Here is a 72,089-nt window from a genome sequence, read left to right on the forward strand (position 1 = left end):
AACAAAGAGATCCTAGCTGCTTATATGAAGGTTGGTTTACAAGTTTGATTTTGTTGAATTAATTTTATTTTACTTGATAGTCTATCCTTCTTTGTTGATCTTTTATTTTTTATTTTTTCTAGAAACAGGGAGTAAGGTTGTATACTCCAGGAAAGCCTTTTCCCTTTTATACACGCTTGGAAAAAATATTTTGTAAGGAAAGAGCAAATGTGGATGCTGCTATATGCTACAATGACGCTGAAGAAGAAGTGCAAATGAATGGGTATGAAGAAATGGACGAAGAAGATACGGATATCTTTAACTCAAACCATAACTCAAACCATGATTGCAGTGAATCTCTACTCCAACAATCAAATTCTGTGGCTTCTTCTTCTGGGAAGAAACAAGGAAAGAAGCCTTCCTCATTTAAAGCGGCAAAGGATATCAAGATGATGAAGGAGTTAACTGACACGCTGAAATATGTGTTCGATCAACAGGGAAAGCGTTTGGATGCTTTTGCCCAAGCTATGGTAAACACTCGTGAGGAAAAAAAGGCTGGTGATATACTTGGCGAACTTGGATTCACTGATGATGAAGTTATTTCTATTGCACTCAAGTTCTCCACAAATCCTCAACTGGAAAAAATGTTTTGGTCATTAGGAAATAGTTAGAAAGCCGGATTTATTAAAGCTATATTGCATACTTAGAATTAGAGCTAATCTCTTTTAGAGTTATCATTTCATTTTGTGCAGATTTAGGTTCAAACATGCATAATTTTGAATGCAAGATTTTGTTGATGTTAGTGCATAATTAGTTTTAAGTATTGGTTTTAATTATGTTACTGTAGAAACTTGTTCAAAATGGGTGCTTAATTAATGTTAGTTTTTTTCTTCAATTTGCAAATGTTTCTTTTGTTTATGTTCAATTAGAAATTTTAGTCAACTGTGCAAAATATAACTTTATTTACGTTAAGCATGTGCAAAAGTACTCACTAGAAATGATGAAATGACAATAATAAAGTCACATGAAGAGAGTAGCACACAGAAATATCTAGCTCTCTCATGTACCAATAAATAAAATATAAATTGCTACTGTCTTGGTCGAATATTAAACAACAGAAAAGAAATTAAAAAAGCAAAAGGGTTTGATATTGGAGTAGTTGTCGTCATCAAACTTGAACTGCAACCCTTCCATTTGAAGTAGCAGAGTTGAACCGCAGCTTCTGGTTTTGTGCCAAAGGCACTCTCATCATTGTTCTTGTCTCCCTTGCAGGAGCAGTAGCAAGCATATAATATCAACTGAACAAGTTCGGACACTGCTCTAATACTGTTGCTTATCTGCGCACTCGAGTTGTTTCGCAGGCGTACCCTCCATAGATGGTTTTCATGTCCATTACATTTCGGATGATCGGCCAGTTAATGCCCAATCCATTGAGATAGGACCTGTTAACAACAGCATTCCAGTGGTTCATGTCAGCAACCAATTTCTCTTTGTTGCTTATCCAGTCAGGATATGATTCAAGCCTCTTCGGCCATTGCTCGGGCCACTCTGCCCCATGTTGTTCAATTCCAATTGGAATGCTGTGCAAACAACTCTTCATTCGAACGTACCTATTTAGATAATATGGTAAGTCATATGATGTAGAAAGCCAAGTTGGATAAATCATGAAGCAGTTTTGGCAAAATAATTTAACAGAAGCATACCATGCTGCATCAGGATTTTCACTCTCTTTGCAAAGTGGTGGAATTTTCTTCATCCTCAATTCGTATATCTCATTTCCTTCAGGCTTTTGATATATTTTAACTCCAACTTCACCAATGTCGTCACTTTTATGTGCCAGAACATTCCAACAAATAGATGCTGGCAATGAAGTCATGGCTGGAAAAGAAAAAGATGCATCAGTGTTACTTGTATAGCAATGCAAGAATGTACTACAGAAAAAGAGAAGATGGGGTGTGAAGAAAATAATGAATTGCAACAAACAGTTTGATTTAAAGTGAGACTGACCAACCTTCTTCTTCAATGCTGTCATGTTTAGTCGACATAATAAAGTATCCACTGGGTCTTAGAATCCGATTCATCTCGAACAGAAGCTTACCCCCTAAAACAGGGAGAAAATTGAGTTATTGTTGTAATATGATAAGTAGAATTTGGAGAACAGAACTAATCACTCACTCTAAATTCACCACGATCCCAAATCCACTAGAATTCAACTAATCTTGCACGAATGGAATTGAATCAGACCGAGTCAAGCCACTATATCTAAAATCACAAATCTACATCCACTACACTCTAGCTAATCTAATTGGGGCAAAATCAGCTAACAATAAAGTAATTTTCTCAGTTCTCACACACCCTTAATCTAAAAATTTGAAGTTCAGCACAAGCTAGCTTTATTCATCTACTTCTAAGTAAAAGATTAAGAAAATGTTGAGAATAAACATAGCATTATTCACTCACAACCTAATAGGCACCAAGCTAGATTTATCATATATGAATCTAATAGGCACTTTATAGTGAAATTTTTAATGAAATTTTCAAATCTGAGAAGGCACCGTACCTGATGAAAGTGAGGATAGTTAAGGTGTTACTGTTGATAGGAGAAGTGTCAGTTTCAAAGTGACTCAAGAAGAAAAGAATAGAAATAAATGAGATTTTGGCAAAAATAGAAAATGGGTGTTTGAGTTATTGGAGGTGGAAATCAAGAAGAGATTAAAAAGATGATTTTTTTCTTCCTTTTTTCGTGTTATTATCAGTTTGAGATTCGATTGAGGAATGAAGAGAAGTACAGTCAAGCACAGAAAGTTCATTTCCTGAGAGATCAAGCACAGATAAATTAGACAACATTCCCAAACCTGAAGGCATTCTACCAGTTAAGCTATTCCCAGAAAGTAACACAGACTTCAACAAAATCAAACCACCAATTGACTCAGGAATAGAGCCATTATTGAGCAAGAACTTAAATCAAGCACCTGGAGTGCACCAAGGTAGTTGTTATTGCTTTTGTCACCAAACCACTCAGGAATAGAACCATTAAGCACAAAACCTGAAGCATTGAAGGAAGCTAAACGGGTAAAATTGGCAAGTGCATCAACAGAGAAACTTGGGTGAAGACTAGCTTTATGTGTTCTTCTAAAACCGGAAATGTTGATTCCGATAACTGAACCCTTTTGGCAATGAATCCCGGTCCAGTTCCGGCACGGTTCGGATTTTCTTGGCCAATTTTTTGCTCTTATACCCAATGAGAAGATCGAAGTTGAAGCAACGAAAACCATTCGGTTCTTGAACTCAAGAGAGGGTTAGGGAGGGCAAGGATTAGAGATACAGGGAAGAAGGGGAGGATGTCTATTTTAGTCGTTTTATCTAATAATTTAATCTTGTCCATGTGTATCTAAACATAATACTAACATTACATTAGTGTCTTGTCCATTATATTCAAACACAATACACAAACAATAATTTTTAATGTTCTATTTTGTTCTATCTTTATCTCAGTGTCATGTTCTGTTTTATCTCTGAAAACAAAGACAGCCAAAAATACACAAAAATAATTTATATTTATCAATGGTACAGTAGAAATGATACTTTCCAACACTTTAATTTTTAAAAAATCTACTCGTTTAATTTTTTTTATAAATTAAAAAAAATAATTATTTTCCAAAAAAAATCACTTTTTCTCGTGTGTACTTCTATGTACTCTGGAGACAATAATAATAATTGTCATTGTCCATCGTGAAATTTAAGAATTTGAGTCGGTTATTTATGAAAAATTCGAAGTGAAGTTTCTTGGGTGTGGTAAATTTTATAATTTATAAGAAATTTGTCGAAAATATGGCGAATTTTTCCTAAATTACAAGAAAAAATAATTTACTCAACTATTTTTTTAAATGTTTTTTTAATTTATTAAAAAAAATCCCAAAAAAAGGATTATGAAATTGAGTCATTATTTAGTATTTACTCAACTATTTACAATTATATGATGTAAAAACTAATAACAATGAATTTAAATTTCTATAAATAAACAATATAAGTTTAAAACTTTTACAGCAATAACAATAGATTGTATCATTAGATTAGCTTAAATTCAAAGTAATCTTCATGAAAATTTAGAACATAGCAACAGATTGCACAAATTTATTTTGTCCTTTTCCAACCAACAAATGGATAGATTGGATGTCATTGTAATACTACTAGTAAAAATAAGAGCATTCATAAAACAAACTAAAACCCATTTATCACTTAAGCACCCACAACTTCAGGAGCAGCTTCGGTCATGGTTCAACAGCAGACCTGTCCACCTTAGTACCAACATCTTCTAAGTTATGGGATCCTCAAGAGGCACATACCTCAATTCCCAAAATCAAATTTAAGTGCTTCTGAGTATCTAAAGATGAACACACTCTGAAATAAATAAAAAATATATATAAAAATATAAAATATATATTAAAAATAACTTTTATATATATATATATATATATATATATATATATATATATATATATATATATTGCATTTTATATGCACATAAATAAGGAAATAAACATTTTAAACAAATCTCAATTTTTAATTTATTATATTTTATTTCAATGACTTAGATTTAAATTTTAAAATTTAGAGTTTAGAATTTATAATTTAATATTTTAAATTTTGAGTTTTAAAATTTATAATTTAAGATTTAAAATTTAGAATTTAAATTTTAAAGTTTAGAATGTAAGAAGCCAATGAGTAATAGCTCAAATGGCATAATCTTTTCCTACTCAATTAAGAGGTTACGAGTTCGAATTTCCTATCTTTGGTAAAAAAAAAAAAAGTTTAGAATGTAAGAAACTTGCACTCTCTACTTCCTCACATTAATATTTATCATTTTAATATTTTATCTATATCATAGTCGATACATATTACGCTTTTAAAAACATATAAATTATTGTAGAATTTTATTCGATGATAAAAAATGTTTTTAATGGAATAGAATTTATACGAATCAAAACTTTATTTGAGTATCAATAAATATATTATTTTTGTATTTAATATTTATTTATTAATTTTTTTATTTACATCTAATTCATTTATCAAAATCAAATAGGAAAAACTTGTTTTATACTCTTATCAAAAAATCCCATTTAAACAAATACTTTAATATATATATTAGATTAACATAATTAATTTTTATTATACTATTATTGTTATATTATCCCATAGAATTTATTACAATAATTTTTTTTTGTTTTAAAAGTTATATAAATTATTTTAAAATTAATTATAAAACCGAAACTCCTTTAATATTATCTGTTTATATTATATATAAAAATTGATAGCATGAATATTTTGCGCTTTATATACAATTCTAAATCTAGTTCAAATAGAAGCTTAAATATTTTTGAAAAAAAAAAAAAATCACACCAACCCACATTTTTCGACTACACCAAACGCAACAATTAACATTCATAAAATCAACCTTCATACATAATCTATTTTCAATACTATCCCCCAAGTGGTAGAAAAGAGAGTTTAAAACTGAATTTACTCCTCCATACATGCATTCCACTTGTTAACATACCATTGCATACAGTGATGAAACCATAAATTTTATATGAGAGAATCAAATTAAACATAAAATAAATTAAAATATGATATAACAAAAAGTTAATAAATTATAATTAATAGCATATATATCAAGTCAATAATTATATTATATAAAAATTACATTCAGTATTATATTTAATATTTTTAAATTTATTCGATAATGCTTTACATATTTAAAATAATCAATTATTATATCTAAAATAAATTTTAAAATATTTTTTTTGATATACATAGTGATATAATTTGTTAAAAATTTGTATTTTATCTTAGTTTTAAAAAAAATATTTTAATAATCTTCGATCTATAGTTGAAAAAGTGCATAAAAAACATGAAAGAATAAAATTTTATTAAAAAAAGTTATAATTTTATTTTATTTAGATCAGTTTAATTTTTAAATAGATTAATTTATTTTTTATTTATCCCATATTTATTATAAATTTATTACATATTCATATATAATACAGTTATTCTATATTATTATTATTGTTATTATTATTAATTTATTATTTTAAACACTACTTGCTATTAATTTATTATAATACAGTTATTCTATATTATTATAATGTAATACATATTATACATAAGGAGTTATTTACATATAATTATTTTATGTATAATATACTAATATATATAATTAGTTAACAATATATATATATAATTGAGAGCTTGTCATGTGATGTTGAAAATTTACATAGCTTTTGGTGATGGGACAGAAATAAAAAAAAATTAAAACTGAGATAGAGATGAAAATATAAAGACTGAAATAAATTTTAATATATTTTTTTGTATAAAGTGGAAGATAGAAATTGAAATAAGAATAAAATTTTAATTTAATTTACACAAAAGATAAAATTAGAATTAATTATTTAAAAGGAAGGTATTTTAAATATAAAATGTTATTAAAATTTCAGTCTTCATCTCTAAAAATTTTAGTCTTTTGTATCCTTATTTTTTAGAGATACTAAAATACTGAAATTTTAAAAATAAAAACAAAAAGAATTTCGATAGGGAGCTAATGGAGTATGTGTACAATGAGCTATTTATTTGGTTCAATATGAGTTAAAAAATGAAGATTCGACTTATTTTAGTTTCTTTTTTTAATTTTTTGTTTACATCAACACAATAAGATCATAAATTATACTACAAATGGTATATATACCCAAAGTAATCATCCACTTTATAATGAAAAGAACCATCTACAATTATACTAAAATGAACATCCGCCTTAGTTTAAAATTTCAAATTATAATAGACTCCATGCATACAATATTTTTAACAAAGCCTTCTGATCAGGCAAAATTATGTTAAATTCAATCCAAATCAATTAAACACCTAAATTAGAATGAAAATAACCATCAACCTACCTAGTAAAACGAACATTCAGTCTATTTTAGTTTTTTTTTTTGTTTACATTAATACACCAGGATAATAAATTGTACTACAAATAGTATATCCAAAATAACCATCTACTTTAGAAGGGGTAAAACCATTCGTAATTATAGTAAAATGAACATCCGTCTTATTTTACATGGCTTAAAATATAGTACATGATATATCTCAATCCCTATGCAACTTTTTATTGAGCTCTCAATCTATCTTCGTAAAATGAACATCCAAACTATTTTATTGATTGAACTGTGTCTATTGTGGCCAAAAAATGGATGTGATTTTTACTGATCTTCCAATGACAGATTTTAAAGTAAACAGCACCCCTAATTCTCAAAATTCTTGGACTTAAAAAAAAAAAACGGTAGCATTTTTACTGATAGCTCATGTATTTGAAACATTAAGTGACCTTAACGCAGTCATTCCTGTATTTAGATGAAAATATACTAAATATGACAATAAAATAAATTGAAAGGTATTAAATTCTAAAGATATGCAGAAAATATCAAATAGCAATTCTAAAATTTTATCGGTCAAATTGCAATTCTAGGACAGGTTAAGCATATAATATGCAACTAGCCTACTATTACAGATGCATATATATATGCACACTACACTGATTTCAGTGACTCTATTGAAAAGAAACAGTAAATTTCAAAACATATCATATGATGGCAAGGGCCAATTTCTCTTTCTCTTTCAAGAGATTTATTTTTCATCGCCATTGACATGCTTAAACAAATACCAATTCCAATAATAACAACTAGTAAGCAACCCAAACTATCTGAAAAGAAGCGCAATAAAAATAACAAATCTAGTTAATAAATTAATTTCTTTTTTTTCTTTTTTCAAGAATGACAACAAAAATCTTATTTCCTTGCACAAATAACATAATCTTATCAACAAGTAATTATTCAACGAAAAATTAGAATGCATCAAAATCGTTATTTTATATATTTATTACCTAATACATCTTTACACATAATTATACACATGCACTATTCCAGTAGCTAGATGCCAATCCCCTAAGCATCAACATTTTTTAATCGAAATCAATAAATTAAAAAGATCAATTATTTTGCATTAAAACAATCATACCTAAAAAAATCCACGACTCAAACAAGAAAAAAAGGGAAATTTCAACACACACAGAAAAAGAGAAACTGGGAATTATACGTGTTGTGAGTAGCGGCGCAGCACGGTGAGAGAGGATGAGACTGGGGAAGAATAATTCCGTTCACACGAGGGAGAGGAAGGCAGTTATGCTGCGATGGTGTCGCTCGGTCCTTCGCAATGCGCATGGCAGCGTCTTTCGAGGCTATGCGCGATGGCGAGTGTTGCGGGTTGCGGGAGGACACCGTTGAGAGAAGATGAGAATATCCAAGAAGCAAATCTGTATAAATGGAGGAGAAAATTGGGAGTTTTCAAGTTTGCATTGTTTACGGTATAAAATCCTTATTTGGGTTAAATTTAAAATTCAAAATAAATAATAATTAACTAATTTAATTATTATTTAATTTTAATTACAAAAATATTTTCATTATATACATTGTACATCAATTATATTAGCTCCTCATACTTTTTTAAACAAAAATGTTAATATTTCAAAACAAACAATACCTAATTGGTTCCCCGTACTTTTTTAAATAAAAATGTTAGTATTTCAAAACAAATAATACCTTTAAATTTTAGAGAGTCTTGGACTCTTGGAGAAGGCCAGTTTTTAAAGGGAGGGTGTTCTTAGGAAATATCTGGTTCGTAAGGGGAAGAGCAGAGACACTTTCATGTTAAGTGTCCTCTTATCTGATCTTCATCACTGACTTTTATTTTTATTTCACAAATACAGATAATTACCTAGTTATAGGATCGGAGTAAATAATTTGCAATTCATGGGAATTTTGAAACTGAATAACCCTTCTCTCATTTCGTCGAATTTAGGACTTTAATTTTAATTTAAATTTAGCCAACAACTATAAGAATTAATAGTTTAATACAACATGGCAACAATATCCGTAACACTTCATATCTTGTTTTAAAATAAATTAATCAACCACTTCTTAAGGCCCAAAATCGAAAACTTAGAACTTTTTATCTTTTCCAACCAACAAATGGATAGTTGGAAGTCAATGTAATAAGATCCAATAATTAAATCTTGCAGACCCTTTTACCAAAAAAAAAATCTTGCAGACCAAAAATCGAAAATTTACATTGAAAGCAAAATTGTGTTTCTCGTTGTCAAAACAAAACTGGTAAATAAACACTAGTAAAAGTCCTAAAACAAACTAAAATCCATTATCACTTAAACGCCAACAACTTCAGCCCCAGCCTTGGCCATTGGTTCATCAACAGACCTGTCCACTTTGTCACCAATATCTTCAGCATAGTCACCACCGTGGACCTGCATCATACAATCAGTATACTGATCAGGTTTAAAACTCACCTATGTGAAAAAACATGACATCCTCAAAAGGAACATAATACCTCCATCAATTTCCCCAGATCAAATTTTGGGGCTTTCAGGATCTTAACTTTCCTGATAAACCCATTTTGAAGAGGGTAAATGTTAGAAGTAGCCTTCTCGATCTCTTTCCCAATCATTTCTGGGATAAACTTACGGACCAACTCCTTGAGATCACAGGATGTTGCCTGCTTGGTCATGATCTCCCTCATCTTCCTGCGAATCTGAGGAGACAAATAAGGGCACACAACATTAGTAATATGCAAACCTGTGTTCATATGTATGTTATAAACCTCCAAAACCATCAAAAGGGCCAAATGAATTGTCAAGTTTGGTGAACAATTTGAGGTTATAGCAATAATTCAAATACCATGTCCCAACAAATTATTACTAAGAAAAAACTGTCTAGTACACACCCCTTAAACTCCTATTAATATTATCTTCAATAACTCATAAAAATGGATGTAATTATATAGAGAAAACGTTTCAAATTAACACAGAATAAACATAGCTTAATGCCATATTACTTAACACACCTGCCGAATTTGCCCTGATTGGGCATAAGAGGTTCTTTTCATTTGGTTATACCGTCTTTGGTAAACCCAATAAAGAAAAGCCTCAAAATATAATTATCTGTGGTCTTCACATCCACGAAAGCTTCAATCAAAGTTTGCCATTTTTTGACAAGCGACCTCAGCTTGTCAGTAGTAAAATCCATTCCCTGCAGATTTTAAAGGAAAAGTTTCAATCAGCTTACAACCATACAAGATAATAAATAGGTTAAAGGAGGCAAAGCAACATAACATACCCAGAAATTTGTGAGCACATTCCTTCCTTGTACATCTTCTGCTCTCAGTCTAATCTTCCTGAAGGCGTGGTCCTCATCCCCTTGAAGATCAGCAAGTGAGACCTCAAACACTCTATGTTTGAGTCCTTCAGAAGCAATCTATCATTCGCACAAACCATTAAAATATCAACAACATAAATACTAATAAATATATTCTAAAGATTCACAAGAAGTGTACATAAAACAATGGATCCAACTATCCAATTGAACAATCATTCAACAATAGAGAAAAAAATGAAACATGTCTAAACTACTAAATTCCATGAATCAATGAATATAAAGAGGATTACAAATTAAATCTAAAATTAAAATAAATAAAAGAAAAGAGAATAAACAAAGACCTTATTGCCCTGAGTACGAGTAACAAGGGTTTTGCCCACATTATTGACCTGGAAGACGGAAGGAGCCTTGATATCGTACCAATCCTTCTTGGCAAAGGGATCGGCGCTGCAAAACCCATGGAAACAAACAAATTCAAATTCAGGAAACTAAAAGATTGTTTGAGAGAGAGAGAGAGAGAGAATGGGACACATACGCCTTCTTTTTGCCACCCTTCTTTCCCTTGGAGATGCGCTTGTTTTTTCCGACGGCCATTCTTCTTCAACTGATCAGCTCCAATTGCCTCGCTTGCTGTTACGGCCTTTTTTTTTTTTGGTCAATTTGAAATGACGGCCTCAGCAAACCCTACTGGTGGTGCGGGAACGATCCTCTCCAGTGGAGAAAAAAATTGACACTGTACAGTGGAAGATCCCAACCTTTAATAAAATCAACGGTCCTAATTATAACTATAATTATGACTATTACTTTTTCAAATTTTGCAAACCCTTCTTCTTTTCAATTTCACTTTTCACGAGTTTATTCTTTTCTCGCAGTAATAGCACCAAGAAAAAGCTCTCTCTTCTCAAATTTTATAAACTCTTCTTCTTATCTTCACTTTCACAGTCCACTCGTTCTATTTTCTTCCCCAGCAGTAACACAACAAGAAGAAGAACCTTCATTCGTCATCTTTTTTTCCTGCTTCAACAATTTTGCGAGTACAATTTAAGATTTGAATACCTTTTCACGTTCTTCTTTTTCTTTGTCAATCACTAAATTCCTAAATTAATAATTTTTATTGATAATAATTGGTTTGAATTTGTGTGGTTGGTCATTTGAGATATAAATAGTCTTATTACGGATGTGGGTAACAAAATAAAAAAAATTAGTTTTCTTTTTTCTTTAAATTGCAATAGTTTGTGTTTGTTATTCTACACAATTTTACTCAATTCGTTTGATTTTTTTTCTTATTTGTGTTTGCTTCTAAAAATGTTGTCTTTTTTTTCCAAACAAAATTATTTTTAATATTCTGTTTTTTGAATTAGGCATTTGGTGTCACTTTAAAATAAATAAAAGAGAGCAGTGAAGTTCTAAATGATATTTGTTGTAAGTTAGTAAAAAAGAGCAATGAAGTTCTGAATGATATGTGTTGTAAGTTTTGCAGAAGATAAACAATTTTATTATTCTTACAATCATCTTATGGTTTAAGAATTTAATTTATAAAAAATTTGAGGACTTTACTTATCTGTAATGTTGGCCATTCAAGTAGTACCCTGTTTTCATTATTTAGACCTTAATCATATTTAGTGGTGATGATTGAATTTTGATTATATTATTTTGTTATGCAAAATATCCACTGCTTTTAATTGGTATGACAGGATCTGAGTTCTGTAATTTTCAAATTCTGCATATAATTGTCAATTTTGTAGATTATTGCCAGAACAAATGAGTTAGCGAAAATCCAATCAGGCAAATCAATCAAAATAGTAAAATTACAATATGAAATGTTAAGAAATATATCCCAAAAAACAAATTATAAATGATAGATTCTTCTTCTCTTTTACACTATTCTGTTTTTGTGAGATCTATTACAACTCTATTTCAATAATTCAGTCAAATATCTTCCAAAATCAATAGTAATCCAAGCATATTTGGCATATTTGGCATCAAAAAGCTCTGTTAGTATGCATCCAAGATTCTACAAAAAAAAACAATATAAAATCGTTATTAAGTGAAATAAGTAAATAAAGTATTACTATGCTAATTTGTTTACAATAATCTAAGTAATTATTTATTGAGATATTTTACAATAATCTAAATAAATTGCCATGCCTCTTCGACAGTGTTAAAAGTTTTGCCCAATTTAGGTAGCCAATCAAATTCTACATCCATATTTTGGGCATTCAAGAATCGTTGCACATCCTAAAATAAAAACAAGAATGAAAAGAAAAAATATTTAAAAAGTACGTTTTTTTAATTGTTAACAGAAAAACTAATTTAAAGATTCAATTACAAGAACATGAACATTAAAAAACAAAAGTACTCATATAGCACAATTTGTTAATTTTCAATCAGAAAATTTATAGCTTAAAAAAAAATTAATGTCAAACTAAACGTATTATCACATGATTGGAAAAGAAGACTTAAATAAGAGAATTAGATAAAAGAAAATGAGAATAAGAATAAAAGTACAAAACCTCAATGTTAAAGGAGAAGAATCGTTATCCTCAAAATGAGTCTGTAATAGCCTTCTATTAGCATCACAAGATATTATTAAAAATAAACTACTTGAAAAGAAGAATATAATAGAAGTTCAAAAGTTTAATTTTTCAGAGAAGATGGTGAAAAGAAACGCGGGAAGATAATAAAAATAAAAGAAGCTGGAACGTGAGAGTACTAAAAAAATAAAATAAAATTATAATTATAGTTATAATTAGGACCGTTGATTTTATTAAAGGTTGGGATCTTCCACTGGACAGTGTCAATTTTTTCCTCCACTGGAGAGGATCCATTCCCCTGGTGGTACTATTGTTAGTACCCCGATCCAATATATATAGAACATGGGTATGGGTATGGCCTCACACATCACGGGCTTGGGCCTACTTTTCAACTTATAGTTCCCCAATTAACTCAACCAGCCATGTAACCAAATAAAATTTACGACCTTTTTCTTATAGTACGGATAAAAAAATAAACAAATTAAAATTCATCCTGACCCCACTATATATATATTATTACGTGGGTTATATTTTTTTGAGTTTAATTTTGATGCACTAGGATTAGATACCGCAGTAGTCCTAACCGTAAACGATGGATACTAGGCGCTGCGCGTATCGATCCGTGCAATACTGTAGCTAATGCGTTAAGTATTTCGTTTGGGGAGTACGTTCGCAAAAATAAAACTCAAAGGAATTGACGGGGCCCGTACAAGCGGTGAAGCATGCAGTTTAATTCGATGCAAAGCGAAGAATCTTGCTTGACATACTGCGAATTCCGGATGTAAAACGTTTTTAATAGTCGTGTAATTATATTCGTTTTTTTTATGATTATATATGCGAATATGTGATTAATGTGAAAGGTAAAATTACTGACGTGGCGGTATGTAATTGGATGCACGTTTTACCAAGATTAATAATTTGGAGAATAAGTATAAGCTTCAGTGGAAATTTCGCTGTCATATAGGAAATAGATTCTTTGACCTCATGGTGGGACTAAATTGAAGCTAAATAAATTTTTTTGGATTCAAATAGGACACTTTAAACCTGAAGGACCAAAACAAAATTACACCTAAACGTAGAAGACTAATTTAATACTTTATCCATAAAAAAATCTTTTTATATGAGATATTCAAACATAACATTACTTTTATTTTTTCATAAAATCTTTAAAAAAAATAACTAAAAAAATATTTTTTTTTTCAAAATTCATCCAAACAAATCTTTAATTTTACATAAAGACAACTTCATTAAATTTTCACTATAAATTAAACAAGTATAATACCCTAATGAGACGTCTATCTACATTATTCTTAGATGCTTTGCATTTGTCTTGTTGAAAGAATGTTAATGACAAATATTTTTTAATTAAATATTTTGTAATTTTATAATTTTTATAAGCGTGCGAAGAAAAATACAAAAAATTATATAGCAACTGATGAATAATTAATATATAATACCAGGAGCCCGAACAAATTAACATAAAATAATTATTAATTAACTACAAGCTAAGCTAATGTTATGTTAATCAGCACACTACATAGTATAGGGAAGATTTATTAGCATATAAGATTGGACAATGTTAGATAATTAATGATTTTTTTGAATAATATGAATAACCACTAATCAAATAAAAATATATTATACTTTTAAATTATTCATCTAAATTTTAATATATTGTGCTTATTCTATAGAATATAGATTATCGACTTTATTCTTATACTGCTGTCATATAGGAAGGAGCGGAATCAATGTGTTCAAATTTCTGGCCTTGCACCGACCATCTAATGGACCGTGGAAGGAAGAAGTCTTCTTTCGTTCCAGATATTGATAAGCTGGTGATTCCGTTCTTGCAATCAAGTCCGGAGCTCCAGAGGGCCTTCTCATCAGTTGCAGGGTTTGGTGGCCCGAAATTGACTTGGCGACCTTCCACGGGGTGGCAAGCTTTAGAGAGTCTTTCCGGCTTGGAACAATGTATGAATGAAATTTCTCTAATTATTTATCGATAATATAGCTTATTTCAGGGGGGTATATATGAGTTTTCTGATGCGGACGACTTTCTTTCACAGGGAGCGATCTCCATTGGATACGTTTCAGTGACGCCCGGATCAGAGGATAGCCACGGCAGGCTGAGGATGGCCATACCGGAAGCTTTGAAAGAGTTTCCGGAGGCGTTCGCGTGGAGGCTGAAAATGAGGCCTCTCAAAGGGTTCTCCACAAAGTTGGCTTTCACAAAGAAGGCTTACTACGTAAACATGCCTTCTGTAAAGGGCACAATAGGGATTTCCTTACGTATAGCTGCTTTCCTACTTGAACAACTAACTTGCCTCCTTCTTCATCAACTCCGCGATTAGCAGCTACAATTCTAGTGATGTCATGATCATATGCTCCTCGCCCGCATCCACTTTTGCAGATTCTTACCAACGTTTATACTTGTCACTACAATTCAACTCATTCTTACCAAAACCGTCTAATTTCCATCCGGAATACTAATTAATCGATGGATACTTTCCCGCAAAAAAAGGAAATAAGAGCGCCTATGTACTGCTTTTGATTCCTTCTTAATGCGTTATTTGTGCCAATTTAAAAGAATAGACAAATTTCTTCATTATTTGGTGAGATTATAGTGGGGGAGGGAAAAGCTAGCTTTTTTCCTTGTTAGGAAATGCAGGCAGCAAATTAAATATATGATATGATATTATGGGCACTCAATTGCGAGTCACATATATACCGAAAGGGCTTCAACAATTTCGAATATCTGGTCACAGGGTGGGTGGCTATGGAGCATTTAGTCTATTTACCCTTCTATTTATGGGCTTGTCAGGCTGCCATTGAAGGGAAGAGCAGCTTTTAGTTCTTATTATTTGGCCTTTTGTTATTTCCTGTTTTGGTGGTGAAATTGGAAATGACGGATTGGGTTTTGCCTTTGTATATACGTGTATTTGTTAGAGGCAGCAATAGTAATTGAACTATTGAAGTAATAATATAACATACGCATTAACATATTATCTCACCTTTTTTCTTCAGTTGTTCACATTTAAAGTGAAAGTGATAAACTATCCCACTTTTTGGTTATCAAAGAAGGTCATACTTAATTAGTTCTATCTGGCCTTCATGGACTTTGATGACAAATATAGTGCTGCTTTCTGCTTGTAGCTTCACCTCTTCTGGTTATTGTACTAAACCGAAAATTTGGCACAAGTGAGGAGTGGTTTGGAGTTTTATGGCTGACCTATTAATGTATGTAAATTAAAGCTTATCCAAGATGAACTATGGTGATGCTTATCATGTGATAACTGAGAATTCACAGCATGGATTCTTTGTTTCACTATCTTTCAGAGGATAGAAAGATATCCAACTGCTTGAACTAACATCATGTGACCATGGATAGCTGGCAAAATCATAAGTCAAACCTCTTCTATGAACTATCATTAAACCAAATAAAATAACTAACACTCTCTTCAGTCCTGCATGCTACCTCAAACTTTTGCATTCTTATCCTTATAACACTTCTTTCCGGGAAGCTACAAAGATATGGAGATTGAATCAGCCAAGTGCGAGTGCTGTGGGCTGAAAGAGGATTGCACCCAATATTATATCAACCAAGTGAAAGCCAAATTTGATGGGAAATGGGTGTGTGGATTGTGTTCAGAAGCAGTAAGAGATGAAGTGAGCAGAGGGAAAAAGCCCTCCCTGTCTGCCATGGAAGAAGCTGTGAAAGCTCACATGTCATTCTGTGGTAAGATCAAAGCCAATCTGGCAGTTCGCGTTGCCGATGGCATGAGGCAGATGCTGAGGAGAAGGTCAACCACTTCATTGCCGGTGGTAAGGTCAAGCAGCACTTCTCACTCTCTCTGCTTAGCTTGTAATCAAATTTTATAAAGGAAAAGTCTAGCGGCAGCAATTTTATTGCATTTTGGCCAGCATGTAACTAGCAGAGAAAGGTAAGCCATTGGATGAAATCTCACACCAATCACACACCATCAAATCATTATTGATGGCTAGTTGATGGCTACCAATCACAAATGTTGCTACCCCCTAGTATTGCTCTTTTATAAATAACATCATGTTGAAATTGGAAAATGTTGAATTTGAAAAACTTTAAATTATTGTGATGATTAAATATCGTTAAAATATTAATTGAAAATAATTAATTTGATTTAGGTTTTAAAATTATTTGTTTAATAATTTTTGTTTTGTGTGTAGAATTTTGATCATTGGACATAAGCAACATAAAGTCCAATATGTTGAGAAAATATTTCAGCCCTTATACAAAAGGAATTATAAGCATTATGGCTGAAGTATTTTGCTAAGGCAATTTAGGCTAAGTATCATGTGAATAGCCTAAATTAATTTTTGTTGAGAGACCAACAAGATTTGAACCGAAATTAAAAGAAGAAAGAAAGCAATAAAACATGCTTTTCACGGTTATATTCCTACATGGTTTATGGAATTCAAATTTAATTAACTTGGATTTATTGCATGCATTGGTAATAGGAAAAAAATTTAAATTGATTTGATTGCATTAATTGATTCCATACGTTACTATGCATAAGGGATTGAAAGTGGGATTTAATTTGATTTAATTTAATTCATGCTTCCAAAGTTTCTTTTTTTTCTCTCTCTTGTTTTCGGTTGTCAATTCAACAGAAAAGAAGAAGATGCAAGCTATCAGAGAAAATCACAGAGAAGTTAAGAAAAAGCAAGCGGCTAAGGTGACGATGGCCCTTGCAAAAAGAAGATCCAAGGTATGGCGTGGCTGAGATCTTTTCCACTAAAGGCAAGATGTGGAGAAGAAGTTTCAAGATCTCCATGCCTAAAGTAGAAGCAATCCGTTTCGGTCAGAGAAGAAGATCTCTGAGGTGAAGCTCGTTTTCACTTTTGTTCATCAAACACAGAAGGTAACTACGTGGAGGAAGAAGCAAAAATGGAACAGATGGAGCTGTCAAAGATCAAGATTTCATCAAGGGTTAGAATTCTTTCTTGAGGACAAAGTCAAGATGGAAGGCTCAGATTGACGAAGTTTGATGAGAAGGGATGAAAGAGAGGTATATGCATGTTGATTTGCTTTCGGTTTTTCCTCTCTCTTCCCTCTGTCCGAACCGGCCTTAGTATTGAAGAAGAAGAAAGTGGCTTGATTGAACCGTTTCAACCTTGGAAGCTTCCCCTTCTATAATAAGGGTGAACGGCCAAGGCTTGAGACAAGGAGAGTAAGCACAGAGTTCTCATAACTACCCAAACTAACAGAAGTTCTTCTCCTTCAATGTGTTACATTTTATTTTTTTTCTTTAGTTTTGTTTGTCCGAGTCTCATGGTAAAAAAGACAAACCGTGTGAGGTTTGTAAGAAAAAGGCAGTGAGAAGAAAAAGACAGAATGTACAAAATTAAAAAAAACCCATAGATGTCTTAGAGATCCTTTATACATTTATATGTTGTGTATCATGATTATGTGGGAATCCCCTTATAAGTTGGGTTAGTACTTAGTAGTTGAAAGCTTGGTAGGTGACCAAATCAAGTTCAGTTTTGGAGATAGATTCTGAACTTGTTCCGGATAAGAATGGGTAGTTCCTAGGGAAGAATTGGTGTCTGTAATCAGTTGATTATAGTGAAATTCTGTCACTATTGTTATGGAGACTGGATGTAGGCTGCATTGCACCTAGCAGCTAAACCAGGATACTTCTTGGTGTGATTCTCTCTTTCTCTTCTACTCCATTTCTATTTTTGCTCCGAAAGAGACAAAATTGAAAAATATCTCCTCACCAGTTACGAGACAAAAAGAAAATATCTCTTGACCAGTGACAAGACAAAAAGCGGAGATATCTCCTAAAACATTCTTACAAGGCAGAAAGTGTTACTCAGTAAAAAGGTACTAAAATTCAACCTCCCATTCTTTTAGTCACTAATTACCATCAATTGGTATCAGAGCTTGATCTCAAAGAGATCAAGTTTTGCAACTTGAAGAAAAGATCTTGATGACGGCTAACAGTAACTCAAATCTGGTTGCCTATACTCTGGCAGAAGGACAATCAAGCAACATGTATAATACAATTATTCTATAATATTATTATTGTTATTATTATTAATTTATTATTTTAAACACTACTTGCTATTAATTTATTATAATACAGTTATTCTATATTATTATAATGTAATACATATTATACATAAGGAGTTATTTACATATAATTATTTTATGTATAATATACTAATATATATAATTAGTTAACAGAGGAGGAGGAGGAAGAGCAATGGCTTCGTTGTGTCTGGGTTTACGCGAAGAAGAAGAAAAAGGGTGGTGGTCATCGAAGATTGGGACTCAACGGAGATGGTGGTGATGGAGATGGAGAGTAAGAAAAAAAAGGAGAAAGAAGGCGAATGAGGGATTTGGCCAGCGATGATGAAGGAGGAGGTTGACAGTGGTTACTCAATAATGATGATGGTGGTGGAGATTACGATGAGGATGAAAACAGAGAAAAGAAGAGAGACAGAGGGTTGTGAATTTGTGATGATGATGATAGGTATAAAAGAGGGGTATATTTGGAAAGAAAAATATTAATTATAAAAAAAATTAGTAATAAGGATAAAATTGATGCAAATCGAAAACTTAAGGAACAAAATTAAAACAAATTAAAACTTAGAGATATTTTCAAAATTTTTAGCAAACTTTAGAGATTGGAAGTCAATGTAACTAGAGCCAATAACTAAGTGAAGTTTGTATCAACATGATTTATATTTGAGAATTCTTTACTAAAATTGATTTTGATGAAATAAATATTATTTAGATAATATTAGTTAAAATCATTTTTAAATAAATAATTACTAAAAAATACATTACATTAAATTATAATATTATTTTTTTATACATGTTTAATTTTTTAATATTTTTTATATAATATATTTTTAATACTCTTAATACTCTTTTTTAGTACACTATAATTTTTTACTATTATTATTATTTATGATTAATTTTTTTGTTTAATTTATTTTACCTAATGAAATTAATAAATTATATTATAAAAAAATAATAATAAATATAATATACAAAAATTACCATTATAAAAATATATAATGTCAAACAAAAAATTAATAAAATGTATAAATAATAAATAATAAAAAATAATAAAAATTTTATAAATAATACAATAATATATATAAACTTATAAAGAATAAAGTTGGTAAAAAAAATGTTAAATGTCAAATGGCTAAAAGGCAGTTAGTGTAATGTAGAAAATAAAAATTATTGCTTCTTGTAAACGTGATTTTGTGAATAAAATCATTTCTGCGATTACAATGAAAAAAATTAGCCAAACCAAAAATTGAAACTTTCAAAAAGCTGTATCTGTGTTTACCCAATATCGAAAATTTAGATTGAAAGCAAAATTATATTTCTCGTTGTCAAAACAAAACTGGTAAATAAACACTAGTAAAAGTCCTAAAACAAACTAAAATCCATTATCACTTAAACGCCAACAACTTCAGCCCCAGCCTTGGCCATTGGTTCATCAACAGACCTGTCCACTTTGTCACCAATATCTTCAGCATAGTCACCACCGTGGACCTGCATCATACAATCAGTATACTGATCAGGTTTAAAACTCACCTATGTGAAAAAACATGACATCCTCAAAAGGGACATACCTCCATCAATTTCCCCAGATCAAATTTTGGGGCTTTCAGGATCTTAACTTTCCTGATAAACCCATTTTGAAGAGGGTAAATGTTAGAAGTAGCCTTCTCGATCTCTTTCCCAATCATTTCTGGGATAAACTTACGGACCAACTCCTTGAGATCACAGGATGTTGCCTGCTTGGTCATGATCTCCCTCATCTTCCTGCGAATCTGAGGAGACAAATAAGGGCACACAACATTAGTAATATGCAAACCTGTGTTCATATGTATGTTATAACCTCCAAAACCATCAAAAGGGCCAATGAATTGTCAATTTGTGAACAATTTGAGGTTATAGCAATAATTCAAATACCATGTCCCAACAAATTATTACTAGAAAAAAACTGTCTAGTACACACCCCTTAAACTCCTATTAATATTATCTTCAATAACTCATAAAAATGGATGTAATTATATAGAGAAAACGTTTCAAATTAACACAGAATAAACATAGCTTAATGCCATATTACTTAACACACCTGCCGAATTTGCCCTGATTGGGCATAAGAGGTTCTTTTCATTTGGTTATACCGTCTTTTGGTAAACCCAATAAAGAAAAGCCTCAAAATATAATTATCTGTGGTCTTCACATCCACGAAAGCTTCAATCAAAGTTTGCCATTTTTTGACAAGCGACCTCAGCTTGTCAGTAGTATTTCAATCAGCTTACAACCATACAAGATAATAAATAGGTTAAAGGAGGCAAAGCAACATAACATACCCAGAAATTTGTGAGCACATTCCTTCCTTGTACATCTTCTGCTCTCAGTCTAATCTTCCTGAAGGCGTGGTCCTCATCCCCTTGAAGATCAGCAAGTGAGACCTCAAACACTCTATGTTTGAGTCCTTCAGAAGCAATCTATCATTCGCACAAACCATTAAAATATCAACAACATAAATACTAATAAATATATTCTAAAGATTCACAAGAAGTGTACATAAAACAATGGATCCAACTATCCAATTGAACAATCATTCAACAATAGAGAAAAAAATGAAACATGTCTAAACTACTAAATTCCATGAATCAATGAATATAAAGAGGATTACAAATTAAATCTAAAATTAAAATAAATAAAAGAAAAGAGAATAAACAAAGACCTTATTGCCCTGAGTACGAGTAACAAGGGTTTTGCCCACATTATTGACCTGGAAGACGGAAGGAGCCTTGATATCGTACCAATCCTTCTTGGCAAAGGGATCGGCGCTGCAAAACCCATGGAAACAAACAAATTCAAATTCAGGAAACTAAAAGATTGTTTGAGAGAGAGAGAGAGAGAGAATGGGACACATACGCCTTCTTTTTGCCACCCTTCTTTCCCTTGGAGATGCGCTTGTTTTTTCCGACGGCCATTCTTCTTCAACTGATCAGCTCCAATTGCCTCTCTTGTTGTGACGGCCTTTTTTTTTTTTGGTTGATTTGAAATGATGGCCTCAGCAAACCCTACTGGTGGTGCTAGTGTTAGTACCCCGATCCAATATATATAGAACATGGGTATGGGTATGGCCTCACACATCATGGGCTTGGGCCTCCTTTTCACCTTATAAATTCCCCAATTAACTCAACCAGCCATTGAACCCAAAAAAATTACGACCTTTTCTTATAGTACGGATAAAAAAAATAAACAAATTTGTTGTAAAATAAATAACTAATAAAGATATAATAAATATAAAGTAAATAAGTATAAATAGAAGACTCTAATTTTGATATTCACCAATATATTTATCTTAATATAATAATAGAAGAAACTTATATATTTACTACTATTATATATTAGTAGCGTATGAAGGAGAGAGGAGAAAAGTTCAATATAAAGAGAGAGAATTGCTTTTATTTTATTGCTGTGTGTTTTGTCAAAGGCAAAGCCTCTATTTATATACATACACAAGGTTATTTTGTCAAACCTTATTAAATGTAATTTCTCTTGAGAATTGATTCCTTTGATATTGAGAAGGTTAGTTTACTCAAAACATACGTGGTCATCCACATTTTTATCATAACACTCCCCTTGGATGACCATTTAGGATTATGCCTCATTAAAACCTTACTAAAGAAAAACCCACTAGAAAAAAACTTTAGTTAAGGAAAAATAGTACAAAATTCTTTGTGATGGGGATTGCCTCATTAAAAACCTTGTCAAGAAAAACCCAATGGGAAAAAACCTTACCAAGGAAAAGAGTACAATCTCCCCCTCTTGTCGACATTATTTAATATCTGAAAATCGACGCATCCTAATATGATGTACCAATTTTTCAAAGGAGGATTTTGGGAGTGACTTTGTGAATAAATCTGCCAGATTGTCACTTGAGCGGATCTGTTGGATATCAATTGTCACATGACTTTGAAGATCATGAGTGAAGAAGAATTTGGGAGAAATATGCTTTGTTCTATCACCCTTGATGTATCCGCCTTTAAGTTGATCAATGCATGTTGTATTATCTTCAAACAGGACAGTTGGAGCTATCTTATGATCAATCAGTCCACATGATGACAGAATATATTGGATTAAATTCTGGAGCCAAAAACACTCGCGACTTGCTTCATGAATCGCTAGTATTTCGGCATGATTAGAGGATGTTGCAGCAATCGTCTGTTTCCTGGACCTCCATGATATAGCTGTTCCACCATATGTAAACAGGTATCCTGTTTGAGATCTCCCTTTATGTAGATCAGACAAGTATCCAGCATCTGCATAGCCAACTAATTGTGACTTGGATCCATATGGATAAAACAATCCCATATCAACCGTTTCAGAAAGATATCGAAAGATTTGCTTGATTTTGCTCCAATGTCTTCTGGTTGGAGAGGAACTATACCTTGCTAGTAAGTTCACAGCAAATGATATATCGGGTCGTATATTATTAGCAAGATACATTAGTGCTCCAATGCACTAAGATATGGTACTTCAGGACCAATGATGTCTTCATTCTCTTCTTTATGGCGGAATTGATTTTTTTCCACATCCAAAGATCTTACGATCATTGGAGTACTCAAGAGATGTGACTTATCCATATAAAATATTTTCAAGATCTTTTCTGTGTATGTTGTTTGATGAATAAATATCTCATTTTTTGTATGCTCGATCTGCAGGCCAAGACAAAATTTAGTCTTTCCAAGATCTTTCATCTCAAACTCTTCTTTTAGAGTTTTTATAATCGTTGGAATCTCTTCAGGAGTCCCAATGATATTTAAATCATCAACGTACACAGCAATTATAATGAATTCAGATTTAGATTTCTTTATGAAAACACATGGGCAAATATCATCATTCTTGAATCCATTTTTGGCCAGATACTCAGTAAGACGATTATACCATATTCGTCCAGATTGTTTCAGACCATATAAAGATCTTTGCAATTTGAGTGACTATAACCCTTGCGAATATTCATTGGATGATTTAGATATCTTTAGTCCTTCAAGGACTTTCATATAGATATCCCGATCAAATGAGCCGTATAAATAGGCTGCTACCACATCCATTAAATGCATATGCAATTTATGATATGCAGATAAACTAACCAAATAACGCAATGTTATCGCATCCACTACAGAGGAATACGTTTCTTCATAATCTATACCAGGCCTTTGTGAAAAATCTTGTGCCACAAATCGGGCTTTGTAGCGCACGACTTCATTTTTCTCATTTCGTTTTCTCACAAATGCCCATCGGTATCCAACAGATTTTACATCTTCTGGTGTACTGACTACAGGTCCAAAGACTTCACGTTTTGCAAGTGAGTCTAACTCAGCCTTCATGGCTTCTTTCCATTTTGGCCAATCATCCCTTTGTCGACATTCTTCGACTGATCTTGGCTCAAGATCCTTACTTTCATTCATGATATTTAATGCTACGTTATATGCAAATATTTCATTGACAATTGTCTTATTTTGGTCTCATTTTTCTCCTTTAAAGACATAATTTATCGAGATCTCATCATTTTCACAATTTTCAGGTACCTGAACGTCTTCTGACGTTAAAACTATATCAGAATTTTGGACAACTGCTCGTGTCTCTACTATGTCTTTTTCAATAGGAATAGTATTTACCTCTTTTCTCTTTCAAGAACTTTTGTCTTTGGAACCGACAAGCCTGCCACGCTTCTAGCATGTATTTGCTTCAGTAGCAATTTGTCCGACTAGGACATCAATTCAAATTGGGGCATTTTTCGCTAGTATATACGACTTGGTTATCCTCTTTGTATCGGAAAATGCATCAGGCAATTCATTTGCTATTCTTTGCAAATGTATAATCTTTTGAACTTCTAGTTTACATTGCCTTGATCGAGAATCTAAATGCATCAAGGATGATGCATTCTAATTAAGTTCCTTTTTAGGAAGCTTATTCTCTTCCCCTAATGTTGAAAATTTTGATTCATCAAAATGACAATCCGCAAACCGGGCTTTAAATACATCTCCAATTTGTATTTCAAGATACCTCACTATAAAGGGAGAATCATATCCAACATATATCCTCAATTTTCTTTGGAGTTCCATTTTAGTGCGATTAGGTGGTCCAATGGGAACATATATCGCACACCCAAATATTCTTAAATGGGAAACATTTGGCTGCTGGCCAAATGCTAATTGCATAGGAGAGAACTGATGGTAACTCGTTGGCCTCAAATGAATATGTGCTGCAACATGTAAAATAGCATGCCCCCAAACCGATGTTGGGAGATTTGTTCTCATAAGTAAAGGTCTAGCAATTAATTGGAGGCGTTTAATAAGTGATTCTGCTAACCCATTTTGTGTGTGAACATAAGCTACTAGATGTTCAACACTTATTCCATTAACCATACAATAAGCATCAAAAGCTTGGGAAGTAAATCCACCAGCATTATCAAGACGAATTACTTTCATTGGATTTTCTGAAAGTTGTGCTTTTAATCGAATAATTTGAGCCAGTAATCTCGCAAACACCAGGTTGCGATAAGATAATAAGCACACATGTGACCATCTCAAAGATGCGTCTATTAAGACCATAAAATATCTAAAAGATTCACATGGTTGATGAATAGATCCACATATATCACCTTGAATCCTTTCTAGGAATTCAGGGGACTCAAATCCAATCTTTACTGGTGATGGCCTTAAAATTAACTTTCCCTAAGAACATGCAGTACAACAAAATTCACTAGTTTTAAGAATCTTCTGGTTCTTTAGTGAATGTCCATGGGAGTTTTCAATAATTTTCCGTATCATGGTTGTTCCCGGATGACCTAATCGGTCGTGCCAAGTTATGAACTCATTTGGGCTAGTAAACTTCTGGTTTACGATGGCATGTGATTCAATTGTACTAATCTTGGTATAATATAACCCACATGAAAGTGAGGGTAATTTTTCTAATATAACTTTCTTATTTGAATCACGAGTTGTGATACATAAGTACTCATGATTTCCCTCATTCATAGTCTCAATATGATATCCAATTCGACGAATATCTTTAAAGCTCAACAAGTTTCTTCGAGACTTGGTAGACAATAGTGCATTATTTATTATGAATTTTGTTCCTCCAGGAAATAAAATTATAGCTCTTCCGGAGCCTTCTATCACATTGCCTAAGCCAATAATAGTATTAACACATTCTTCTTTTGGCACCAGATGTTTAAAATATATATCACTTTTGAGAATAGTGTGCGAATTTGCACTATCCGCAAGGCATACATCTTCATTACATATCCTTGTCATTCTCTTCAAAGAGAAATAATAATAAAATGAGTAGTATGCACAGTTAAATTGAATACTTGATGGAAATTATTTTTCTAAGAAATACTGCTTATAAAAATAATGTCATATACTAAAATTTTATTTTAAAACGTGACATATTTAATGATTTCAAAATTCATAAACATTAATATTTCATTATTTATATACATTATATTTGAAACTTAAATACATAGAAAATAAAACTTAAATAATAAGTTCTTTACATTATTTATTTACATGAATACTTAACAATCTCACACATTAAAGTATTCCATCATTGATCAAATGACCAATATTTCCTTCAGGATCCTCAAAGAAATTAGATACATCATAATGAGTGGTGGAATTTTCAACATCATTTGAAACAAAATTTGACTCTTTTCCCTTGTCGTCCTTTTTCAAAGATGCCTGATAAAGATCGACTAGGTGCCTTGGGGTACGGCAGGTACGTGACCAATGGTCCTTTCCACCACAACGGAAATACTGATTATCTGTTGATTTACTATGCCCAATATTTCTTTCTTTATCCCACTTCTGGTGAGATCCTCTCTTTTGAATATAATTCATTTTCCTTTCATAATTTTTCTTGTTATTAAAACCTTGCCATTTACCTCTTCTGGGGTAATGATTTGCCGCATTTACTTCAGGAAATGGGGCGGCGCCAGCTGGACGTGCTTCATGATTTTTTAAAAGTAATTCATTGTTGCGTTCAGCAACAAGAAGGCAAGAAATTAACTCGGAATATTTTTTAAACCATTTTTCTCGACTGCTGTTGCAGGAGTACATTCGAGGCATGGAAGGTTGAGAAAGTTTTCTCCAACATATCATGGTCAATTATCTTTTCCCCACATAATTTCATTCGTGAGGTGATTCGAAAAATTGCAGAATTATATTCATTTATGGATTTAAAATCTTGTAAATGCAAGTGCATCCATTCATATCGAGCTTGAGGAAATATCACCATTTTCTGATGATTATACCTTTCTTCAAGGTCTTTCCAAAGATCTGCAGGATCTTTTAATGTGAGATATTCATTTTTCAATCCTTCGTCAAGATGACGACGAAGAAAAATCATGACTTTGGCTTTATCCTTTTGGGATGCATTATTTTCAGCCTTAATGGTATCTCCAAGATCCATTGAATCAAGATGGATTTCAACATCTAATATCCATGATAAATAATTGTTTCCAGATATATCAAGAGCATTAAATTCAAGATGAGAGAATTTCGACATAATAAAAATTTGTTACCTGAGTCTTCCTAAAAATTTGATCAGAATCTCGTGCTGATAACGTATTGCAAAATAAATAACTAATAAAGATATAATAAATATAAAGTAAATAAGTATAAATAGAATACTCTAATTTTGATATTCACCAATATAATTATCTTAATATAATAATAGAAGAAACTTATATATTTACTACTATTATATATTAGTAGCGTACGAAGGAGAAAGGAGAAAAGTTTAATATAAAGAGAGAGAATTGCTTTTATTTTATTGCTCAGTGTTTCGTCAAAGGCAAAGCCTTTATTTATACACATACATAAGGTTGTTTTGTCAAACCTTAGTAAATGTAATTTCTCTTGAGAATTGATTCCTTCAGTATTGAAAAGGTTAGTCTACTCAAAACATACGTGGTCATCCACATCTTTATCATAACAAAATTAATATATATTATTACGCGGGGTAAAACGTTTTACATAATCGTGCAATTATATTCATTTTTTTGGATGATTATATGTGCGATTAATGTGAAAGGTAGTTATTTTTACTGATGTGACGTTATGTAATTGGATGCACGTATAAAATCTATTATATTATATAAAAATTATGTTTTTACATTTAGTGATAAAGTTGACGTGACATGCTTTTGAAAATATTTTTCGATTTATTTTTTAACTCATTAAATTCAATTCATTATAATAAATTAATTATATCAACTAATTGATTTAGTTACATATTTAAGTATTATACAATTTATTATAATTTCTATCCATCAATTAATTATAATTTAAATTAAATGATTATTTTGTTAGAAAATTATTACTTCCTAATCTATTTATGGATAATACATATATTAATTATTATAATCGTAAATTAAGCTATATCATATTAAAGAACTTATATAATGGCGATCTTATTTATTATTAGAAATACTAAATTAAATAAATTATTATTTTTTTATTTAAAATTAAACGAGAATAAAATCAAATATACTATTTTCTTTAAATTTTAGAATTTAATAGTGTCACACTCAAATATAAATATTTTTTCAGCATTTTGATCCTTAGCTCATTAGAGCCACTTCGTAGCCGTTTTTATTTATGCACCGTTGATTTTGTTATTTATGAATAACTCTTGATTTGGATGACTCTCAGTTTTAGATATGAGGATGGAGAGAAGTGGAGAAACAAAATTCTTGAAATGAGATTCACTTCAAGAAACATTGACACAAGCATTCAAATAGGTATACCTTCTGTTTCTTATGCTTTAATTTTTAGTTTCTATTTTTTGTTGCATGGATTGGTATTTTCACATATTTGTAAATATCTACACATGACAACTTGTTTCTATTTTTTAATGTGTTTTCTTTTTTTACACGACAGTCTTCCTGTTAAAAGAGGAGTAGAGGAACATGATAACCAACTTGAGGCATCAGACTAAAATACTAAATGAAGCTGGTATAGTGATTATGCATTTAAAGAAGCCACATGAAAGAAAGTCATGGCTACTTCAAACATGTCGGAAGTTGAAACTTCATTTGTTGAGTGTTTGACATAGTCAAATGGCCATCCATCCCCCTCTATGTTTCTAGAATCAGTGTCTTTTTTGTGTTAATAGTTTATATCTATTGAATATGAATTTCTTTTGTTGTTTTCTACAAACAATACAAGCTGTGAAAGTGAGATCTCGTGATCGGCAAGTGCAACCGAAAAACAATGGAGTTGATCTTCGGAGAACAATATTAACTTTTGATGTTCTTCAATGAATAAGATCAAATGACATAGGTCTAAGTTTAACTTAATGTTACACATTTAAATAACTTTTATTGGACTACTTTTATCGGCTCCAAGAGAAATGAGAGCGGCGGATACTGCAAAGGCATTTCGATGTTTAAGTAAAAAAGAGTGTGAGATGAATATAGTATTATTTAAAGTAAATATCGTACTTTTTATATTGTTAGGGTTTTGTTTTTATAAAGTGTTATCTCTTTTAAATTGTTGAGATATTTTTTTGATATTTTAGTAACCACCCTCATTTCGTTTCAAAGTAATCTTTTAAGGTTGAGATTTTCTCTAACTGAAAATAAATCACGTTTTTTATTTTATTTGAATTCTGATTGATAAGCATACGGGCCCAATATAGAATTGACATTCGACACCTATATCTTAATCAGTTTTTATTTAATGTGTGAAATTCTTGTTTATGATGTATGTTAACATATTTATGTTTGTGTTATTTTAACAGAGAATATGAAGATGTTTGTTGAAAGTTGTATGTTGATAATGAAAGAATATTTGATGTTAAATAATTTTTTTTTTAGAATAGAAGTTGTGTTTTAAGATTTTATTTTATTTATGGATTATGATTTGCTATGTGTTTATAATAATATTTTGTAGTTTATTTTTTAGTTTTATTTTTATCTTTTTTACTATAATTTTTATATCAAAGATGAAAAATAGGTCAGAATTCTAAAAAATAAAAAATAAAAACCGAGAATGGAGACAATTATCTTCTATAACAGAAATCGAGGTAGAGTCGAAAATTAATTCTAGAGATGAATAATTTGAAGGTGTAACGTGTTTTTATTTAATTAGTAGTTATTCATATTGTTCAAAAAAGTCATTAATTATTTAGTATTGTCCAATCTTATATGCTAATAAATCTCCCCTATACTATGTAGTGTTCTGATTAATATAACCTTGACTTAGCTTGTAGTTAATTAATAATTATTTTACGTTAATTTGTTCGGGCTCCTGGTATTATATATTAATTATTCATCAGCTGCTATATAATTTTTTGTATTTCTCTCCACACGCTTATAAAAATTATAAAATTACAAAATATTTAATTAAAAAATATTTGTCATTAACATCCTTTCAACAAGGCAAATACTAAGCATCTAAGCTTGTAAGAATGATGTAAATAGATGTCTCGTTAGGTTATTATAAGTGTTTAATTTTGGTGAAAATTTAATGTAATTGCCTTCGTATAAAATTAAGGATTTGTTTGGATAAATTTTTAAGTAAAGATCTTTTTTGAGTTATTTTTTTAAAAAATTTTATAGAAAAATAAAAGTAATTTATGTTTGGATATTTTATATAAAAATTTTTTTTATTTATCGATTATGTTTGAGTATAAAAATATAAAAGTATTTTTTTGTTTATTTATTACATGAAAAATATTTTTTTAAGGGAAAAAGATCTTTTAAAAAAATATGTAAATTATAGCTTTTCAAAAAAGATATTTTTTATTTTTTTAGTATTTTTACTTTTATTATTAGAAATTTGCCAAACACGCTAAAAAAATAAAAAATATCTTTTTTATTGAAAAAAGATCTTTTTTTATCAAGATAATGGCATCCAAACAAGTACTAATAATAAAAAATTATTAGATAATTTAATAAATTTAATTAAATTATTTTTTAATAATGATTAATTATTAAATTTATATAAAGACAGATTTAGGTGAATTTTGTAAAGAGTGTTAGGGGTTAGTAGATTTTGTAATTTGTAATTATCAATTAATTATTAATAATATTTTTAATAGAATAAGATTTTATTTAATAATATAAAATTACTCATTTTTTTTTACTAATTACGTATTGGCCAAATTTTAATAAAAAATCTACAAATATCTTCTCTTTCCCTTTAATTTATTGATCTTTTCATGAAATAAGCTATGACTAGGGGCGCATATATATCCCCTGAGTAGTCCTCAACGGAGCCATTGATCATTTTCTCAAGAAGGGACATGACGACACAAACACATGCTTGCATTGATGGGTATCCGCGCACGGCTTTGTTGACTGAATCAAAACTGGAATTTCTTTAATAACTCTGTTCTGGAATAAATGGAACCAGGAATTTGTGTGCGTCCATTTAAGGTATCTGATGCGGACGACTTTCTTTCATGGGGGAGCGATGATACAGTCACGCGCTTCTTGAGATGGAACTCCGTCAAATCCAAACAAGAAGCAATCGATTACATAGAGAAGGTTGCTACGGTGGCTCTGAGGATGGCCATATCGGAAGCTTTGAAAGAGTTTCCGGAGGCGTTGGCGTGGAGGCTGAAGAAATGAGGCCTCTCAAAGGGTTCTCCACAAAGTTGGCTTTCACAAAGAAGGCTTACTACGTAAATATGCCTTCTGTAAAGGGCACATCAGGAATTTCCTTATGTATAGCTTCTTTCCTACTTGAACAACTAACTTGCCTCCTTCTTCATCAAAAAATAGAGATGGATGCATAGATAGAGTCAATAGTGAATTGAGGATAGAAAGATATCCAACTGCTTGAAAGTGAGAAGCAGAAATATGATGTTGCTGTCAAATCACATAAATGTTGTTTACCGTAGGCACTACTAGCTAGCTGTAATGTGAATTAGCTTCTGAGGATACTCTGGTTTTTGTAACAACTGCAATTGCGGGACACCTACCAGATCTATGGAAAATGAACGATAATTGCTTCCTTCAATTCCTTCTTCAACTTGACTCAACACTGTTTTTGTTCCTATTGTTTCTATCTTTATGTTTGGTTGTGGTAAAAATTAGATGAACATATTTTTCGTGAATAATGTAATAATAATCCATCTCCTGTGTGATTCTTGCATTGCAAACTTGATTGGCATATTTGGTAATAATAAGATCAGTGTAGCAAAATTGAGATAATAAAAAGCACACATTCCTACATGAGCAATGCTAGGAGGCCAGCAACATTTATGATTGGTAGCCATTAATTAGCCATTAATAATGATTTGATGGTGTGAAATTGGTATGAAATTTTTTCCAATAGTTCATATTTTTCTGCTGATTACATGTTGGCCAAAATGCAATAAAATTACTGGCCCCCTAAACTTTTCCTTCCTACATATATAAATTGTGGGGAGGGGGCCTAGCTACCTGAATAAAAGTTAATTGAAACATTTACATTCGCATATATAGTCATGAGTAATGTCTTCATGTGACCATTGATAGCAGGCAAAATCAAATGTTAAACCTCTTCTATATGAACTATTAATCAAACCCGGTTTCACCCGATCCATTCACACTCCTATTTCAAATAATAACAATTTTTACATGATAAATTACCGTAAAGTTAACAACTAACCATTTATGAAAATACAATGAAACATGATTAAATTACTATATTACTTCCCATTTTCACTTATAAATTCATCTAAATGAATTTTGATTTATACAAATTTTCCCTATACAATTTGATAGTCAAAGTGTGACTTTGATTTACTTTTTTCAACTAATTTCATGGACTAGAAATATAAAATATAAAAATCATTATTTTTCAAAAAAATTGACTTATTCCGGTGTGTACTCCTATGTACTTTAGAGACGATGATAATGGTTGTTATTACCCATCATGAAATTTAAGAATTCGAATCAGTCAATTATTTATGAAGAATTTAAAGTGAAGTTGATCGGATGTGGTAAATTTCATAATTTATATAAAATTTGTATTTTCTCTAAATTACAACAAAAATAATGTATGTTGGTATTTGAAGTTGAAATATTTTTTTTAAAATATATTATTTTAATTTATTAAAAAGAATCCAAAAAAGGTTATAAAATTGAGTCATTGTTTACTCAACTATTTATAATTTTACAATGTAAAAATTAATAATTTATGGGTCAAATTGTAATTTTGAGTCAGGTTAAGCATATAATATGCAACTAGCCTATTATTACAGATGCATACACCCCAATAATAGTAATGAAAATGTATGAAAATGTAATTTAGCCTATTATTTTTTTTTTTACAGATGCATGAAAATGTATGTTGGCATGGGCCAGTTTTTCTTTTTCTTTCAAGAGGTTTATTTATCATCGCTGCTGACATGCTTAAATAAATACCAATTTCAATAATAACAACTTGCAAGCAACCTAAACTATCTGAAAAGAAGTAGCAATAAAAATAACAAATTTGGTTAATAAATCAATTTTTTTTTTCAAGAATGACAACAAAAATCTTATTTCTTTGCACAAATAACATAATCTTATCAACAAGTAATTATTCAGCGAAGAATTAAAAATGCATCAACATCGTTATTTTATATATTTGTTACCTAATATATCTTTACACACAATCATACACATACACTGTTTCGGCAGCTAGATATCAATCTCCAGAAGCATCAACATTTTTCAATCGAAATCAATAAATTAAAAAGATCAATTATTTTGCATTAAACCGATCATACCCAAAAAAATCTACGACTCAAAAAAGGGAAAAAAGGAAAATTTTAACACACACAGAGAAAGAGAAACTAGGAATTGTACGTGTTGTGAGTGGCGGCGCAGCACATTGAGAGAGGATGAGACTGGGGAAGCAATTCCATTCACAGGGGGAGAGGAAGGCAGTTATGCTGCACGACACCGTTGAGAGAAGATGAGGATATCCGATAAATAAATCCGTACAAATGGGGGGAGAAAGTTAATCTACTATCAAAAGCTATCAGGTAAATTTAATTTATTTATTATTATTATTATTTTTTTTTGTCATGGGCTGAACAAACAAACCAGCACTAACAAAAAAACTAATTCTTCTGTTACTCTGTTATTGTCGATGTGTTTTCACTATCGTTTTAGCTAGCTATAGATTTTGATGCTCTTGAACCCACCCTATTCTACTTCTACCATAAATGACCATCAAAGTCTGAAAAATTGCTGCCATAGAAAAGGAAGACGCATGTCTGTCGTCACTGCTGGTTATCTAACTCCAAACGCAAAACGGATTCTGTAGAAGAACCCCGGTTTCCATGAAGGCACATGATTCTCAGATGACGACCCAGTCAAAGCACAAAATACATGGCAGTTACAACAAGTTCATTATCTTTTATTTCAAATTAACCTCAAAGTGTACGTAATAGAATGAAAAATTAAAATACAATTATATTTAAACAATTATTTGTATTATTTTTTTAATTAATTTATTCAAAAAATAATTAAATTCTGAACCTAATTGGTATAAAATATTACAGATATAAAATTAAGAAAAAATTTTATTTGTATAAAAATGAGCCTAATAAATAATTATTCTATTTAATATATAATTAAGAGTATTTCTTTCTTTGCCAAAGAATTATAGTTCAAATGACATAATCTCTTTATATTCACCTAAGAATTGGTAAAAAAAAAATACTTCTTTCCTTTATTAACTTTTTTAAACATTAATTATTTATTTTACATGCAATATAAAAATAAATGAATATAATATTTATTGAGTAGAAGCAATTACACAAAAAATTTTGTTGTCATAGTATTTGAACTAAAGAAAAGAAAATATTATTTTAAGAAAAAATAATAATATATTTTTAATAATATTCTTAATACAAAATAATAAATTTTAAATATTTTTTTAAATAATATATATTAACTAAAATAATATAATTATCCCAAATAATATATTATAAATATAGTAAAATAACATATTTCAATAAACAAATTGTTAATAAAAAATTATATAAATATTTTTTTTACATGAATTTTTATTTTGCACAAAATAAAATTATTATATGTTTGTTTGCTTTTTACGTTGTATAAATATTTTTTTAATTAAATTTATATAGTACTGAATCTTTTATCATTCTGTTCATATTTAATGTTTTAATTTTGTTTCATAAAAAATAAAATTATATATATATATATAATACAAAAATTTTTATCATTGTATTTATATTTAATATTATAATTTTATTTCACATAAAACAAAATTTATTTAAATTTTAATATTATATATATATGACACAAATTTTTTTATCATTGTGTTTATATTTAATATTATATTTTATTTCACACAAAACAAAATTTATTTAAATTTTAATATTATATACATAATATATATTTAATATTAATTTTTTTAAGATTCTAATATATCTTTTTTTTGTATTTAGTACATGAATTTTTAACTTATTTTTTATGTATTATTTATTTTAATTCTAAAGTCCAATAACTTTTTTTTTGTACAGACACATTGTTTTTAATATTTATATACTAATTTTTTATTTTGAATTTCATCCCAATATTTGAGACTTGCCAAAAAAATCTAAAATTTGTAAAAAAAATAATTAACCTGATTAATAGGTTACCTTTTTAAATCCAGACCATTCAAATAAAATATAATAAATGAAGAGTTTAGATTTAACGAATTCACAAGGTGTACAACACTCTATACTTAACAAGGAGCGTTTAAGGATGAGCCGGAGAAGATTGACAGTTTTCAAGTTTGCATTGTTTATGGTATAAAATCTTTATTGGGGTTAAATTTAAAATTGAAAATAAATAATAATTAATTAATTTAATTATTATTTAGTTTTAATTATAAAAATATTCTCATTGTATACGTTATATACCAATTATATTAACTTCCTATACTTTTCAAAACGGAAATGTTAGTATTTCAAAATAAATACTACCTTAAATATCAGATATCAGAGAGTCTTGGACTCTTGGAGAAGGCCGGTTTTTAAAGGGAGGGTGAGGCCATTGCATAGTTTATTTGTCTGGACTACTTTATTATAATTCCAATAAATAAATAAATAAAAGGCATTTTGTAGGCAAGCTGGAAAGATAAGATTGTTATTAGATAAATTTATTAGCTTTATCGCTCAAACATGAACAGATTAAATTAATTGGTAAAATGGCATACTTCACCTAACTAACACAATAACACATCAATAATCAGCCACAATCATATATTATCACTTTCTCTTATGCAAGAGAGATGAAAACCAAAGAAACACATTCTTTGATACTTCCCAAAACAGGAACTAGTTGGAAACTTTCTATGCTGTTTCTAGTTTTCCCTTTTTAAAATAAATTAACGCTAAAAAACAACAGAATATCTAAATAAGGAATATACGCATGAACTTACCATTCTGACACACACTCCTCGCAGAAAATGTGTTTGCAGCGCAATAATATGGCTTAATTAAATTGAAATAAATTACAAGATAAAAATAAGGGAGCTGCTATGGTACTGAGTAGGGGTGTTCAAAACCGATTTGGACCGAACTAAACCGACGAACCGAATCAAAATAACCGAAAACCGAACAAATCGAAAATCAAAAAAACCGAAAAAAATTTGTTTTGTAGTTTTTTTGCGGTTCGGTTCGATTTTCGGTTCTGACTATGAAAATCCTAACCGAACCGAACCGAACCGGTGCACCTAGAAACCCTAAAAAGAACCAACCCCCCTTCCTTTCCCCCAAACGAGTGCTATTGCTGATGCGCCTCCCTGACCCTAACCCCCATTCGAAACCTAACCTAGCTCTCTCTTCTACAAATCTCGCCCTCTGCGCACCTAGCCACGGAGCCAGCCACCCACGTCCTCGAGGCCGGCGGCACCCAGGTTCCTCCCAGTCTCGCATCACCTCGAAGCCTTCCTCCGAAGTCCCAACGCCGAACACGAAGTCCAAAGCAGAGATCCCAGAGCACCACGAAGTCCCAGAGCAGAGATCCCCCACCGGCGGTGCACCACGAAGACGAAGCCGTCGCACAACAGGCCACCACCCACTGGCTCAACAGGGCAGCATAGCACCACGCCACTGAGACGCCACCACCCAGCAGCGTTTCTGGGTTCTAGCCACGATCAACAGTTCATCACAGCACCTCCCAGTCTCCCACCCAGCCACCGATTCAGGTAATGCTTACCATTGGCTGTTTACTGATGCATTGTTGCTACTTGCTGTTTGTTAGGGAAAATTGGTAACTTGGTATTGAATTATTGTTGCTACTTGTTGGTTATTGATTGCTGGTATTGTTCAGTTTATTGCTGGTTATTGATTGCTGGTATTGGTCAGTTTATATACTTATTATATGGCCGCAGCCACAGCTCACTGTTAAATGCGATCTATGTTCCCTCAGCATGTGCTAATGAAATCCTTGGAATTCATGAAGAACATCTAGCCTAGTTAGTATTCACACAGCAGGGACCACAGTTGATGCATGACCTTCTCCATTTATTATTTAGTTATACCAATTGTAAATTTACTATTCTAAAATCAGGACTTTGTTAATGGTAACAAATTGATGGGGGAGGAGGACCCTTGTTGTTGCATTCCTTGTCTATATAGATAACTTATTTGTTTCTTCAACACTGCCTGTGAATTTATGTATGCAGAGTAGGTAAAAAAGAGGGCATTATTGCATAGAAGGAGAGGGAATAATAAAGATTTACACTTTTACAAAGTACTAGAGTTTCAATAAATAGACAAAAGTACAAATGAAAGAATTTGGAAGAGATAAAAGTACACATCAAAACTTAATAAATATCAGAGTACACATAAAAACTTCATAAATTATTTTGTTGTCATGTCCTCTCACTTTTCTTTCTAGTGAATAAAAAATTTTTACATGATTCAACACCTTTGTTAACTAATTTTTATCAACATTTTAATAACCCGTGCTTTTGTTCATTTCATCTGAAAGGGTATGTATGTATAAGCAAGTTGCTCAGATGGCTGAACTGAAGAAGATTTTGTATGAGAAGTTCAAGGACTCGATCAATCTCGAGGAGGATAGTAGCCTTCTTCTTGTTCATAGGTCTTTTTGGGTTGATTTGAACTCTATTGAACTTTGGGAATTTTTCAATCAGATTGTCTCATGTTTTATTTCATTTCATGTTTAGAGTATTTTCTTGCTTGAACTCTATTGTTCTCTTTGTTATTAGAATGTATAACTAGATTAGAATGTTTTTCTACTAGTCTTATATTATTATTATTATTATTGTTGTTCTTATTATGTAACTGCTTTTTTATTTCAAGTTGGTTTGCGTTAAGAAGTTTAGCTGTTTTGTTGGAGAAGACACTATAATTTGGCTATCTTTTAACGGAAATTTATTTTTATTTTTAGTTGCGTTGACTATTGAACTTTTAAACTTCTTTAATTGTCAAGTCACCAAAAAAAAACTTTTTTACTTGTCGTATTTGAATTCTTTTTGTCCTTGAATTTTATTAGACCAAGATTTTGTTAGCTATTGTGTATTTGTGCTTGTCGATTTCAATATTATGACTTTGCGAAATAATATGGTAGTATTTTTTGTAATTGATTAAAAAAACCGAATAAACCGAACCAAACCGATTTTAATTGGTTTGGTTTGGTTCGGATGGCTTCGATAAAAAAACCGAACCAAACCGAACCGCAGTTTAATTAGACGATCGGATCGGATGACTTTTCTCTCAAAAACCGAACCAAACCGCACTGCGAACACCCCTAGTGCTGAGTGGAAGATTCTTCAGCAGGTGAGGATGTTGTCTGTCTGCACTTGGTAGAGACACCTGTCCTGGAAAAATATTAAATTCCTCTGCATGTGCCGCATATGGAGGCAGCTATTGCAGGCACGGTCCCACAATTCAGAAGAAGTTTTCAGTAGTGGAGGTTGTTAACAACTCAGTTAAGATTAATTAATAAATTAATTAATTGGAAAATAAAAATAGTGAGATAGAGTAATTTTTTTGTCTTCACATTCAGACTTCAGTACGTGGACCAAAATGGATGGGCCTGGAGGCGAGAGATAGACTGCAGCCCTTTACCGTTTAGCTTCAAATGATCCATATGGTTAATTTTTATAAGATTGATAAAAAAAAGAAGGGGGCCTAACCAGCAGAAACCCTTTATCCCCACTGATTTGTGGAGTATATCCCCCGCTTTAGCGAGACGCAAATTGGTACCAAACCATTTTCCCTAGCCCTAAGCTCCGGCGCACTCCTAATGTTCGCCGACCGTCTGTGAACGCAGCTTGCCGTTGTGACCCACATCGTGAACCCCTCGGATCGTGGCTGTTTAATGGAGCACGGCGATCGTTGTCTCTGCATTTGCAGTCGTTTTTCAGGGAGGTTCAGTTTGGTTGTCGTCGCTGGGTTTGCAACTGCGGTCAGGGGTCGGCTCGGGGCCCGTTTTTTCGCCACAGTGGATCGGTCGGCACTCACCGATTCTGTACGTCGCAGTTGACCGTTCGAGTTCGCGAAAGCGTTCACTGTCGATCTACCCCGACGGCCCGGTCGACACCCCGAGGGACCCCGCATGTGGTTCTGCTAGCTTACTTCGCCTCCGTCAGTTTCCGAAACACGCCTCCCAAAGTTACACCCACGGAGAGCCAATACCCTGCTTCGACGTAGACAGCTTCCAATTAGCAAGACAAGAGGTAAGAGTTTCATTTAGTAGTGGTTTGGACTTATATTTGAAATTTTTTAGTTTGTTGTTGTTGTCATTCTCTTCCTATGGAACTTGCGAGGGGATATTGGACAAAATTGTTGGGTCCTATTTATTAATTATTTTTTTCTGTTAAGGGGTGAGATTGCGGTGTGGTTATTAGGTGGATTTCGTACTGAGGTCTTGTTGTTGATTATTCGGGCAGTTATTTTTCCGGTTCAGGTGTTGTGCTTGAGATTATTGGGGGATGTAATTGACTAGGGAGTTATTGTATGCGTCTTGGTGTCTTTGTGTGAATGTAGAGAAACAGTGTTTGTTGTTTCCATGTCTGTTTTGTTGCTTTCATGTTTGTTTTGTTTCGGATATCAATTTTATTCTCATCATTGCTCCAGATGTGGGTCCCGTTTTGCTAGTGTTGTTATGTTTATTTTCCGTAATGTATGCATTTTATTTGATGAATGCCGATACTGTGAAGGTGAGGAAACTGTTTTTCTTTAGTTGATAGGAATGAAGTATCTATGATTGATTTTCGAAATTGGAAACTTGTTCTGCTGCTTGTGTTGTCAGCGAAATGAATTTTGTGTTTGTATTGTGTTTTGTGGATGATTCGGTCAGGAATATAAATTAAGTTGGAGTGAAAACTATGTGAATGGTATTACTCTGGTGGTTGTCGCCTCCCACAAGCTTGAACATGGATTTGACTGTGAGAATCGTCGATGGTTTTGTTGAGTAGAATATTTTTGGGGGGATGCATTTAAGTGCAATTTGTTTAGGCATGGTACTTGTTGTTTATGATCCGCTGCTGAAGCAAGTCAATGTTGACGAATAGGGTTTGGAAGAAGTTGCATTAATTTCACATTAGTCTCTGCATCATAAACAGTAAATAGATCCGCAAAGCATCGCTGTCTTTTTTATTAGGAGAAATTTTTTTAATTCCCTATTATGGTCTCACTTAAATAATTTGAATAATTAAAATGAATATAATTACTATTTTTTTACCATTATAAACTTTTAAATATTTGATTTCGGTCAATTTCCTACATTATAAACTATAGATTCGAAAATGTACATTATAAAACCTGTTACCCTAAAACAATAAATTATGAGAAAATAACTATGTGTCAGTGAAGATAGTTATGGAGTCCACCGTCGGATTACTGTTTAACTTTCTACAAACCCTGGAGTCTTTTATCAACTACATTCGGTCTATCCGTAAGTTCAAATAAGAAGATACCCTAAACACTTTGCAACCTACGACGGATTCACAATCGACCGTTAGCTCGCGGATATCCAACCACACTAAATATTGTCATCGTCAGACTGTCGACATAACTAAAACTTTTTTTCCTAAATACCCTCCATTGGTCTACTAAGTTACTGTTCTTTGTTGATATACTGGTATAACGATGCTGGAAACGGATATGAATTAGGGTGCTGTTGATGACAATGACCACCTTGTTACAAGAAAACAAAATATGTCTTTAAAAAGTTCTATTATTATTGTATTAGTCCGGTTGTATTTGTTTTATGTCTATTTTCAGATCTAGCAGTTTTTAATTGTGTGTAAAGTCATAATCCGACATAATTAACAAAGGTTTAGCTCATGTCGTGAATAGATATTCTTCTTCACCAATATTTTATTTATATACTCAAATTTTAAACAATTTTACTCAACAAATTATAATGCAATTATTACTGAATAAAAAATATAAAATTTCAGTCTTTTTTCATAAAAACACACTTTGAATTTTATTTTACTATCACAACAAGAAATTTATTACTTACTAACTCATTAGTTTATATTCATTATTATATACCATATGTATCTTTTCAAATATACTATTAATAAATATTACATAATCTTAAAAACATTATATTCTTATCAACAAAAATATTTGATTTCTTTATTAATACATATTTCATTATATTCATAATAATAATCATACCTAATAAAAATTATACATTATTTCAAAATACTTAATTTAACAATAACTTCATAATCAAATCCTATCTACGATATCCATTGATGTTTCTAACAGTCACCTTCACTGTAGTATCGATTTAAAAGTTCTTCATGACTTATTACATAATTCATTGATGGCACGAACAAACTACATTCGGTCTATCAGTAAATTCAAATCAATAGATACTCTAAATATTGCGCAATCGACAACGGATTCACGATCGTCCATAAGCCTCGCGGATTTCCAACCCCACTAACCATTGTAATCATCGGACTCTTGAAATCAACTAAATTCGTCTGACTCGAATTACATAAAAACATGCTTCCGGGTCATTCCTGTTGCATTTTATGATTTGTTACATTTCTATACTTTCTGCTACCAGTTAGTTTAATAATGTGATCGGCCTACACAATATAATACAAATTTTTAAAATACATAAATAGTTTATTGTAACTACATTTATTGATAACATATATCAAATAAATCTTAAATAATTAACTTAATTTACGAAAATGACAACTGCTGTAACATGACTACAAAATTTATTTCTAATTGTATTCTCCCCCTATTGTATTATTAAGATATTAAATATTCATTTTATTATTATTTTTTTACAAGTCCGCAAATACTAATTCGATTTTTTTATTAATTACAATATTCGAAACGACTTTTTTCATGACTCCTTTTTTTAAATCTCATTCAACTATTTGAATTTTAGGATATTGTTTATACCTAATATCTTTTTTTTAATCCTTGCTTATTAAAAAACACCATGAACTAACTAACTGTAAAATCACTTAATCTTTGCTTAAACATAACGTTAACAGACAAAATTAACCCATTAAACTGATCTAAACATTTTAAAACATAAAAAATTTGGCATACAGGGAAGTATATTAACCATTCTAAACACCTGACTCAAATATTTAGAAAACTTGGCATTTAAAATCTTCTAACATTGGACTCAAATATTAAAGGTAATGAGGCATCCTTTTCCTATACCTATATGCCCAATCCTTTTTTTTTTCCTCCACACCATTGGATCTTTTCATCACAGCCCAACCAATCATCTTCCCTATTCTTCTTAGAAGATTATAATGATGCCCAAACCACCCAATCTGCATCTTCATTATCAACGGCCCATCCAGGTAATTATTTAATGGGCCGGCCCATTCAATAAAAATTATTATTAATTACACCAGCTTTATTAACGTTAACTTCATTCATTATCATCAGTAAATCTTTTGCTAACCATGGACAACTTCCACAAACCCTACTAATAGGGGTGCATAGACCCGACCCGACCCGAAGGCCCGGTCCGGTCCCGAACACTTTATGGGCTAATTTGGTGTGATTTCATTGGGTTTAGGGACGAGTAAGGGTCTCAAAAATAGACCCGTTCATTATTTCGGATCGGATCCGGGCCATAGCTCGGGTCACCCGAAGTCGGCCCGGTGGTCCGGTCATCATACACAATTAATATTTTGTGTTATTACTGGTGGATCATGACTATTCTTATGTGGAATTTAAGTATTGTAAACATTAATATTTTGTGTTATTAGTCATTATAAGACTATAAGTTAATGTTTTATGTTTAGAATGCATAAGACTTTAGACTAATGCACAATATTGTGTTATTTGTATTGATTTAAATATTTGGTATTATTAGACAATATTAGTATTGATTGTGGTTTTGCTTTAGTATTGATTGTGGTTATGCTTTAATTTTAAAGAAGGGTTGGTTCTTGTTATATTTTTCTAAGTGAATTTTACTATGTTAAATAATGGTTGGAGTCTTGAAAATTTTGATATTTTTACATGCTAGCTTACAAGAAGGTATCAACGTAAGGTAATGTTAACGGTCCGGTTTTCACCCGGTTTTCATCCGGTATAATTGTGACCCGAAAGTGTATTGATTTCATCGGGTCTAGAGTCGGATTCGGGTCTAATAAATAGACCCGGTGTATATTTCGGGTCGGGCCTGGGTCCTATCAAACCCAGCTTCACCCAACCCATGTACACCCCTACCTGCCAACTGCGAGACCCACATGACTTTTCTTGACATCAGCAACCATCAGTTCGAGAACGCCAGTCCTTCTTTCTGGACACACGTTCCAACCACTGCCACCCCACGCCACCCCACGTTTCATCAGCAGGTACGGAAGAATATTGCATTCAGCACAGTAAAATTTTCCTTAATAATATACCTACCATCTGTCAAGCACGCTTCACAAGATAAGATTTTACAATCTATATTTTGATAATAATACAATATTATTTAGTTTGTGACTTATTAACATGTTATATTATAAGATAAGATGATATAACCATTTTTTAATTATCACGTAAATTTTTTTACAAAGATAAAAAGCTAATAAAAAATAAAATTATGATAAACAAACTAATAACTAGATTACTATTTATTTTTAGATATAATACATTTAAATATTTATATTTATCTGTTCGAAAAATATTAGGTGAACAAATATTTTTTAACTAAATAATACTACACATTTAAGTCTTTTTATAAATTAAGTATAATCAAATTAAATAATACTACTCATAATTAATTTTTTATTGATATTAGACTAACTTGATTAACAAAAATATTTAAATATGTAATATTATTTTTTTAACCAAGTTTTAAACAGCCCGTCTCCAAAAAAAGTTATTGTTTTTTAAATAAAGAACACATAAGTCTTTGAAAAGAATACAAAAAGTTTTTGGATATAAAAACAAAATTTCTGTACAAATATCAAAACATTATCAGAAACAGACAGAATAATGGTTGAGAGGGAGGAAGAGAGAAAACAAAAGTTTAGTAAAAAAAAAAAAACTGAAAAAAATTTGTCGTCAAACATTTATTAGTGACGGAAATGCTAAAGAAATTTAAAAAATAATCAGAATTTATTTTATTTAGTATTTATTAATTATTGTAATAATTAATTGAAAATATTTGATAATAAAAATAATAATAAAAAATAATTAAAATTGATTTTATTTAATTTTTATTAATTATTATAATAATAAATTAAAATTAAATAAAATAAATTTTAACTATTTTTTTATTTTTTTAATATTATCGTAATTAATAAATATTAAATAAAATAAATTTTAACTGATTTTGATTAATTTTTTTGTTATTAAATATTTTCGTATTGGCGAACTAACCTTTAGTCCTTCTCAAGTGCAATCCGAGACTTGCATACCTTGATCACGAACTGAGAGTGTCCATGCCCCTTTTGATATATGTCTAATAAGCATTGCCTTGAAGTCACCTTTTGGATTCTCACGAATCTTTGATTAAGATGAGTAATGTTATGAGAAAGTTTAGGAGCCAGCAACTTTTGTATTTTGTGGTCAGTACTTAACTATTAAAAAAAAAGTGAGTGATCTTTTACTATTGGATGGTTAATTGATGTAATCTCATACCATTAAAAATATAATTGATAGTCAATTAATGATTACAAAACACAAAAATTGCTGATCCCTAACACTCTTGTAATGTTATTGCTTCTGTATTAGTAAGGCATGCACATATATATTATATTCGAGTGATAAATGATTATTTGTTATTATTAATTACCTGCGAAGCTTTGATGAAGTCATGTGCTTTCTTAAGTACATGTCCATACTCTTCGTTCATATTACATGCAATTATTCCTTGTACCGCAAATGCAGTATCCCACATTTGACTTCCCAGACCCTGTATTAAGTTTAAATGAATCTATCATAAAAGAAATGTATGTGTTTTTATTGTTTTAGTGCCCTAGCTAGTATTAGTCAATTTGATAGGGTAAAGTATATTTTTTATCTTTGAAATTTGATAAAAAATTTTAAAATATTTATAAATTTTATTTTGTTTTAATTTTGTTCTAAAAATTTTCGATTTGTATCAAATATATCTTTGATGACTAAATTTTCAAAAAATTTAAAATTAATCTAACAATAATGCATAAAATTTATGCTTGATTTGCTTGTGTTGAGGATTGTTCTTATAAAATTGTTGAATTGGTCTTAAAGTTTTTAAAAAATTAGTCGTAAGAGGTATATTTTATACAAATCGAAAATTTTTTGGACAAAATTAAAACAAAATAAAACTTAGGAATATTTTTAAATCTTTTATCAAATTTTAAAGACAAAAAATATACTTTAACCTCTTATAAATTATGATTTTCATGAACCCAGTTATATAATTTCAGACACTTTAATTTATTACGTTGATCAATTTGATAAGATTTGATAAAATTTGGATACAATTCGATATTTAATTTCATTGTATACACTTATTTTATTTTGATCTACAATATAATCTTAAAATATAAATGTATCAACTATTAAATATATCTATTTAGTATTTGATTTTTTTTAATTTTATAACCTTAATAATTAAAAATATAATATAATAATATAATCAATCATTGATGAATTGGTGAAATTTATAATTTATACAAAGATTATTCAATAGTAAAAAATTATAAGACTTAGGATTTGTTTGAATGGGTTTATAAGAAAATTTTTTTGACTTATCTTTTTTAAAAAAATTTTATAAAAAAGTAAAAGTAATTTTATATTTAGATATTTTATGTAAAAAAAACTTTATCTATTAATTATGTTTGGGTATAATAATATAAAAATAATTATTTTTTGTTTATTTATGATGTAAAAATATTTTTTTTAAAAATATGTAAATTCTAACTTTTTAAAAAGATCTTTTTTTATTTTTTTAGTATTTTTATTTTTATTATTAAAAATTTATTAAACAGGCTAAAAAATAAAAAATAAATCTTTTTTCAATAAAAAAAATCTTGTTTTTATCAACTGAATAACACTCAAATTAAAATAAGCACTTACATCTCATTATTTGTTTCTCTTTTTTAAAAACAAAATGTCTTTAAAGTTATTGATGAGACTTGAGAGAATGATAATGCTAACCGCAAGTTTTAAGCCATCTTCAGCAACCCAGAAATAATCAGGAAATCGAGCTAAGTGAAGTTTGAATGTCTCTGAATTTGGCTCCTCAACCCAATGAGCAATTAAAGACAAAACCTTTCATTTCATTATTCAATAACAACTAATTACGTTTACAGTTATTTAAATTAAAATTATATTATAAACAATCATAGTATATGCACATAAAAAATCATTGAATAGGAATAAGTACTTAGTTTCCATAAAATATTAAATTGTGCTGTCGGAAAAAAATAATTAGATTATTAGGTATGGTATATATAACATATTTAATTATTTTAGTAACGGATTATTTTGATCTAATAGAGTATTTTAGTATTGCAAATACCTCGCATTGGACATAGGATTAATTTAAAAAAAAAAGTGATCGAGATAATACTCAATATTATAAAATTATTTATTTTAAAAATTAAAATTCATAAAAAAAAGTAATATTAATAATTATATTTTTAATATATACTTTTTTCATTAAACTGATAAAAGAAGGTAATATTAATAATTATATATTTATATCTGTAATACTTTTATTGAATTCTTGATCTTTCGAACACAGAACTCTAATACCATGTCATGAAATTACTCATTCTAAAAGCTTAAACTGATAGAAAAAGATAACATTAATAGTTATATCTCTAACACTCTCTCTTAAACAAGAGCCTCTTTTAAATTTATTTGATTTTTATACAATTTTTTTTTCTTTATTTGCTTTATGTTATTTTTTTTTTGTTTACTAAGGATCGAACTCTTGACCTTTTAAATACAGAACTCTAATATCATATCATAAAACTATTCATCCTAATGTCCGAAAAATTTATAGTGTAATCTTTGGTGAACCCAAAATAAAAGAAAATAAAAGGTAAATAAAGAAAAAAAAGTTTATGCAAAAAATTAAACAAACTTAAAAAATTCTATTTTAAAAAAAAATATTAAAAATATAATCATTAATATTATATTTTTTTATCTGTTTAAACTTTTAAAATGATTAATTTTATGGCACTCAACAACCACAATCCAAAACTCAAATAGCCCAAATGTAGAAATGTAAACTGATCTAAGTCATCTAACTCAAATAATACAAACCATGATAAAAAAAAAAAAAACATCCAAATAACACAAAGGAGTTCTTTGAAATATGGACAAAGAGAAAAATAGGTATCCATAAACATAAAAAATAGTTATATATATACTTTGCAATTATTTAAGAGAAATGTTGGAGACCACGCTATTAAAATTTATTATTTATAGTTATTATATAGTTATTAATTTTAATTATTTTAGTTTATTTTTTATTCTAATAATCTAATAACATACTTTATTTCACATTTTTAAATATTAATAATAAATTAATAATTAAAAATAATAAATTTTAATTACTTTTTAATATTTTTTATCATTTAAATGGTCTAAAAATACGTTCAGGAACAGGACCATTTTTTTAAACATAAAGACGTACGAATATTTAACAACTAATGGAATTTGACCAGAAGAATAAGAGCATCTTAGGAGAAAGCATATTTGTTTAAAATTTTGCATTAGCCTTTTTTAATTTATCTTACGTTAATTACTTTTTAATAATGTTATATAACCAATAAATATTATTATTTTAGATTATCACTTAATTTTTTATTCATATTTATAAAAATTTATACGTAAAAAATATATAATTTATATCAATATTTATTAAAATTTAAATACATAAATTAATACAATTTATACATATATTTATTAAAGTTTACACATATAAATTAATTTGTTAAAAATAATCTAGTATTTCTGTGTGTTAAATATTAGTCAAAATTGTTAAAAACTGTTAACTTTTAAAATTTTTTATTTTTTAAAAATAATAAAAATTAAATTATAAACTTTTTAATTATAAAAATTTTAAAGAAGTAAAATTGAAACAATAGTGTCATGTTATCTTCTAGTATAAGAAACTAGATTGTTTAGTACTTTCTGCATGTCTATATATACATCCGTGGGGGAGTCCGAAGAGACATAATAATGATAAGTGCTCCTCGATTGCACTGTACAAGAAAGAATAGATTTTGATTATTAATATTTTAAAAAATTATATAATTATTAATTTTAAATAATAATTTAATTATAAAATAGTTTATTGTAGTTAAAATATTAACCCTAGTTAAATTAAAGTAATTTAAGTTATAAATATAATTATTTATTAGATTAATATATTATCATATCATAAAGGATAAATTATATATTATTTTAGAAAAAATTAGATAAAAATTATTTTTATTTATTGTTTCAGCTATTTTTTTTTTCATTTTTATCCGCAATTAGTGACGATAATGATTGTTTATATATCTGTTCAGGAATGCACAATTTTAGATCAATTTCTCAAGCTCCTTTGACTACTCATTGATGATGGCTGGAAAGACCACAATAAATATAATCGGATTCAGGATTTTGATAGGAACAATAATCTTTGTTGTTCTTATCATTTGTTAATGGCGAAGAAGACACATCTCATCATATGAGAATATTGAGATATTCTTACAAAATAATAATAATCTGGTGCCAATAAAATATTCGTATAGAAAAATAAAAATGATGACAAAAAATTTTAAAAAAAATTAGGTAAAGGTGATTTTGGTTCTGTATACAAAAGGAAGCTACGCAGTGAACCTTTTGTAGCAGTAAAGGTATTAGATACATCTAAATCTAGTGAACAAGATTTCTTTAGTGAAATAATGACCGTCAGAAGAATTCACCATATAAATGTGATGAGATTGGTTGGATTTTGTGTCGAAAGATCAAAACGTGCTCTAATGTGTGATTTCATGCCTAATGATTCCTTTAATAAATATATTCTCTCTAAAAAAAATATATATTTTTTTAAGTTATAAGAAAATATATGAAATATCATTAAAAATTGTTATAGGTATTTCTTACCTTCATGAAGGGTGTGACATGCAAATTTTGCACTTCAACATTAAACCACATAATATTCTTCTAGATGAAAGTTTTATTCCTAAAATTTTTTATTTTAGATTAGCAAAATTATATCTTAGAGATAATAACATTGTAAGTTTGACCGATAGAAGAAGGACAATTGGATACACTGCACCCGAATTGTTTTACAACAATATCAAAGGAGTCTCATACAAAGCTAATGTATATAGTTTTGGAATGTTGTTGATGGAAATGGGAAACAGAAGGAAGAATTTGAATCCGCATGTAAAAAATTTAAGCAGCGCATTCTTTCTTACCTGGATTTATAATCAATTTAGCAACAGCTGCGATATAAAAGTGCATAATATCACAAAAAATGAGAAAAACATATTTAAAAAGATGATAATTATTGCATTATAGTGTATCCAGTTAAAACCCTATGATCGTCCTTCAATAAAACAAGTTGTGAAGATGCTTGAAGAGAGAAGTTGAAGACCTAACAATGTCTCCAAGGCCTTTCTTATATCCAAGCGGCGAAGAAGAACTTAATTTAAAGCTAGACCAAATATCAACATCACATTATGATTCAAAATGACTGTATCAGAGATTAAAAAAAGCTTTTAGTATTTTAATTGTAAAAGCTTTTAGTATACAATAGCCTACTTTAATTGTTTATTATTAAGTTATTATTCATTATTCTTTTTTTTCATTAAGTATTTGCACTTTACTAAGACAAAATGATAAATATTTTAAAGATATTTTACTTTGCTTACAGTATATTTGTTAAGATGTTTGATATAATAAAAAGATAAAATTTTATCTTTTATTAAAAATAAATAATTTTTTTAACATTTATAATGTGTTTTACTTAAAATTTTTAATTCAAGGGATTTTATGAGATTAAAATTTTAAAATGATCCTTGAAATTAGACCTAATGTTCTATATACTAAAATAATTTTTTAAATTTTAATTGTATTATTAAAATATGAGATTGAGCTCTAGACATCTTATATAAGAAAGTTATTAAGTATACTAAAAATATTGGTGTTTTAATTGTTTTAACTATTGATTTTAATTAATATATATTATATATATTTTTTATAATTCAGATCAACGGTTAAAATAATATATATTATATATATTTTTTATAATGATACTTTTTTCTCTATGTGACACTATGTATGTGAACTTTTCATTACTCACAAATTATTGTTCTATAATTAAATTTCGTTTTTGCTATAATTATTTATTATAAAAGATAAATCGGATAAAAATTCGACACCAAATTAAATAATTGAAATTGGCCATAATTACTATACCTCCAGTTTCGTTTCTTTCACATCCTAAAGTGGTGTTGCTGGCAACAACCACCACCTTAAATATATTTAAGAGTGAATATTCCATTCGGCCCCTGACAATTATTTCGAAAGGACAACGAGGCCCTCAAGAAAAAAAAACACTCAATCCGGCCTCTGATAATTTTTTTTGGGATTGATTAGCCCTTGTGCCAAAAAAAATAACATTGATTTTTTTTTGGCACAGGGGCCTCGTTGTTCTTTCGAGGTAATTGTCAGGGGTCAGGTTAAATTTTTTTTTTTTTGTCAAGGGTCGGGTTGAAATTTTTTTTATCAGGGACCTCGTTGTCTTTCGAGGTAATTGTCAGGGCTGATTTGAGTTTTTCTCTATATTTAATTGCTTTGAAACTCCATAATATAATGAAACCCAACTTAAAGTCTTAAACTACATCCAATTACAACGCATTAATTAGAATAGACCCTTGACAGTGTAAAAAAATGAAGGGAAAAAAAAATGAAAACTGTTCATACCCTGGCCCAATATCAAAGGCCCAGGTGGCCAAATGAAAGGCCTATCCGAAGGATTAAGCCTACCAAAGCACCGACCTCCACCTAAGAAGTCGGTGTCAACCACGACTTAGTATGAAGAAGTCGGATATGAGATTAGCTGGCAGATAAACACTCATTCAAATGAGTAACCGCCCCTAAAATCTCTCTAACCACTTCCTAAAGCCATATCTTAACCTCCCTAAGATAATGGGACGGTTAATATCCTAAAGATACGGCACTACTCCAACGGTGGTTATTGGCTCACCATTATAAGTACCCTGACACTCCTCAGGTATCTCTAAGCCCAATACTCTCTAGACCTGCTCACACTCTTGCTAACTTAGGCATCGGAGTGTCTTTGCAGGTACCACCCCCCATTCATTCACGCGCGCAAGTCGGACGGAGCCTCCCGAGTTGCAGATCCATCCGGAGTTCTCCTCCTTCATACACTTGGGCCACTCAACGCCATCCATCTCATTTATCTCCGGTTACCCACCGTAACATTGGCGCCGTTGCCGGGGACCCGAGAGATCATCCATCGATGGCGGATAGATCCCACGAGGAAGTCCACGCGGAAACGGATTCCGAAGAAGAGAATCTGAACGCAGGTAACGACAATGTGGATTTAACCCTCCACCAAGAAGTTAATGATCAGCATAGAGAGGGCACCTCCGGGGTAAAAAACCCGAAGGCAAACCCCTCAGACGAGCGAGAATCGGAAAAAGGTGGACCATCCCACATAACTGAACTAATGGGGTTAGTCCACAGCCGCCTAGAACAACTGGAGCAAGAGCGGGAGGAGCAGAAGGAAACTGAAAGGTACCTCAAAGAGGAGATGGAACGGCGAAAAGAGTTAGAAAGAAAACTCTTACAGCTAGAATCCTCCCTCAAGGGTCATAACTCCCGCGACGACCAAGAAGATCAATTCCCGGGTGGAGAGGATCCTTTCAGCGAGGACATAATGAGGGCAAAGGTTCCGAGAAACTTTAAAAGCCCTGATATGGATCTCTACGATGGGACCACGGATCCAAAGCATCACTTAAGCAACTTCAAAAGTCGGATGTATCTAGCCGATGCCTCCGACGCTACTCGATGCAAAGCTTTTCCGACCACTTTGTCAAAAGCGGCGATGAAGTGGTTCGATAGCCTCCCCCCGAGATCCATCACTAGCTTTGAAGACCTCTCAAAGAAGTTTTTGATGAGGTTCTTAATTTAGAAAGATAAGGTGAAACATGCACCGAGCCTCCTGGGAATAAAATAGGAGGTCGGAGAGTCTTTACGAGCCTATATGGAAAGGTTCAATAAAGCATGTCTGGAGATCCAAGACCTTCCCACAGAGGCAGTCATAATGGGGTTAGTCAATGGACTTAGAGAAGGTCCCTTCTCGCAGTCCATATCTAAAAGACACCCCGTTTCTCTAAGTGATGTACAAGAAAGGGCTGAAAAGTACATCAATATGGAAGAGAATGCAAAGTTAAGAGACCTGAGTTGGCGACCTGGACCCCCTCCCTCATCTAAGGAGAGGGAAAGGGAAGCCAAGAAAAAGGAAGAACTCGGTCTCGAGAGGCCCAGGAAATATCACTCTTATACTCCTCTAAAAACTTCTATAGTGGATGTATATATAGAGATTTGCCACACTGAAAGGCTGCCACCCCCCAGACCTATTAAAAATAAAAAAGGGGGAAGTCGCAGCGATTACTGCGAGTACCATAAGATATATGGTCACTCCACTAACGACTGTTACGACCTTAAGAATGTGATAGAAAAGCTGGCCAGGGAAGGTCGGCTTGACAGATATCTCATAGAAAGGTCGGACGGCCACGGAAAGAGAAAGCGAGATGATATGGATAGAAGAGATCCACCACCACAGACTCCAGAGAGACATATTCATATGATCTCAGGAGGATTTGCGGGAGGAGGGCTCACTAAATCCTCTCGCAAAAGACATCTCAAGAGAGTCTATCAAGTCGGGGAAGAGTCACCCGACCTGCCCACCATTTCGTTCACAAAAGAAGATGGGCAAGGGATAATTCCCGGGCATGATGATCCCGTGGTGATAACTATGATCCTAGCCAATGCCCATCTCCACAGAACCCTAGTAGACCAAGGAAGCTCGGCGGACATCCTTTTCAAGCCCGCCTTCGACAAGCTAGGGTTAGATGAAAAAGAGTTGAGAGCCTACCCCGACACCTTATATGGATTGGGGGATACGCCAATAAAGCCACTGGGATTCTTGCCCCTTCACACCACTTTTGGAAGAGGGGAAAAATCAAGGACTCTGAGCATAGACTTCATAGTCATTGATGAAAGGTCAGCCTATAATGCCTTAATCGGCAGAACTACCCTTAATCGCCTCGGGGCAGTGGTATCCACTCCCCACCTTTGCATGAAATTCCCGACCCCAGCGGGAATAGCAACGGTGAGGGGAGACCAAAAATTGGCAAGAAAATGCTACAATGAAAGCCTAAATCTGAGAGGAAAGGGCAAAGAAGTCCACACCATAGAGCTCGGCCGCACAAGGGCCAGAGAAGAGCTGCGACCACAACCGGGAGGAAAAACCGAGGAGGTACAAGTCGGCAAAGAGGAAGGAAAAAACACTTACATAGGAGCCAACCTAGGAGAAACCCTATAACAAAGGTTGACTGAACTCCTGAGAGCTAATTCCGACCTCTTCGCATGGAAGGCTTCCGACATGCCCGGGATTGATCCCGAGCTCATGTCCCACAGGCTCTCGGTTTACCCGGGATCCCGACCTGTACAACAAAGAAGACGCAAACTCGGCCCGGAACGAGCTCTAATAGTGGAAGAACAAGTACAGGCCCTCTTGGAAGCCGGCTTTATTAGAGAGGTCAAGTATCCAACATGGCTAGCCAATGTGGTGCTAGTCAAAAAACAAAATGGCAAATGGAGAATGTGCGTCGACTATACCGACTTGAATAAGGCATGTCCTAAGGACCCTTATCCCTTACCAAGTATTGATGCCCTGGTAGATTCCAGCTCGGGGTACCAATACTTGTCATTCATGGACACTTACTCGGGATATAACCAAATCCCGAAGTACGAACCCGACCAGGAGAAAACATCGTTCATCACACCCAGAGCCAACTACTGCTACGTGGTCATGCCATTCGGATTAAAGAATGCGGGAGCCACATATCAAAGATTGATGAATAAAGTGTTTTCTCCCCACCTAGGGAGCTTGATGGAAGTATACGTCGACGACATGTTAGTAAAAACCAAGGAAGAAGTCGACCTCTTAACCGACCTCTCACAAGTCTTTGACACTATAAGGTTGCATGGGATGAGGCTAAATCCTGCAAAGTGCGCCTTCGCGGTCGAGGCAGGAAAATTTCTAGGGTTCATGCTAACACAAAGGGGGATTGAGGCCAATCCCGATAAATGCAGAGCCATCCTAGAAATGAAAAGCCCGACTTGTTTGAGAGAAGTTCAACAGCTCAATGGCCGACTTGCAGCCCTCTCCAGATTTTTGGCAGGATCGGCACTAAAATCCCTTCCACTATTTTCCTTATTAAGGAAGGGATGCCAATTCGAATGGACTCCGGAATGCGAGGAGGCGTTCCAAGAGTTCAAAAGATTCTTAAGCCAACCTCCTATCTTAACCCGACCAGCACCAGGAAAAGACCTCGTTCTATACCTATCTGTAGCAAACAAGGCTGTCTCGTCAGCCCTGATAAAAGAAGACGAGGTCGGACAACACCCGGTTTACTTCATCAGTAAGGTCCTACAAGGCCCTGAACTAAGGTACCACAAACTAGAAAAGTTTGCCTACTCCTTAGTGATAGCCTCACGAAGGTTGCGACCTTACTTCCAGGCCCATACAATAAGAGTCCGCACAAACCAACCCATGAAGCAAATCCTTCAAAAGACGGATGTTGCAGGAAGAATGGTTCAATGGGCAATAGAGCTCTCCGAATTCGATCTAAAATACGAAACTCGGACAGCAATTAAAGCTCAATGCCTCGCCGACTTCGTAGCAGAATACGCAGGAGAACAAGAGGAAAAGCCTACTACATGGGGACTATATGTAGACGGATCCTCCAACAAAACAGGGAGCGGCGCAGGCATAATATTGGTAGATGAAAAAGGAACCCAAATAGAGGTCTCCTTAAAATTTGAATTTCCGGCTTCAAACAATCAGGCAGAATATGAAGCCTTGATCGCCGGATTAAAATTAGCAGAAGAAGTTGGTGCTACAAAGGTGATGATCTACAGCGACTCACAGGTGGTGACCTCCCAAATAAGCGGAGAGTATCAAGCAAAAGACCCCAATATGAAAAGGTACTTAGAAAAAACCTTGGAGCACCTTGGGCACTTTGCGGAAACCGAGGTCAAACACATAACTCGGGATCTAAATAGCAGAGCGGATGCCCTATCCAAGTTGGCGAGCACCAAACCAGGAGGAAACAACAGAAGCTTGATTCAAGAAACCCTCCAAGAACCCTCAGTTGCAAAAACAGAAGATAAGCAGGAGGTACTTGAGGTAGTCGGTCTAAACCTCGGATGGATGAACCCCTTAGTCGAATACCTGAAATTCGACATCCTCCCTAAAGAGGAAAAAGAAGCCAAAAAGATCCGAAGAGAAGCACAACATTATACTTTGGTAAGAAATGTCCTCTACAGAAGAGGGATATCAACGCCATTGTTAAAATGCGTACCGACCTCAAGAACCGCCGAAGTGTTGGAGGAAGTGCACAGTGGGATCTGCGGAAACCATCTCGGAGCAAGGTCACTCGCCAGAAAAATAATCCGAGCAGGATTCTATTGGCTGACCTTGCAAAAAGATGCCACAGACTTTGTGAAAAAGTGCCAACCATGTCAGATGCATGCGAATTTCCACGTAGCTCCACCAGAAGAGCTCATCAGTATCACTTCTCCCTGGCCCTTTGCAAAATGGGGGATGGATTTGTTAGGTCCTTTTCCCCAAGCACCAGGACAAGTCAAATACTTGATCGTGGGAATAGATTACTTTACAAAGTGGATAGAAGCAGAACCATTAGCCACTATCACCGCTCAAAGAAGTCGCAGGTTCCTCTACAAAAACATCATCACAAGGTATGGAATACCTTATTCCATCACTACAGACAATGGAACCCAATTTACCGACGCCATCTTCAGAAATCTAGTAGCCAGTCTGAAAATCAAGCACCAGTTCACATCGGTGGAACACCCACAAGCCAATGGGCAAGCCGAGGCAGCTAATAAGGTCATACTGGCAGGATTAAAGAAAAGACTACAAGAAGCAAAGGGAGCTTGGGCTGAAGAGCTCCCTCAAGTATTATGGGCTTGTAGGACAACTCCTCAATCCGCCACGGGAGAAACACCTTTCCGACTAGTCTACGGCGTGGAAGCCATGATTCCAATAGAAGTCAATGAGCAAAGCCCAAGGGTAATTCTCCATGACGAGGTCGGAAATATACAGGGACACAAAGAGGAGCTCGACTTGCTCCCCGAAGTCCGAGAAAATGCCCAGATAAGAGAAGCTGCGCTAAAGCAAAGAATGACTACAAGGTACAACAAGAAAGTCATTCGAAGAACATTTGCTACAGATGACTTGGTCCTAATCAGAAATGACATTGGAGTCAACAAATCGGGAGAAGGAAAGCTCGCCGCAAATTGGAAGGGACCGTACAAAGTCAATGAAGTCTTAGGAAAGGGTTATTATAAAGTAACCGACCTAAACGACACTGAGCTACCAAGGTCGTGGCATGCTTGTAATATGAAAAGGTACTACAGTTAAAAGCGAACTCTACTCCCTGATGTACTCTTTTCCCAACTTCATGATTTTTTCCCAAAAGGGTTTTTTCTGGAGGAGGGTTTTTAACGAGGCATCATAGTAGAGGCTAAGGGAAAATAGGCTATCAAGACCCTTAGTAGCAAGAAGGTACCTTCCTAATTAATAAAGATCTTTTTTCATTCACAGTATCTCTTATAATATCCTGCTTTATCTTTTCTAAGTTTTCCTACGAAACGCGCCGACTTAAGCTCGACAAAACGTGAAAATCCCATGAACCGACCTAGATGGTCGTCAGGATAAAACGACGAGGTACAAGTCGGTGTAAAGAGGTTGTATGAGTTGATCGTAAAAAACTCGGGAACAGTCCGACTTTTAAGTCAAGATATGGACCCGAGTAAAACAAACTCGGAAATACTCCGAGTCGATGAAAAACGCATCACAAAAACAATCTAAGTCACAAAAACTCACCAAAGCAAAGTTGAGTATAAAGGATAACAAAAAGAGATTAGAAAACCTGAGAAGAGTTTAAAGGCTGCATAAAAGCCCTTAAACGAAAACGATACAAGCCAACAAAAAGGTTGTCAGGAAAAGATCAAAAGGATTTTTTGAAAGCATACACGCACAAAGTAACTAAAAACCCTTATCCAAAAAAGGGTATTTATTTTGTTAATCTAAACCCTTATTCAAAAAGGGCACGTAACAAAATATTTTGTTAACGGCCTTAAAAAGCCAAAAAAGATTGTTCAAACATCATCAAGCAACATATAAATAAGTTTAAAAAAGGGGGGACTCACAGGCCGAGCCCCCATATAGCCACAAAAAATAATTTACTTCTGCAGAGGAGTAGACGGATCATCACCACCAGAGCCAGGAGGAGCGCCACCAGGACCAGGAAGAGAAGCTGAAGAGGAAGTCGGAAGAACAACCGAAGAACTCGGAGCGTCTTTGGGACGAGGAGGAGACTCGATAATCCTCTGTCCCCGAGTCTTCAAATCTGACTCGGAAACAACCTCGGGAACAGGAGGATCCACGATAGCACCATCGATGACGACTTTATCAGGGTGTAAAGGAGAAAGGTCCAAGTCGGGAGCGATAACTCTGACTTGTTCCAAGAAAATTCTCCAAGACTCCTCGGCACCATCGGCAATAGAGTCCTCCAACTCGGCGTACGCGTTCCGAGAATTCAGCAAGTCCTTCCTCACAGCCACAATATCTTGAAATAAACTGTGGTAGCTGTCTTGTGCTGTTTTCCTCAAATTCGCCTCCAAAGTATATTGAGCCCGCAGCTTACCCTCCTCCTCCCTAAGGTGATCCCTCTCCTTCCTCAATTTATCTCTCTCCTCCTTCAACTCCTTCTCATGTTTTTCAAAAATAAGAAGCCTCCCCTCCAACTCCTCAACCCTTGAGGTTGCCCCCAAAGAGCTGAGGGGAGTCTCCTCGAAAAGATCTAAAAGTTTGCCACAAACACCCGCTGCCCTAAAACTCTCCTCGGCCATGGTGGTGAGGTGGTTTCGAACAGAAACATCATCCATACTTATAAAAGGATATATGTTCTTTCGGACGAATGCCAGAGCATCCGCCTTAACCCCACCATCAAAAGAAGAAGAATCAGACTCTGAAGTCTTACGCTTCTTCTTCTCTGGCTCAGGAAGAAGTTGGGCAGAAAGGAGTGGCCGGGACAAAGTTGAAGAGGAAATTATAATAGGCCGAGAGGGAGTACCCACGTTCTTAGGAGGAGGAGGAGGAGGAGGAGGAGGAGAGGTGATCGCCCTGGCACCACCCGACCTGGCTCGGGACTTTGCCTTAGCCTCCTGAACTCGTTGGTAAGATTCCTGAGCATTCTTCTTGGCCATATCTGCAACATAAACAGCAAAAGCTACAAGTCGGTAAAAAACTCAAAACCGGCATAAACAAGTCGGAAGTATGAAAAACCATTCACTACCTATTTGCGACCGAACGAAAGTCGGCGTCCCCTGGAGGATCTTCCTAGTATCCAAATACGGGGCCCTCCCCCACGCTTCTCGGAAAAACCCCACAATGGCCGCCTCCACCTCGTCCAGGTCATCTGGACCATACTTTTCACAAGGGGAGGCCGCCAACCAATAAAGGGGAAAGCGAGGGGAAGAGTGCTCATCAAGGAAGAAGGGATGGTGACCCTCTACAGCTTGTACTTTGAAAAAATAGTTTTTGAAGTCATGAAAGGATTCGTCAAAAAGGGTGAAAATCCTCCGACCTTGTATGGCTCGGAAGGATACCCATTGCTGTTTGTTGTTTAACCCACTAAAGGGCTTAGTCATATGGAAAAGAAAGAAAAAAACCCTCAAAGAGGTCGGAAAGTCCAGAGCATGACTTATAAATTGATAAATCTTCAGAAAACCCCAAGAATTGGGGTGAAGTTGAGTAGGGGCAACTCTACAGTGGTGTAAAACAGATATTTCGAAATCTGAGAAAGGAAGAAAAACACCCAAGCGGGTGATCATGCATTCATACATGAAGAAAAAATAAGGGGCCGCCTCATTAACTCTCCCAAAACAAACCCGGTCTTCCGGACCCGGGGCTACCAGTTCGTATCTTGGCTCGTCCTCCTCTGAAGTACAAAGCCGGTGATGAGTACGAAGATGAGTGATAAACTCAGCATCGACCAGGGGTTCCTCCCCAAGGACAGTGTCATCAACCCACAGGGAAAGAACATCTACGGAAGCCATTTTTTATATATATAAAGAAAAGTTGCAGAAACCTACAAAAGGAAAAAAGAAAAAGAAAAATCAAAAAACACGGCCCCTAAAGAGGAGAGGTACGAAGCTAGAATCTACAAACCAACCTATCCACTCACAATACAAAACATGCAAACATAAGGCATGACATGGAAGAAACAAACTAACCTTTATCCGAAGAAGTGAAGGCTGGAGAGAACGGAAATCTTCGAACACAAGAAATACAGCACGAGCAAGGAAAGGAAAAGTTTGAAAGATTGCAGAAACGAAAAAATGAAAGAGAGGGAGGGTATTTATAAACATACTAAGGGGCATAATGGTAAAAACGAGGCAGTCATTAATGAGATTGCACCGTTACCAAAGCCCTCAATACTTCCTCAACGGACACGACGTTTGAATTGACGTAACTGTCAGAAACAAAAGGTCGCGAAAATCACGTCGGTTTCAAACCCGTGAAAGTCGGCTACGAACCCGAGTTAAATACTTGAACCCAAGCCTCAAAAAGATCTTGGGCTCAAGTAGGGGCACTGTTCATACCCTGGCCCAATATCAAAGGCCCAGGTGGCCAAATGAAAGGCCTATCCGAAGGATTAAGCCTACCAAAGCACCGACCTCCACCTAAGAAGTCGGTGTCAACCACGACTTAGTATGAAGAAGTCGGATATGAGATTAGCTGGCAGATAAACACTCATTCAAATGAGTAACCGCCCCTAAAATCTCTCTAACCACTTCCTAAAGCCATATCTTAACCTCCCTAAGATAATGGGACGGTTAATATCCTAAAGATACGGCACTACTCCAATAGTGGTTATTGGCTCACCACTATAAGTACCCTGACACTCCTCAGGTATCTCTAAGCCCAATACTCTCTAGACCTGCTCACACTCTTGCTAACTTAGGCATCGGAGTGTCTTTGCAGGTACCACCCCCCATTCATTCACGCGCGCAAGTCGGACGGAGCCTCCCGAGTTGCAGATCCATCCGGAGTTCTCCTCCTTCATACACTTGGGCCACTCAACGCCATCCATTTCATTTATCTCCGGTTACCCACCGTAACAAAAACACAGCTCTAGGAAGGTGAAAGGAAATTACCAAAAGAGCTAGGCAGCGGCTTAGCCAATCAACCACCTAATAAATTAGCCACACGTACCACACTACCACATGGCTATTTTGAAAATTTGAATTACCAAACATTACTCCCTATTCTGACTAGTATGAACATAAGGGTGAATGATTTTTCTAAAAAAGGGTGAATTAATAGCAAGGACCATTAGTAAAGGTTAATTAAAAAAAAAAAGAACAAATATGTTAAAATTTAAATTAGTAATAAGGACTATAATAATAAATTTTATTTAAAAAAAACATAATCTTGTTTTTATTAAATGACAATGTTATCTTATAATATAGCATTTCTTTCTCATCTATCATATTTTACTTTTTTTTTTTAAATTAAGTTCTTAAATTCATAAATTTACTACCTATTAACCTTTTTATTATATCTGTAATCCATGAATTTAGACCCAATTCATTTTATCCTATTATCATAGATTAGATAAACATTTTAGCTTATTTATAATCTCTTCGTTAGTTTTGTATGTTTTATTTATTTGGAGAAGTCTTTCTATTCTCTCTCTCCCGCTGAAACTCAATCTATCTCATTTTTCCTCGACGTTGGACTCAAACTTTCTATCTCTCTCCGGTCTCTCATCAGTATAAATTTAAGGTGAATGTTATGGTGCCTAAAAGGTGGTACTTATTTACTAAAAGAGGTTAAAAGTTATTATTTAATTTAAAAGATATAAGAATAAATAATTTTTAAAAAATTAAAACTTACTATAAAAAGTAAGTTAGATAAAATTTAGACAAAAGTTCATAAGCACCATAAAATTGGCCTAAATTCAATTCCTGTCACACATACAATAGTTCACTTCTCTCATTCTTTACACTCTCTCGATCTCACCCCATGCAACAACAAAGCAAAACAAAAATTATCTTCCAATGTCTTCTCTGTTTTTTTGTTTCTTGTCTTTACAACACAACACACCTCCACGCACACTATATGGATTCATTTTTGAAAAAATATAGGGTATTAATATATTTTTTGTGAACTAATTACCAACAATAATTAATTATTATATTTTAAACACATATATAAAGAGACACATCCAGAAAATATATCTATAAAGACACTTCTATTAAATATAACTATAAAAAAATATTTTTATTAGACACATTTATAAAGACACTTCTATTAAATACAATTATAAATAAGAATTGACAGAAATTGGCAGAAATGTTGTTAGTAACGTAGCGAAATTGTTTTTTTTTTTTCCACTAGTGAGATTTAAATTCGAACGTGATTGTTTAGCAGGGATATAATATGCCACTTGAACCAAGTTTCCAACCACGGCAAGGTCCTCCTTTTTCATATTTTTTGGTCAAGGAAGATCTTCTCTTGAACTGGACCATTTCTCTCTTTCTTTTCTTTTTTTTTTTCGGGTAAGGCCGGATGGAATTGACCCAATCCAAAAGCAACCCATACCCATGAATTCAAACAAAACGTAGCTGAGATATAACTCAAGTAGTAAAATCATCAAAGTCCAAAAAAAAAAAGTAGTGAAATCATACATTTCTTAATATATTGTATTTGGGTTCGAACTTCAAATCTTGACGTGTGTCATATTATAAAAATATATCTATATAAAATATATTTAAAGGACAAAAAATATGTATATATTTTTTATTAATTTAACAAAATATTTATTTTTTATTTTATTTTTGAGTTATTTTTCACCATATTTATAGTTAAAAATTTTTTTTGAATATAGTTAAAATAGAGAGAACTAATACCAAATAAATGAAAAAAGACGATTACAAAAAAAATATACTTTATAAAATAAAAAAAATTATTAATTTAAAAATATTAATAATAATATTTTTTTAAATTTTTTAAATATTATTACTTATTTTTTAAATATTAAAAATTATTAATATTTAAATTAGACTTAATTTTTATTTATATTAAATTAAATATTAAATAAATTTTTAAAAAAATTAAATTATACTTAATAATTTATTATTATTAATTTTTTTTTTTAAAAATTGGGACCGAAGTCTCTACTCGTCTCCTTTCCTCCCCGTCTTATATCTGACTCTCACTGTGGTGTTGTAATACCTAAATATTGGAGGTTGTTATCGCGCGAGTGTGATAATAAAAAAGGTGAATGTTATGGTGCCTATCACTTTGTACCTAAATTACTAAAAGAGATAAATAAATTATATTTAATAAATTTTACATGATTTATTTTTTATTTTAAATATTTTATTTTTTATTTTAAAAAAAAAGTTAGACAATTTAAGTATCATAACAAAAGCACCATAGAATTCACCAATGAAAAAAACAAACAGTAACCCCTTCTCTCTCTTCACTCTTTCACGCCTAACCTACTGAAGAAGCAGGAACACAGATTCAACCAGAAGGAAACCATACTCAAATTCTCTACAGTTTTGGGTAGGACCTCCAAACATAGTAGTTAGTATTCTCATGGGCTTGTGATATCTTAGTTATTTTTATTTGGGTCCAACGATATCATTCAATACAACAAAACAAAAAAACTAAAAATTTTTGGAAATGTTTTTAAATAGCCCCTTCATATATTCTCAAAAATACAATGAATATTTATAATTATAAACAACGTTATGCTATTTACGATAACAATAATGTTATATGAATAACTTTTTTTTCTGTACAACTAAGGGTTAAAAAGTTTTTATATTTGCACTGGTTAATGACTCAAGAATATATTTCTAATGTAAATATAAAAATTTTTTAGTCCCTATTTATACTTAATTTTGAGACACATTAAGATATTTGTTGACTATTTTGGCTTATAACTAATGTTTAAGTGATAGCACGATTTGAAATTTTTAATATATAAATACAATTACGTTATTAAGTAGAATAATTAGTTATTAGTATAAAATTTAGGAAAAGTCTAGGAGCCAGCAATTTTATTGTATTTTGACTAGCATGTAACCAGCAGAAAAAGATGAGCCATTAGATGAAATTTCACACCAATCTCACACCATCAAATTATCATTGATGGTTAGTTGATGGCTACCAATCACAAATGTTGCTGGCCCTTAACATTGCTCTAAAATCTATTCTATTATATAAAAATCGAATAATTATGGAGCTAACGTGACATATTTTTTAGAGTATTTTTCGATTTATTTCTTTTAACTCATTAAATACAAGTTACTATAGTGAATTGATTATAACAACTAATTGATTTGATTATATATTTAAATATCACGCAATTTATTATAATTTATATCAAACAATTAATTATTAAAAGTGTTTCCAAATTTATTTCTTTTTAACTCATTAAATACAATTCATTACAGTAAATTAATTATATCAACTAATTAATTTAATTAAATATTTAAATATCACACAATTTATTATAATTTATATCAATTAATTAATTATAATTCATTATATCAATTATTTTAATTTATTAATTTATAAAGTGCAAATTAAAATAGATAATTTGTTATTTTTTTCTAATTGAATATAATAAACACAGATTAATTTAGTTAAGTAAATCATTGTCTCCTAATAGAGTGTTTCTTTATTTGTCGAGATAAATATTATTTTGTTTTCTAATGTTGAGGATCAAAATCGAAACCATCTCTGATGTAATTTTTTATTTAGAATCGAAACCATCTCTGATGTAATTTTTTATTTAGAATCATTCTTAATGTTGCATTTTATTTTAAAATCGTCTTTTTTAATTAATTTCTTTATAAATAACAAAAATGCCCCTTTTTTATAAATCATTCTTTTTTATAAAAAAAATTATAAAATTAAAAAAAAGGAAAGACACGAGGGGGAGGGGAGAAAGGGAAAAGCCGCGGAGGTGGGGGGAAGGAGAGGGGGAGGGGGAAGGGGAAGGGGGGAGGAGGGGGACGGCGCCTCGCCGTTGCACCTCGCCACTTCTGCTTCTTGATTCGGCCTCTGTTTCTGCTTCGTCTTCTGCTTCATCTTCTGCTTCTTGATTCTGCCTCTGCTTTCTACTTCTGGATCTGCTTCTGCTTCTGCTTCTTTGTCTTCTGCTTTCTACTTCTTCGTCTTCTGCTTCTTCTGGGTCTCCATCTTTAGCTGCATGTAGAAATTTTGAAACAGATCACGGTTAATGCTAAGCGCTTGATCTTTCAAAAGCAAATTTAAACCCACACCCACCAACAAATTCAGAGGTCCTATGGTTCCCAATTTTTTATGCCTGTCATGTATTCATACTCATTATAGGGTTATAAAGAAAAAAGGAATTAACAAGCTGAAACATGCAGATACAGAGACGCCTTGCACAAAATCAAGAGGCTGCTCGTAAGAGTCGTTTGCGCAAAAAAGTTTGAAAAACATGTTAGATGTGCAGCAAATGCTTAGATATACTAATTGTTCATGTGATTGGTGATATTTCTATGTAGGCCTATGTACAGCAACAAGAATCATGTCGTGTGAAGCTAATGCAGTTAGAGCAAGAGGTTGATCATGCAAAACAACAGGTGAAGTGAAAGGCATGAAGCTGAGTTTGATTCACTCCAGTTCCTGCTGTGGATCACTTCATATTTGTTCAATATATACTTGTTTTTTTTTTCAGCTCTTTTTTCAATTTCTTGGGGCAACAAAACTGCAGGGATTACATATTGGTGGTACTGGATTGGGTTTTAATAGTTTGGGTTTTGCTGCCTCTTTAAATTCAGGTTTGTTTGTTATCATGCTGCTAATGCTAGATATTGATTTGTCACTGAGTTTGAGTTTTTTCTGTTACTGAGGTTGCACAATATGTTGGTGAAATCAGTATTTGAACTGTTTCTATGTCATTTTCATGCTGAATATACCTCTAAACTGAATATGCCTCGGATTAATATTAGGGAATTAACTGCAACTTTGTTCAAAAAGTTTTCAATAAGCTTTACTGCTACTACTTTTAAGTTATGAACAAGAGAATTTGTTCTCCTGGAAGAAGAAGAACAAGAAGAATGAAATGGTGAGAAAAGGGTATTTTTGTCATTTAGAAAAAATTTTATTAGAAAGGACGGTTTTAGAATGAAATGCAAAATTAAAGACGATTCTAAATAAAAAATTAGACGATTCTAAATAAAAAATTACACCAGGACGGTTTTGATTCTGATCCCTTATTTATCTTTTAATTCATTAAATTTAATCAACTATTTCTTGATTTATTTTTTTGAATTAATAAATTAAATCAAATCAAATCAATTATACTAATTATTTGTATTAACTAATTGATTTGATTAATTCTTAAAAATATTTTTATTTGATTTATTTTATTTATTTAAATATATTAAATATAACTAATCTATTATTTAATTTTATTAGGATAACTATTAAATTTTATTTCTAATATAAAAATACAAAATTTTATTTCTTCTATTTTTATTTTATCATTATAAAAGGTCATAAATATTAGAAGAGGATCTCATTTTTTTTATCAATTATTCTTTTATTTGGTAGTTTTTACAATAATTTTTTTCTTCCTATAAGACGTGTGGCAAGAAGGCAACTATCGACTTATCGTGGATATAAGCCACCGGACTCTCCAACTCCCACTCCCACTCGAAACTATATATAATATGTTAACCATAAAGTATTCATGGACCATGATTGACAAGTTCTTAAGTTTGAGTTTATGAAAAATCTGTCCTCACAATTTTAACATGGACTATGAACGCTGAAAATGTGTTGAGATAGAAATTCAATGGCCAAATATTCAAAATGTTATGAATATAATATCAATCTACAGAGGATAAAAAAATCAATTTTGAAATGTTAATCCGAATTATATAAATCTATTATTGTCACTACTTTTTTTTTTTATAATTATTTTTTGGTCTCCAAATTTGCTGCAGCTATAAAAGATATGAATATTTAGGTCATGAATGTGATTTCAGTAGATACTCTAGATACACTTCCTATATTATATATGAACGCGATCTTTTTGGCATGTATCACGATTGGTGTAAATTGTTTAGCACTTATCCTAGGTCCTACAACTTTCTCCATGCTGATTATCTGTTTTCAAGACTTAAGAAAATGTGTGTATAATTATTTTATTTCTCATTCATCAAAGCCAATAGTTTGTCATATTATATCAATAGACAATAATTATCTGTGTCATTTTGTTAATATATTTATTGGTCTCTTAGGTATAATTTTCAAGTTGTTGTGGTTGAGATTGATCAAATTCTGAGACCCAAAAGTATACTTATTGTTCGACACTACTGAGGTAATTAATGAGTTTGAGAGAATGGTGAAGCATATATGAACTGGGAGGTTTGCATGACTTACACTAAAGAAAATGAGGCTTTTTAGGTGTTCGAAAGTCTACGTGGCGGCCTACAGAGATTGTGACGCTCGAATATGTTGTTTAATTGATAGAATGGATAGGTAAATTTTGAATTATGGCTTAGAAAAATTCTTGTGTAATTGTACTTCCACATTTATTTATGTATCATAGTAGTTAGACATTCATGTATTTGGCTTTTTTTTTTTATTTGGTTATTGATTTCGATCTTCATTTAGAGATTGGTGTATTTTGCTATAATATGGTGATATAGATAAAGAAATTTCATCATATTCTTGAAAATGTAGAAGTTCTCGTCTTAGAAGCCAAATAATCAAGATTCTGGACTGTTGTATAACAAAGTAGATAATATTTATATAATTGAATATTTCTAAAGGAACAATATATTGGGAAAAATAGACTATAAAAGTTAAAAGAATTAATATTATTAGTATAGAAATTGAAAAAAATTATTAAATTATACGGTTTAAAAATAAGGGCATTTAAATTTATAGTTAAATTTTTTCAATTTATATTTATAATCCAAACTTATCAATAGGTTATAATATGATTTCACAAGTTATAAAATGTGATATTAGTCATTGTTATATATATGAAAAATGTGACTTATTTAGTATTTAAATATTTTATTTTTAATTAATATTATTATAATAAGATACATGTAACTTTATGAGAATGATATAACCTGGACTTTAGTTATCTAAGAATTGACTAAGTGGCTGATATAATTTCACGTCACGAACCAACAAATGCTAACAATTGAAATGATAAAAAAATCAGCCAAATATATATTCGTAAGAATTAATCACGATTCGGGAATTAATAGAAATATGTCAAATTTTTATGGGTGAGATTGTGGAACTTATCCACATGAAATGGACGGGGATGAGGACATAGTTACCCTTTTCATAAGACCTGTTAAAACAACGCGAATATAAAATTACCGATTTTTCTTAATATATATATATATATATATATATATATATATTTGAATTTAGTAACCTTAATTATTACCTCCAATTCGAACACTTTTTTTCTAGACACATCTATTTTTAATCAAACTAAAAAATTTTAAGTATATTTTTTTTAGTCTAAATATTATTTACTAACATAATAAAACAAACAAACAAATAAATAATAATAATAATAATAATAATAATAATAATAATAATAATAATAATAATAAATTAATAATAATCACTCACATAATAATTAAAATGTCATCATAATATATACATGATACCAGTGGCGGAGCTTGAAACAAAATTTGGGGGGCCAGATAGAAGATAATTGTTAAGATACTTTTGATATGGACCCATTTAAGATAAGCTCGTCTAACATCATCTCTCTGATTTGGGTGATATTGCTAAATTTGAAGCCATTTTCTAGGGCCTCGTTCCAAATAATTAAGGTCAAACTCATCAGATGCAACTCTTTGAACTTTTGAAGGTTGTATCTCATTTTTTTCGTGATTCATTAAAGTAGAAGAACTATCTACAGGTATTGATATTGTAAAAGTTATATGTTCTCTTTCTTGAATATTAGCCTTCTTTTTAAAAATGCATCAATTCTTTGATTTTTCATGATTATTTTGTATACAAATTTGAATATATATCCTGTAAAATATCTAAAAAAGAAATTAGAAGGATAAATATTAAAATTTGTAATATTTATTGAATTTTTTTATCAATTTATACAAATACAATAATATCAATACTTATTGAATATTCTAATATTTTTTATCATATAAAAAATTAAATTAAATAAACAGTAAAATATAAAATAATATTAAATTACATAAATAAAAGATACATAATTTTTTATATTTAAACTCAAAGGTAGAGGGAGTGTTGCTTATTGAATAGAGAGTTGCGAAATGCGAATACACTCAGTTCAGTCCAAATCCAACAAGGTTTAAAACTAAAAACTATTGTGCAATAAAAGTAAGAGATGAAGATTGAACTTTGGTATTTTAAGTCATAGTAAAGTATTTGAGCCAATTAAATTATTTTTTATTTTCTGAAAAAGTACTACTAATTTTTTTAACAAAAGTTTGGGGGCCATGCCCCCCTCTTGTCTTAACTAAGCTTCGCCCCTGCGTCCAAGTACTTCATATACTCGGTATGGACCATCCCAGGCTGCTGCGAGCTTCCCGTGGGAGGGAGGTCGGCGAGCCTGCTCAGTTTTCCTTAGCACTAAGTCACCAACGTTGAATGATCTTGGGAGTACCTTCCGTGCATATCGTCGGCTAAGTTGATGTTGTAAGGCTCGGTGCCGAACAGCTGCTGTCTCTCAAATTTCTTCAATTAGGTCAAGCTCTGCTTGTCGAGCTTGATCATAATGCTTGGCTAACGTCCGTATTGAGCTTTGAGACACTTCCATGGGAATCATTGCTTCAGATCCATAGACCAGGCGAAATGGGGTTTACTTGATTGTTGAATGTGCTGTAGTGTTATATGCCCATAGTACCTCGGGAACAAGTTCGGCCCATAACCCCTTCGCGTTGTCGAGCTTTTTCCTTAACGCTTGAAGGAGGACCTTATTAGCGGCTTCTGCTAACCTATTGGATTGTGGATGCTCCACAGAGGAAAAATGCTGCTTTATCTTTAAATTTTGCAAAAAATTCCTTGAAATTATGGTCAGTAAACTGCCGACCATTGTTAGTTATGATGTGACTTGGTATACCAAATCTACAAATTATATTTCTCCAAACAAAACTTATCATCTGGGATGATGTGATTTTTGCCAAAGGCTGCGCTTCGATCTATTCAGAAAAATAATCGATCGCGACTACTAAATATTTCACCTGTCTTGGGGCAATGGAGAAAGGCCCGAGAATATTGATTCCCTATCTATTGAATGGCCAGCTTACTACTGAATGATGAAGATGCTCGGCAGGTATGTTGATGATCGGGGAATGCTTCTGACAATTGTCTCAAGTTCTGACTTTATGCCTGCTGTCCTCCCATATTGTCGACCAATAAAAACCTGCTCGGAGTATTTTCTGTGCTAGGCTTTGAGCTCCAGAGTGTATTTCACAAATGCCCTCGTGAGCCTCGGATAAAATAAGATCGGCCTCTGACCTGTCCAAACATTTCAATAAAGGTCGAGAATAACCTTGCCTATACAGAGCATTATTTAACAAGGTGAAAAATGAGGCTTGTCGCCTGAATTTGTTCTTATCTTCAATTTCCTCCGGAATGGAACCATGACGGAGGTATTGAATATAAGACTGCTGCCAACTGTCTTTATTCAGAATGTTTAAAATGTTAAATGTATCAATTCTTGGCTTGTCTAAAGTTGATTCTAAAAGTGTAGCAATGTGTGCTTGCGTGGTCACCAGCTTTGATAAAATATTTGCCCTGTGGTTTTGCTCCCTAGGCATATGAATAACCTCAATTTTGGAAAAACTGTTTAGTAACCGCTGGACAATGTCCAGGTATTTCAATAAAATCTGATCTTTTGTTTGAAAACTTTGATTTACTTGTTGAATGATTAACAACAAATCACAGTAGACTTTTAAATTGTCAACATGTAAATCAGTAGCTAACCTGAGCCCAGCTATAAGGGCTTCGTATTTGGCCTGGTTATTACTGGATTTGAATGAGAATCAGAGAAAATGCTCGATAACTATGCCATTCGAGCTTTCTAGCAATATGCCTGCACCAGCTTCTTGAGGGTTTGAAGCACCGTCTACGAACAAGGTCCAGGTTTGACCATTATCCTCGGAATATGAGTCTGTAAACTCAGCCACAAAATCGGCCAAGCATTGTGACTTAACAGATCCTCTAGGTTGGTACTGAATATCGAATTCTGAGACTTCAATAGACCATTTGATTAGTCTCCCTGCTAACTCAGGTTTAGAAAGTATCTGCCGAAGTGGTTGTCCTGTTCTGACAATGATTGTGTGACTCTGAAAATAAGGTCGGAGCCGTCTTGCAGAGAAAATTAATGCTAGGGCGAGCTTTTCAAGCCTTGGGTACCGAAGCTCTGCATTTTGTAGTGACTTGCTCACGAAATAGACTGGTTGCTGAATTTTTTTGTTTTCTGTAATAAGAACAGAACTAATGGGCACATCAGTTACAAACAAATATAAATATAATGGCTCGCCAAGCTTTGGTTTTTGCAAAACAAGTGGTTTTGAAAGAAATTATTTCAAGCTCATAAATGCGGCTTCACAGTTTTCATTCCACGAAATTTTTTTTGCATATTTCCTCGAACACTGAAAAAAGTTAAAGGATTTGGATGCTAAGTACGGCAGGAATCTGGACAATGCTGCTAATCTGCCTGTTAATCCTGAACCTCTTTTATCGTCTTCGGACTGTGCATGTCAAGTATTGCTTGACACTTTTCTGGATTTGCTTCAATACCTCGGCCTGTCAGGATGAACCCGAGAAATTTCCCTCCCCGAACACCAAAGGCACATTTCTCGGGGTTCAGCCTCATGTTATATTTTCTGTTCTGTGTAAATATTTCATCAAGATCTTCTATGTGGGGATGGCCGATCTTTATCTGGACGACCATGTCGCCGACGTATACTTCGATATTCCTGCCTATTTGCTGCTCAAAGATCTTATTCATTAACCTTTGGTATGTTGCACCTGCATTCTTTAAACCAAAAGGCATAACATTATAGCAGTAATTACCATATTCAGTTATAAAGGCTATTTTTTCTTGGTCTGATGGATGCATAAGGATGTGGTTATAGCCAGAATATGCATCCATGAAACTCAAAGTGCCATAACCACAAGAATTATCTACTAAAGTGTCGATGCAGGGTAAAGGATAAGCATCCTTAGGACATGCCTTATTTAAATCAGTAAAATCGACGCACATGTGCCATTTACCGTTATTCTTTTTTACCATAACAACATTGGCCAACCAAGTCGTGAATCTGATCTCTCGGATGAACTGGGCGTCGATGAGTTTGTTGACTTCTGCCATGGAGGCCAATTGTTTCTCAGTTCCGAGGTTTCGCTTTTTTTGAGAAACT

General features: G+C 32.3%; 3 protein-coding genes, 1 long non-coding RNA gene and 2 pseudogenes across 7 annotated transcripts in view; 2 read left to right on the forward strand and 4 right to left on the reverse strand.

Moving 5' to 3' along the window:
- Positions 1-956: 956 nt before the first annotated feature.
- On the reverse strand, positions 957-3,300 carry LOC130976326 (probable methyltransferase PMT28). 4 transcript variants are annotated; one of them, XM_057901164.1, is made up of 4 exons: positions 2,952-3,300; positions 1,991-2,080; positions 1,683-1,857; positions 957-1,589 (listed from the first exon to the last, which is right to left on the reverse strand). In XM_057901164.1, exons 2-4 carry the CDS (start codon positions 2,058-2,060, stop codon positions 1,313-1,315), a joined length of 522 nt encoding a protein of 173 aa, XP_057757147.1. In that variant the 5' UTR covers positions 2,061-2,080; positions 2,952-3,300; the 3' UTR covers positions 957-1,312. The 4 variants fall into 4 exon arrangements, with proteins under 4 accessions (XP_057757147.1, XP_057757148.1, XP_057757150.1 ...); XM_057901165.1 differs by having other exon boundaries at positions 2,540-3,300; XM_057901167.1 differs by lacking the exon at positions 2,952-3,300 and adding an exon at positions 2,335-2,436.
- A 5,718-nt stretch (positions 3,301-9,018) lies between these two features.
- LOC130976014 (40S ribosomal protein S3a-2-like) lies at positions 9,019-11,003 on the reverse strand (annotated as a pseudogene).
- Positions 11,004-16,318: 5,315 nt separating this feature from the next.
- On the forward strand, positions 16,319-18,473 carry LOC130974463 (uncharacterized). Its single transcript, XM_057899342.1, has 2 exons — positions 16,319-16,609; positions 18,429-18,473. The coding sequence occupies exons 1-2, from the start codon at positions 16,319-16,321 to the stop codon at positions 18,471-18,473; spliced, it is 336 nt and encodes a 111-aa protein (XP_057755325.1).
- Positions 18,474-20,072: 1,599 nt separating this feature from the next.
- Positions 20,073-21,899, reverse strand: LOC130976141 (40S ribosomal protein S3a-2-like; annotated as a pseudogene).
- A 14,716-nt stretch (positions 21,900-36,615) lies between these two features.
- On the forward strand, positions 36,616-38,243 carry LOC130973652 (uncharacterized). The gene is made up of 2 exons (XR_009084227.1): positions 36,616-37,033; positions 37,822-38,243. It is a non-coding gene; the product is annotated as an uncharacterized LOC130973652 (long non-coding RNA).
- A 32,463-nt stretch (positions 38,244-70,706) lies between these two features.
- LOC130974464 (uncharacterized) overlaps positions 70,707-72,089 on the reverse strand; it is a 2,392-nt gene continuing 1,009 nt past the window's right edge. Inside the window, exons 2-3 of the mRNA XM_057899343.1 lie at positions 71,467-72,089; positions 70,707-71,143 (exon numbers count right to left, since the gene is read on the reverse strand). The exon at positions 71,467-72,089 is cut by the window's right edge and continues 380 nt beyond it. Coding sequence (XP_057755326.1) covers positions 70,707-71,143; positions 71,467-72,089 — 1,060 coding nt within the window. The remainder of the gene's footprint in view (positions 71,144-71,466) is intronic.

Source organism: Arachis stenosperma, chromosome 4, assembly GCF_014773155.1.
Source record: "Arachis stenosperma cultivar V10309 chromosome 4, arast.V10309.gnm1.PFL2, whole genome shotgun sequence".
Taxonomy (NCBI): Eukaryota; Viridiplantae; Streptophyta; class Magnoliopsida; order Fabales; family Fabaceae; genus Arachis; species Arachis stenosperma.

Excerpts from the sequence above, each read along its gene's own strand:
- LOC130976326 (XM_057901164.1), bottom strand. The coding sequence starts at position 2,060 with ATGAATCGGATTCTAAGACCCAGTGGATACTTTATTATGTCGACTAAA. Across the intron at positions 1,858-1,990 it reads TGACAGCATTGAAGAAGAAG|CCATGACTTCATTGCCAGCA; the intron begins GTTGGTCAGTCT and ends TTTCTTTTCCAG. Across the intron at positions 1,590-1,682 it reads GAAAATCCTGATGCAGCATG|GTACGTTCGAATGAAGAGTT; the intron begins GTATGCTTCTGT and ends TTATCTAAATAG.
- LOC130974463 (XM_057899342.1), top strand. The coding sequence starts at position 16,319 with ATGGAGATTGAATCAGCCAAGTGCGAGTGCTGTGGGCTGAAAGAGGAT. Across the intron at positions 16,610-18,428 it reads CAACCACTTCATTGCCGGTG|GCTGCATTGCACCTAGCAGC; the intron begins GTAAGGTCAAGC and ends GACTGGATGTAG.